The sequence below is a fragment of the Wolffia australiana genome, chromosome 5 (assembly GCF_029677425.1).
Source record: "Wolffia australiana isolate 7733 chromosome 5, ASM2967742v1".
NCBI lineage: Eukaryota > Viridiplantae > Streptophyta > Magnoliopsida > Alismatales > Araceae > Wolffia > Wolffia australiana.
In genome coordinates this window covers 4,147,001-4,219,089 of record NC_135839.1, presented here as the reverse complement: position 1 = coordinate 4,219,089, position 72,089 = coordinate 4,147,001, and the positions used below count along the sequence as shown (strand labels likewise).

The 72,089-nt window shown below is 41.8% G+C and overlaps 2 protein-coding genes across 5 annotated transcripts; both read left to right on the top strand.

Annotated features, from left to right (window-relative positions):
• Positions 1-2,975: 2,975 nt before the first annotated feature.
• ABCG7 (ABC-2 type transporter family protein) lies at positions 2,976-11,058 on the top strand. 2 transcript variants are annotated; one of them, XM_078574919.1, is made up of 11 exons: positions 2,976-3,274; positions 4,038-4,228; positions 4,312-4,462; positions 6,237-6,369; positions 6,995-7,196; positions 7,833-8,106; positions 8,244-8,375; positions 8,543-8,763; positions 9,746-9,958; positions 10,203-10,287; positions 10,747-11,058. In XM_078574919.1, exons 1-11 carry the CDS (start codon positions 2,981-2,983, stop codon positions 10,897-10,899), a joined length of 2,049 nt encoding a protein of 682 aa, XP_078431045.1. In that variant the 5' UTR covers positions 2,976-2,980; the 3' UTR covers positions 10,900-11,058. The 2 variants fall into 2 exon arrangements, with proteins under 2 accessions (XP_078431045.1, XP_078431046.1); XM_078574920.1 differs by lacking the exon at positions 2,976-3,274 and adding an exon at positions 3,385-3,877.
• Positions 11,059-22,952: 11,894 nt separating this feature from the next.
• LOC144702972 (pre-mRNA-processing factor 39-2-like) lies at positions 22,953-65,879 on the top strand. Of its 3 annotated transcripts, none has more exons than XM_078575012.1 (12): positions 22,953-23,204; positions 24,311-24,428; positions 25,017-25,147; positions 30,657-30,889; positions 39,021-39,188; positions 39,273-39,639; positions 39,722-39,865; positions 44,275-44,394; positions 44,464-44,580; positions 57,298-57,378; positions 63,859-64,008; positions 64,637-65,879. In XM_078575012.1, the coding sequence occupies exons 3-12, from the start codon at positions 25,079-25,081 to the stop codon at positions 65,426-65,428; spliced, it is 2,241 nt and encodes a 746-aa protein (XP_078431138.1). In that variant the 5' UTR covers positions 22,953-23,204; positions 24,311-24,428; positions 25,017-25,078; the 3' UTR covers positions 65,429-65,879. The 3 variants fall into 3 exon arrangements, with proteins under 3 accessions (XP_078431138.1, XP_078431137.1, XP_078431139.1); XM_078575011.1 differs by having other exon boundaries at positions 44,242-44,394; XM_078575013.1 differs by lacking the exon at positions 57,298-57,378 and having other exon boundaries at positions 44,242-44,394.
• Positions 65,880-72,089: the final 6,210 nt, after the last annotated feature.

The window sequence follows — 72,089 nt, the reverse complement described above, 5'->3', positions numbered from 1 at the left end:
AGCACAGGAACGGTGTAGGAACACGACTTGAGTCGACAAGCCTTGCTCTACTTGAAGTTGCTAAGTCCTGAATCCACAGAACTAGCTTCTCCAACCCTTGAGTCCACAAGGGGTTGTACTTGAATCCACAAGCACACAAGCACTCTCTAACAAAGAGAACACTCACAGGGGAGAAACAACAGTTTCAACAAGACAATAGATTTCAATGATCCTCAGTCACGGGTACATGGGGACCTTATATAGGCCACAAGGAGTGCAGGGTCATCCATAATGACTGTACCCATGACAAGACAAGTCAAAACATTGAGAAAACAAATCTAACAAGCTAAAACAAAAGATAAGCAACTTGTCAGGCCTGAGCAGAGATATCCTGCAGATTCTGGGGCCTGTAGAAGCTGTCAGGAGATATTTGTGCGGCTCAAGAAGATCCTAATGGGACAAAACAGAAGATTTGCAGATCTGACAAGTTAGAGCAGAGATCCTGGCAGAAGAAGAATCTGGCAGAAGATAAAGTCAGAAGATCTTGTCAGAAGATCTTGTCAGAGGAAATCCTGTCATAGATAATCCTGTCAGAAGATCTTGTTAGAGAAAATCCTGTCAGAGGATTTTGAGGGGCTCTAGGTATATTTCTGCAGATTATGTCAGTTCTAGAAGAATCTCCTTCTTGGGCCACAACTTGCTAATGGGCCTCAGAAAATGGGCTTCTGGGCTACATCACACTCCCCCTCTTACTCTCTCATTATCACCCTATCTCATTCTTCCTCTCTCCCTCTCTCAATCTCTCATCCTCTCCCTTTCCTAATTCTCATACTGTCTATCTTCTCATTCTCATACCCTTTTATTCACTCATCATCTCCCTCTCTCATTCATCCTCTCTCCCTCTCCTTATCTCTCTCTCATTCTCTCCCCTATTAAATCTCTCTCCCTATCTACCTCTCTCTATCTCACACTCTTCCACACACTCTCTCTCTCCCTCTATACCTCTCTCTATCTCACACTATTTCACACACACACACTCTCTCTCCCTCTCTACCTCTCTCTATCTCGCACTATTTCACACGCATACTCTCTCTCTCTCTCCGTCTCTCACTCTATCGTTAGTGAACACTGCTTGGCATTCGAAGTGACATTCATATAAAGTCTATTTAGATGTGATATGACGACAAAATAGAGCAAAGGTGAGCTAAGTAGGAAAAAGGGAGACCACTTTTAGTGCAACCCTATAAATGGGAACACCATATTTTCTTCCCTTTTAACTCTCTCTCCCTCTCTACCTCTCAATCTCACACTCTTTCACTCTCTCGTTATATCCCTCTCTCACTCACTCGCTCGCTCACTCTCTCTCTCTCTTCTCGTCTCTCACTCTGTGATTAGTGAACACTGCTTGGCATTCGAAGTGACATTCATATAAAGTCTAGTTAGATGTGATACGACAACAGAGTGGTACAAAGGTGAGCTAAGTAGGAAAAAGTGAGACCACATTCAGTGGAAAACTATCAATGGAAACATTATATTTTCTAATTTTGACTTAAAATATTTTTGAAAATTCACTTAAATTATTTTTTAAATTGACGTTAACTTTCACATTGACTTGCCAACCTGAGCGGACCAAGTTTGAGATCTGACCAAACTGTAGGTCTAGGTTTAGGCTTTTGTAATAAATTGGACCGAGACCGAACCGTGTCCACCCCAAAATACAGGATACATAACATCATTTCAATCAGTTGCCTATCCCTGAGTCTGCAGTTTAGACCCTAACAAACAGAGGACAGTTATAAACCTAGAGCAAATCAACGGCACCAAGGCCAAGGCCACGAAAGCTTCAACTGATGACGGTAAATGACGGAACGGATGACGTCAACTGTCCAATAGTAAATCACTAGCAACTGGATGACGGAACGGGACGAAACAGAACAAAATAGAATGTAACTCAATTAGAACGGGACGGATGACGTGTTGCCATCCGTCAGTGAGATTAAGTATAAATAGGTGATCGGCCCCATTATAACTGAGTTACGTTCTGTTTTGTTCTGTTCCATCCCGTTCCGTTGTCTAGTAGCCAGTGATTTACTATTTAATGGAATGACAACGAGATTAAGAATGAGACGGATGATGTGTTGTATGAGTCCAATTAGGGAACGGCACGTCCGGGACCTGACGCCCCGGATGTGATGGGACGGATAACGATGCGTGACGAACAGTGACGTGACGAAATGTTCGTCACGTCACCGTCTCGTCACGCGTCCGAGGATTTTGAAAAATTCCCTCACGTACTTGTCACACATCCCTTCTTCCTCGTTCCGTCACGTCACCGTCACCGTCACCGGTGACAGAAATAATAATAATTTATTTTTACTATGTTAATAAACATAGTCGAAATATAATATTATTTATTTTACTATGTTATTATTTATAATATTTATTTTACTATGTTAATCCGTCATGTTCGTCATCCGTGACGGACTTGTCGTCACGTCACGCGTCGGGGGTATCCCGTCACCGTCACGTCACCGTCATGCACAGCCCGTCTTGCGTCACCATCACCGGTGACAGAAATAATAATATTTATTTTTACTATGTTAATAAGCATAGTCGAAATATAATATTATTTATTTTACTATGTTATTATTTATAATATTTATTTTACTATGTTAATCCGTCATGTTCGTCATCCGTGACAGACCTGTCGTCACGTCACGCGTCCGGGGTATCCCGTCACCGTCACGCACAGCCTGTCACTTGTCACCATCACATCATCCGTCGCTTGTCTGTCACGGTGACGTGTGACGTGACGGATGACGTTTGATGATCCCTGTCCAATATTAAACCAGTGACTACTGGACGACGCAACGGGACGGAACGAACAAAACAGAACGTAACTCACTCAGTCAGTCAGAACGGACGGATGACGAGTTATCATCCGTCAACGAGATTTGGTATAAATACGTGATCCCGCGTAGACGATCTCTGGATAGCTTCAATGGCGGGGAGTCTCGGAGGGAAGGGAGCTCGAGCTCTTCGAATGGCCGCCGGTAATGGCCTAGGGCAGATCGCCGGGGCTCTCCTCGCTGCCTTCTTCCTCAGACTCGTCGCTGGCCCTGGTCCCGAGATTCTCCCTCCTCCGGAGCGGGAAGAAGAGGAAGAAGAAGAAGAAGAAGAAGACAGTGAACAGAGCCCGTCGGAAGATGCCGAAGCTCGGAATGGATCTGTGCCTCCTGTCACATTGCGCTGGAGTAACATTTCATGTGTTCTTTCTGATAAGCGTGGGAAGATGGCGAGTTCATCACTCTGCGCACTGCTGCTGTTTCCTGTCATTCTGTTTTAATGATAATTTTATAGTATTTCGAAGATTTTTTCTGAAGTTTTCTTTTTTTGAAATTTTTTGTGTGTTTACTGTGAGTTTCAGTCTGCCCTCACGAGAAATGCTGTTGTCTTCTGTTATTTGGTTTTAATGAGGTTTTTAAGTGTTTGAAATACTATCTGAAGTTTTTCAAGTTTGTTGTGTGTTGATCGGCATCATTGATCTGTGAAAAGCTTCTTAATTTCTAATGATCGGTACCGTTACTCTGTCTGATAAGCGTGGCACGGTTGTGAGATCATCATTCTGACCTCTCGAGAACTGCAGCCGTCTCATGCCATTCGGTTTTAATGCGATTTTTAAGTGTTTCAAATATTACCTGAAGTTTTTCAAGTTTATTGCGTATTGATCGGCGCCATTGATCTGAAAACAGCTTGTCAATTTCTAATGATCGGTATCATTTCTCTCTCGGATACGCTTGGCAAGGTTGTGAGTTCATCATTCTGCGCTCTCCGTGCAGTCCACTTTCCTAGAACTACGGCTGTCTTCTGAAATATGTTACAGTATTTCAAAAATTATGTGAGTTTCTTGGGAGTTTCGTGCATGTTGATCGGCACCATTGATCTTAGAACGACATTAATTTATAAATGTTGCTTTTCTTCGACCATAAAATGAGTTTTTCTTCATGTTGGCACGCATTCATGGTCAGAGCCTCTTATACCTGTGGTGTGCCTTTTAGGTGAGATTTCTACTCAGTAGAGTTAGTGGAGAGGCAAAACCTGGAAGACTGCTGGCGATTATGGGTCCTTCTGGATCAGGGAAGACAACATTGATCAACGTCCTTGCCAGGCAGCTTGCGGCGTCTGACCGTTTGCAGCTGTCAGGAAGTCTGGACGTTAATGGCCGGCCAATAAGTGGTGGAGATTACAAGTTTGGACTTTCCATCTCAGAAAATCATGCATAACGCCTTTAAAACGTAGTTGTTGCTAAATATTTCTTTCGTTTTTTTGCAGGATTGCCTTCTTGAGGCAAGAGGACCTCTTCTTCTCACAACTTACTGTGCGGGAGACTCTTTCTCTGGCAGCTGAGCTTCAGCTCCCAGATGACATGACAGCAGAAGCAAGAGAAGCGTACGTGAAAAGCTTGCTGTTCCGACTGGGCTTGGTAAGCTATCAATTTTTCTACTTTTCAAAAAAAAAAGCTATCAATTTTCTGCAACCAATGAGCAAAGAAATGAAAATTTTATCGTTAGTGCGGAAGCAAGAGTGCAACGGAAAGGCATATCGTTTCATTGCTTTAGGCTTAATTGCATACCAATATAAAGATACTCAGATGACTGTTGTGCCCATAATGGGAAGAAAAGAATCATTGGGCTTTCCAATATTTTATTGTTTTAATGGTGAAGTTTATTCATGGATCTTCACCCACATTGACTTAATTTTCGTTAGTTGCTGCTTTTCAAAGTAAATTTGTAGTGGTTTTCTATGTTTTGTTCAGAGCTGTGTAAAAGAAAATTTTGAACCTGGGAATGCCTGCTCCATGCTTACCTATTTTTTTTGTAGAAAATAAGGAAGACATCCCAAAAAGTGGTGATCAACCTGATGCTATTAAAATTTATAGACTATTCATACACATAGTGTCTGAATTGGACCTTTCTTTATCCCCTGCCAAACCAATAGGACATTAGCATCTTCGTGTCGTGAATTACACTATCCATCAAGACCATCCTCCCCATAAATACCACGTTATTGTGATGCAGCCTGATTGGCCATAGCACCACAAGGAGAATTTCCCATCCCCGCTTGCTACAGTATCTGTCTGATGAGACATTCACCCCTGAAACCTGCTGTGATGTACAGGCTCCCTGGGCGAACTGACAAGTGAAGAAGAGGTGAGAACAGTCTTCGTCGCCCTTGTGCACATAGGGCATTTAGTTGAGGCCTTTGAAAGACTCTTGTCACCAGTTGTCATCTCCTCAACAGCCAACTGAAGATCCGCACCTTGAGAGGGACCTTGTGTTTGCACAACAAGGCTCATGCTGAGCTGATCAGTGAATCCTCTGATGCTCCATCTCTGATCTTCTTATAGGCATCCATTACCGAAAAAGATGGCCCGCGCTGTTCCCAGCTTTCTGTAGCATACCCTCCAGCTCCTCAAAGCATGGCTTCAATAAGGCTCCATTATCTAGATTTATTAAATTCATGGCTTTCTAAAGTAAGCATGTATTTCTGTTGAACTCCGTAGGGAAGAAGTTATACTGCTGAAGCGAGTGTCATAGTGTCTGGATTGAGAAGTATTGAGAATCATGAAATGGGGGAGGAAGATTGGAGGAAAATAGGAGGAAGATTGAACGAAGGAGGAAAGAAGAAGATGATGAAAGCTAGATTGGCCTTAGCCTCAAGAGCTTCTGAATCACAATTACTTGCTCGCTACTCGTGCCAAGAAAGCTCCAAAGAATAATTTGTCTAAGAGTGTGTCTTGCAAATTTACAAGGGTGTATTATAGCCCTAAGTTTGTTCAAGGATCAGTTATTTTTCCTACCTGACACTGACTGAGCCTCTGGGTTGACTGGGTCATCTGTGATGAGTCCTTATCAGGACTCTACCAGAGAAGTGGAGAGACAGAATAGAGAGCAGGGTGCCAGGAGGAGCCCTGCCTCCCTGAGAGTTGGGCAATGGTAATAATACCAAAACTCTATTAACCGATTTAACTACACTAGAGGTTTTCTACACTTACATTTGTGTGAGAAAATTATGCGAAAGACCCAACTTGTCCTTATCAGGACTCTACCGGGGGAAAATGTTTGATATGGTAATCATGGCTGCGATGGGCCACATAATCTTTAGTTGTTTTTCACCTTAAAATTGAAAACCATACTGATAAAACTGTTTTATTGTTTTTTTGAAAACAAAACTATTTTGTTGTCGTACTTTATCAGATCAATTGTTCTGATTCAATGGTTGGAGATGCCAAAGTCCGAGGCATCAGTGGTGGTGAGAAGAAGCGTCTTTCCCTTGCGTGTGAACTAATTGCAAGTCCGTCTCTCATATTTGCTGATGAACCAACCACAGGTTCGTTGTACATTTTGCCTTTTCTTTTCTAAAATACCTGACTCCAGAAAGTTGTTGAAATTTGTTGAAATGTCATATCTGAGAATATAGTCATCAAGTGTGACTTGTGGAACTGAAAATCTGTTAAGTTCGTGTTAGAGATTGTCTTATATTTAATTTTTATCGGAAAACAAAAGTTCATCGATTGTCTGTCGTTATGATGTTTTGATTGTTCAAACTGCTTTAAGATAAAATTTCCTCAATAACTGATTAAGTAAGGCAAACAAATTTTTCTCTCTTTAAATGATGGTCATAGTATCGAAACAGATTTTATTGGAATTGCTCCAAGTTATTTCAAATGGGCTATGAGCTCTTAGAAACTGACCCTTCTTCTTCTTCTTCTCGTTTATAGTGTTCTATCTATTCACGTTTCATTGCAATCTTTCTACTTTACCAGCTCCTAAGGACTTTTATTTATTGACGTGTTATTGTCATGCTTATTCTCTTCTCTCTCCCTCTGTCGTTGTTCACTGGTGGTTAGAAAAGAATGATTTGAAGAACCATTGAATTTCTCCACTGCACCCGGGCTTCCTTTTGATACGGCAAAAACTAGGATATTTGCTAACGTTGCTATTTTTCTTTGCAGGGCTTGATGCATTCCAAGCAGAAAAGGTGATGGAGACCCTGCAGAAACTTGCCCTGGATGGGCATACAGTAATATGTTCCATACACCAGCCAAGAAGTTCTATATATAGCAAGTTTGATGACCTCATCCTGTTGACTGAAGGCTCTGTCGTTTATATGGGTCCAGCGAAAGAAGAACCACTATCCTACTTTGCGAAGTTTGGGTTGTCCCTATACTTAAGTGCCCTAACTTCCGTCAATGAGTTTTAGTGATTACTTTCCTCTGGTTTTCTATAAAATCGTTACTTGTTGGTTTAGTTGGTGAATATGCAGCTTCGTCGAGGATCTATGTTTTGTGAAAATGTCGACATAACAGACCTTTTACTCCTACGGAATGAAATAGTGTAAATATGAGCATCGTCTAAATCCTACTACTGCTAATGTTGTATATTTAAGTTCACACTGAATCGAGATAGAGTTGGAAGATATCACATGTGCTTGCAGATTATTATCTACGGGACGTTAAAAGGTGTTGGGCTCTGAAAAACTTTTGTGCTGAAATTTTTTTTTTTAAACATGATCTTTTAGTTTTTGTCAAAGTTTATCTCACGCTTTTATTGTTGACTCCACACATTTTATTATTATTCTTCTTCTATTGAAAGATCAGTCGTTTACTTAACGTTGCCATTTTTTTACAGCATAGCTTAGGCCTCTAGTAAGCAGGTAAAAGGCTAAAAACAGTATAATCTAAAATGTCGTTTGCATCAAATCTTATGTTCTTCGTTAAACTAGAACGGTCTAGACATATTTATTTCTTTTTTCTAAGACTTTCATAATTCACTGACCCATGGTCACACCAGGTACCATTGCCCTGAACATGTGAATCCGGCAGAGTTTTTGGCAGATCTCATCTCCGTCGACTTCACATCTGCCGAAACTGTACACTCGTCGCAAAAGAGGATCGATGATCTTGTTGAGGCGTTCTCTCAGATCGTGCCAAGTATGCCGTGCACGAATCCCATTTCTGTGAGGGAAGGCAATAATAAATTAAAATTTAAAAGAAGGCCAATAGCTAAAAGGCGAAGTAGTTGGTGGAAGCAATTCTGGTTGCTCCTCAAACGAGCATGGTTGCAGGTATATAAGCTACTCTTAGTATTTCTTTTTGTAGTCGTACATATTTGCATTTCTATTTTTTTCATAATCTTCATGTAGTTTAATTTATTGACATTATGCTGGTAATTCACTCCTTAACAAGTGTTCCCTCTTTCTAGGCGTCTCGTGATGGACCAACTAACAAAGTACGCGCAAGAATGTCGGTTGCATCGGCTCTGATTTTTGGCTCAGTTTTCTGGAGAATGGGAAGATCACAAACATCAATACAGGACAGAATGGGATTACTTCAGGTTCCCAAAATGTTTTCTAATATTCTGTACCACCTTTACAATAAATTGCATTTTCGCCATAAACTTCTAAATTTTATGACAAAAAAATCAAAGTTCAGCTATTTTTCTCTTTTAGATGGTCCACGTTCACAGGAATAAGACTTCTGCTTTTTTTATTATTACTGAAGGTTGCTGCGATCAATACAGCAATGGCTGCTCTGACAAAGACGGTGGGTGTATTTCCCAAGGAAAAAACCATAGTTGACAGGGAACGAGCCAAGGGATCTTACACCTTGGGGCCATATTTATTATCAAAGTTATTGGCTGAGATTCCAGTGAGCGCTGCATTCCCATTGATGTTTGGTACAATTCTTTATCCCATGGCTCGCCTCCATCCCACTCTTTCAAGGTAGATCTCTCATCCTTTAACTACCGTCTCATTTGATTATTACTTTTCTTGAAAATATCGTTCGAAAGGTCAATATAAGGATTGTGGATGGATGATGGACTACATTTTGGGATGGACAGAACGAACTTTGGTTCAGTCTTCCTTTACAGGGATTGTAGTTTCAATACATTTCAGTTCTGAGGGGTTGGACAGAACAGAGGGCGAACTGGTCTGTGGAATGATTAAAAATTAGACTAATGGGGAGGCTTTGATAATGGAACAGGATGGGATCCGGTAAGTTCTGTATGAACCAAATTGAGTAATCAGTTCTCGAAACACCATCAGATCTAGCATCAGGATGAATCCCGATTGTGTGTGGAAAGATCTTTTTCTTTCTTAGGTTTAATTCAATGATGACCATTTTGCCCTTCCACATTTACGAACGTATTCGTGCGATGGAACTTTGGTCTTTCGTTCATAACTGACTACGTGACTGAAAAGCAGACGTCAAGATGCTATTTTATTTTTTTATTTATTAAACTTTATAGACATTCCTTAAAACCGTCTAAAATTGAGTGAATAATTTCGATTTCTCCTAAAGTTTTGTCTCTGAGAAGTTCGTTAAAGTTCCTGTAGGAACTGAACATGCTGACTTCACTTTCAGGTCAAGAAATCACATTTTCACATTAGCTTTTTTCTAACGACTTCTTATTTTCTTCCGTTTATGAAATTAAGTACACAAGTGACCGCCTAGCAGAAAACCAGACGTCAGGATGCTATTTTTCTGGAAAGATCTCTTTAATACCTTATGAATTTGAGTTAATAACCTATTTTTCTCCTCAATTTTTACTCCAAAAAATGTTAGTGATTGTATAAGCTGGATACAATATACTTCGTTCTCAAATCAAGGAATAAAGTTTTCACATTAGAATTTTCTCATTTTTTCTAATGATTTCTCTTTTTCTCCCATTTCTTGCTCTAATATTCTCTCTCCCAATTGTAGATTTCTGAAGTTCTGTGGGATTGTGACGGTTGAGTCTTTTGCGGCTTCGGCCATGGGCTTGACTGTTGGAGCGATGGTGCCCACCACTGAAGCAGCAATGGCGTTGGGTCCGTCTCTCATGACTGTCTTCATCGTTTTCGGAGGATATTATGTGAATGCCGAAAACACGCCTTTGATCTTTCGATGGATCCCTCGAGTTTCGTTGATACGATGGTAATTTCATCTGAATTCTTTGTTGAAATCAATTGAGATTCAGGAGTTATCAATGATGGTTGAGCATGTACTTTTTTTGAGTGCACATTTGTTTTCTCTTGGCATTTTAGGGTTGAAATGCGTGCATGCAAATGGAATTCCATAATTTTTTTTCATAATTTTCATAATTTTCTTAATTATGGAATTCCATAATTTTCTTAACGTGTCGATGGTAATCTCATAATTTTTTTTCTATTTTACGCAGGGCTTTTCAAGGTCTAAGCATAAACGAGTTTCTGGGTCTTGACTTTGAGCACCAGCACTCTTTTCACATCCAAACTGGGGAACAGGTGAGGAACACTACTGGATAATAATTCTTTTTTCACTTATGAACTTAAATGTTAAGAAAAGTATTGTTGATTCCGCTTTAGCATTCATTATAAGGTCAATATACGACGATAAATTGGTTGTCGTCATTGACATCCCCAAATTTAGTCATTCGTGTTCGTTACTAGATGAACCAGGTAGCAATGACAAGATGATGCCAATACGATCACGAGACGATGGTGAAAACACCATCAAGATGATTCGTCCATCGTCATTTTCACAAACAGATCCAAACCCAAATTACGAGTATTTCCTCCGTTGATTTTCGCTACATTTCTTACTCGAGAAACCTCTGTACTCCATATTTTCACCCTAAAGAGAGATTTTCTAGTTTCTTGGCGCGTATTTTCAATTATTTCAATAATTCCTGAGACATAATCTCTTTCTATTAATCTTTTTTTCCCTGTGTTCTTGCTGTTCAGGCCTTGGAGAGACTTTCCTTTGGAGGAAGTCGCATAAGAGACACTGTTTGGGCTCAGGGCAGGATACTCATGTTCTGGTACTGGACCACTTATCTCCTCCTGGAGAGGAACAAGCCTAAATATCAGCAGCTACAACCCCCTTTAAAGAAATAACATATGAACAGGTAAATAAATTACCAGATTGTTCAATGTCTTTAGTATATTGCCTCAATTAACATCATTTCTAGGTCTTTAGATCCTGTAACCATGATCATGATTACCACCTTGAACAACCTCTTTCTTTACTTGGATGAAGTAAACCTTATTTCCATTTATGTACTGCACTGATAAAGTCAGAACTTTACTTCATGTTTTAAAATATTTAAGAAAGAAGTTTATTTGGACTTTTCATTCTTTAAGTGTGATCTGGTCTTCGAGACTTGAAGAACCAAAGTTCTGAGGTTATCCAATGTTCTTCAAAGCTGTTGCGAAGTTAAGATCAAACTTTACAATACCAGTATATAAATACAGAAGGAAATTTTGATTGTTACTCTAGGGCTATAGATCAGCAAGTGGTGTGTGTATACAGGTATAGTGGATGGTCATCGCTGAGTGACATGAAAATGTCGAGATAACTGCATGAAGATCCTTGATCTGGAAGTGTGCTGCCTTAGATATTAAATGTGTCATCATAAATTGATGATGTCGATTTGATGATCATCATAGGATGACATGAAAATGTAGAATATCTGCATGGAGATCCTTGATCTGGAAGTGTGTTGCGCTAGATATTAAATGTGTTATCATGAACTGATGATGTAGATTGCATGATCATCATAGTATGACATGAAAATGCTGAAATATCTGCATGGAGATCCTTGATCTGGAAGTGTGTTGCGCTAGTTATTAGATGTGTCATCATGAATTGATGAGGTAGGTTGGATAATCAACATAGAAATAGCTGCATGGAGACCCTTCATCTGGAAGTGTTCTGCAGAGGATATCATGTGTCATCATCAATGTTTATTGGATGATCATCATAGTATGACATGAAAATGTAGAAATAGCTGGAAAATGTGATGGCTTTCCCTGGCAAGGAGTAAAATGAATTCAGAGGTTTCAACATCTTTTTGTAAAAACTTGTTGATTTCTATTTTTAACCCCCACTTTTATACTTCTCTAAAATAATGATTAAAGACCATTACCATAACTTTATTACCAAACTTCAAATGATTATGAGATTGTAAGTTTTAGAAAAAAACATGACACAATATTTATTTGCCAGTATAGTTCTATTTCCCTGGTTCTATCATATAAATGATTCTTATACATGATGCTGAACTTGTTGATATAAAAGATACCGTAAAAGCCATAATAAATAATTAAGAGAAATATTTGTTTGATGGGGGTTGAAATGGGCTTCATCACAGTACATATTACCCCAAACTTATGAATCAATGAGCATCGTATTAAATGTATATTGGATTTTTTCCTAACAACATGCCAAGATGAACATTTTCATGTCAATATCTGTAATATTGATACTATCTTAACCATGTCATCAGTTCAACAATAATCAATTAAAAACATGAAAATGGAGAAGCAAGATGGACAGAAAGCCATACATAAAGAGAAAAAAGCTCCACTGAATAATAAGTGAAAGCTTGAAGAAAATAAACAATAAACAAGGGCATATCCCCAGGAATTTATATAGTTAAATAGTGATGACAAAGTCATAAATTCAACGTAGCAAGACCCTGTGTTTTGCCAAAAAATCAAAATATTGGTTAAAAAAGTAATGCATGTGGAACATACATTTCTACTTCGATCAGCATTAAAGAGAATATAAGCACATAATCCCCATTTTCTTCAGTGGGGTGTAAAAATGTTATTCACTAGAAAACCAATAAAGACTGGGTGTTTGAGCAATGTAGTATCAAGAACTCTTTTTGCATGGTTATTAATAATATATATATACATATATATTATATCTATCTTCATTACTACACGAAAACCATTTCACTATCATCAATCATCTAAAAAATATATATATTCACTGGATTTTGGTTGATTCACAAAATTTACAAAAAACTCAAAGATTCTACTTTAGAGGGAATCATTACTCTGCATTATATAATGACGATGATTTTAAACTTAATTATGTTCTGCAGTTGTTTTGCATGATTCCAAAACAATAAATGGTGATGACGCCCTCTTTCTCAGAGGTACTTCTAAGGGAATCACTACTCTCTTTATGGAAAGGATATTATTTTTTATTTAATTATGCATGTGGTAGTGGTACGACATGGATTGACCCTCTCGACTGTCACCTTGACAAAGCAGTATGCCTTAAATATTAGGGGCAATAAATACATTTCCAAGAGTTGAAATAACACATTCATGGAATGCTATTATTATATATTAAGACAAATATTTTTTGAAAATCTAGATTAATATCTTTTCCCTAAGTTTATAACCTATCGACACTTATTGTTACCCTAAAACCAAACTAAGTGAGGCAGAAGAAACTCAGTCAACTGATTCACGACCCTTGTACTCGTCTTTATATTTCAATAACTTTTCAAGTTTATTCATGTGCTATTATGGATTTCCACATTCAAGGGTTGATCATGAATTCCCAATGTCGCATTATGTGGCTAAATATTAACATATGAATTAGCTCCCGTCTAGAACAATAACTAAAATTTTACTGTAGTTAACTATGTATAATATTTCTATCTGTGAAATGGGATTTATGATAGGGTGAACTAGGGGATTTATTTACAACTTAGTCAATCCCTTGGAGTTGTCAAACCCTAAACATTGGTTTGTGAGGGTTCCTCAAGTCAAATCACTATGGGTCTTTAACAAGAATATCAAGAAAGTCAAAAGCTCGGAGCAGCTCAAATCTTTCTCTTATCATGTGTTTTTATAATCTTTGATTCTATTCTTCCTCGTTTTGATATCTGATAGCGGCTATATTATTATCTTAATCCTCCAATATTCAAATTATGATATCTTTCCCATGCATGTAATAGTGAAGATTTGTTCCATGTAATTTATTGATGTTAGAGAAAACGTTTTCATTTAGTAAAAACTCAAAAAATCTCTAAAACCCCTCTAGAATAGGATCTAATTAAGTAGATATTTGATCTCACAATTCCTTGAGGGAAAAATTTTTACTTATAAAAACTGCCAAACTTAAAAAATTCTAATATTTAAAATAAAATGGAATTTTATTAACATCAGGAAGCAATTTTGTATTAAAAAAACATTAAAATGTCTAGATGTGATCTTATAATGTAGGCCATTGACAGAGCAATTTCTAGAAGGCAGGCAATTTTGCTCTTTCTATAACTTTAAGAATCCTGAATCAAACAACACAATCAGAGATCCTATGGATTCAGATTTATCTTGTCAATAACTTTTATGTTTAGCTAACGCTAAAAATCAGCCTGGAGTTGTTGTCAAAGGGCGAGGTTTGTCTCTTGCTCCTTGTAGTGAAATTTTAAAAAGAACCAAGAAAAAGGGACTAAAAATTAAGGCTAAGCAAAATATAAATGAGCTTGAAAAGTAACAAGCCTTAGTAAAAAAAAATCATAAAATGATAAAAAAACATTAAATAAGAGAGATAAAGTATGGCAGGAGTATCCCCTTTTCGTTAAAACTATCATAATTGCAATTTTCCATTATTTAAAAAACTTCATAAGGTAGACTCAATAATGGGAGTTTCTCCATGAATTTTATTTCAAAAAATGCCTAAATATTCTTTTGTATTTATGAAATCATTTTAGTAAAAATATCATAGACAATGAAAAATATTTTATATATCTAAGTTCAATAAAGATAACTAATTAACTCGGATATGAATATGCAAACTTGATAAGTCATCACTGGCTATCACATTTAATTATTAAAGGACACATGTCTCTGTATGTAAAAAAAATTATTCCTAACTGAATGAATTTTCATGTTGGTCGTATGGTCAAAGGTCAGCTATCTATATCCGAGAAGATTGTAATTCTAAACTTGAGACATTGCATGTGTAAGTTGCAATAGTTCCTTGCATTTGAAGTTGTGCACACTTGATGATATAGGTGACTGTATGTGGAATGGGTCAACCCTGTTGATTGAGGGTTTATTTTGGCATAGTCTTCTCGGAAAGTTCAGGGAAAAACACACATATGCATTTTATCTAAAATGCATTAACTTAGACTTCACCCATGTAAGTAAAAGGTAATTATATAGTTGACTTAAACTTTCACAGGGTGAGAATATCTCTTTGAATTTTTTTAAAAAATTGAAGTGCACAGGGTATTGTGTTAATGAAAGGTTTATATGAGATATCATGCATTTCTTAGAAATGGTCTCATTAGTTTGAAAAATAAAAATAAACAGTTTGTGTGACTTAGAATTAAATCTGAATTTAGGTGAAACATCAAGGTATTTGTAAGATTATCATGGGTTGATATTATAATTTTGTGTTTTTCAATTACATCGCGATACTTTTTCTCGTCACTACTAATGAACACAAAAAATAAATCTGTAAGCTAGTGTTATATTGGAACCATGTACTATACTTGAGGACCAATGACCGATACATTATAAACTTGAAAACAAGGTAGAATTACGCCATTGTGGATTTGAGATTAGACAATAAAATTTATAAACCTTTACTCATGAATAATTTGACAAGTTAGTGATGAGAAAATGTCTCCTTCAAGGAATGGATCTTAGGGGGATAGCTTTTTCTATCGGGTGAATTTAAGATGATGAAAAGGAATACATATAGCGTAAGAGGTAGTTGTAGGATGAAGGTAGTGATCAGAGATAGGGATAACACCTATTGAATAATACTAAGGCAAGTATTGCACGAGTGATAGATAGAGGATTGTAAATGAAGCGAGTAAAAATGAAAGGTAAGGAAGATGTGATGAGGTATCTGATTTATATTTTAGTAATTTTGAGTTTAATAATTTAATGTTTTATAAAAGATAGGAGGGTTTGAAAGCAAGACGGAATATAGATTATGGGATGATATTGTTGGGTTCGGTGCCATGGTTCGTCCATGGAAAACACATTTCCATGGATGCGGAAGCATAGTCAAACGATTCTCAATCAATCTTTAAAACAAAACATTTAAAGTACCTTTTTGGGAACTCGTTCCACCCTTGACTTTGCCGCTCTAAGATTTTTCTGAAGCCATTCACGCATCCGTCCTCTAGAAGTATCCACGGGATCACTCGGCGCTTGGATCTCCATGTCTTCTTCTTCAACTCTTCTTCAAAATCTTGAAGATTTCCTCACCATGAAGACACTCTTCCTTGGATGAGTGGAGAAGAGAGTGGAGAAAGGGAGAGGGGCTCTCAAATTAGGCTTGCATGTGTGGTTAAAATGAGACCCCTTTCCCTCTTTATATTTCACTTAAGGTTTCTCTCAAAAACTCTCCAAAGTAAAAGATATCCACCAATGCCTTTATGACCGTGTGCGTGTGACCCTCTAGGCCCATGTATTGTTCTAGTTAATAACTTCAATGGCCCAATAACATTTATTGACCAACCTTATTAATTAACTATATCAACATATAGATCAATTAAATAAGGATAGATTTAACCCAATCGATAGGTTAAGTTTCTAGCCCGTGGGGTGCCAAGCTACACCTCGTGCTCTAGAAGATACTGAGTAGTCTCGTACTCTCTCATGGAACCTTTACCGTTATCGGTTATCGTCTATGTATATTCCATCATCCGTGCGAGACTCTCTAACCACTTAGGGCATGATTTATCATCAAACCCTAATACGCCATTCAATTAGTATTTATGCATATCGGGGATCATTGGAGAACGCCTTCTCCAATATCCTCACTACCATGGCCAGGGATTTTTCTACATCTTCTTCCTCGAGTCAATCTCCTCTCATACGAGGGAGGATGATCCCATCTTAACCACTCAATCATCTCTATAAGCTTCTTACTATATCTCATCCATATCTTATTTGAAACCTATGATTAGAGGGTCGTAAGTCATAGTCAAAATGTAGTCGTCCACTCGCGAGATGTCCTTGGTGTCTCAGGTCAGTGGATCACTTATACAACCGTGACTTGAATCAACCTGAATGACGTTTAGGTATAATACCATTTAGGGATTCGTATGGATCCATTCAGTGAACTCTTTCTCCAAAGAGCAACCACTATCTGTCCTTGGTGTTGCCACACTAATAGCCACATGATCAGCTATACTTATCATATAAGTAGGATCAGCTAGTGCTATTCTATTCGGATAATTCGATGTCTGTCTCGACTAACCATGGAATACAAATATTTAGAATACATGTTTAAAGATTAGTGATCAATATATTATGATCTCATCATAATACACTACATCATTGCATGTGTCCATGGACTTCATTACAAACATCACACAGAATAATAATGAACTTAAATATTTTATTCAATGAACTTGAATAAACATGGTAGTGTGATTGGCTTGACGACCACATAATATCCATCAGATACAAGGTGGTGAAGGTGGTGGAAGTAGAAGTTGAGTGATGAATGAGATAAAGATAGTAGTCTAGGTTTTCTTGGACAAATCGAGAGGGGTGACGAAACGAAAATGGTGTGCGAATTTTCGGTCTTTGTTATTATTTTCGCTTCAATCAAATAAAATTTTTAATTTGTAATCTTACTCAGGAATGTATAGTTGTGAGTAAGGTCATCTCCACAGTGATGTCTCTTAGAGTTGAATTTAATTAATAAGTAAGAGAGTAAACATACACCACTAGGTCTTTGTTTTAATGTCTAAGAGAGAACAATGAAGCATTTAATATAGATTTATAAAGAAAGTCCTCTTTAAATATTTTATTTAGACCTAAAATTTCATAGATATGTAGAAGATATATATTAGTGATTTTAGGAAATTTTTGTAGGATTTTTAGAGGTTGCTTGGTAAAAGAATTTTGAGAATTAATGTACGGAGGAAAGGTGTTTGATATAATGCCTAAAAGAAGAAAATGTGTTTATATGTAGTTTTGTAATGAAAAAAGTGGTTTTTACAGTATTTAATTTCAACATGTATATAGAATAGCAAGTATATCTTCCTTGATTTTATTATATATTTTTGAGATTTTTAATTGGGTTGAAAATATTTAAAATGGTTTTAATGATCGTTTGAAGAATTTGCACGAAAGATGTTTGTAGAAATGCCTTAATGGGAATTGTTTTTGATTTTTGATAGTTTGCTCAAAATTGACTTATTTCGAGGAGATGGATTGAGGATGATTCCTCAATCCGTGATTAATGTTCTACTAACTATAAAATTGAATTACTTACCAGATTATGCACCAGCTCAGGTCGTCGATTGCTCGTGATCCATCTCCAGCTGCGTCATCCTTCAGATAAGAATTCTTGAATGTCTCTTTCCTCCACTCTTCTCCCTCGTCAATCTCACTTCAGGTCACAGCTCTGTCACCATCGTTGACCGAGAGACCCAAGAGAGACGAGCAGACGATGGTGGATCAGGAATTACTCACGATCTCGGAGTCATCGATGGCTTCAGACTCGGTTCCTGGTCGAAGTATTCCTTCCAGGTAAATCTTCTTAGTTCTCACTTATTCTATCATTCTCTTCACGTTCTCCTTCAGGCTGCGCCGCTGTCACTACCGTCGACAGAGACAATCAGAAGAACATGAAAAAAGGAGGATCTTCCCCTCTCTAATTTTTATTCAGAAACGCGATTGAGAATTTGGTTAAAAGATAAATTTTCTGGCAACTTACAGCACTTTATAGGTCAGGAACGGTCTGAAGACCTTCCTGACCAATGTGGGATATTTTCGTCTCTAGTGACGAATCAGCGGAAATCCACCTTTTTGTAGCTAGAATAACGACTCCGGCGACGGAGACAGTGGAGGAAATGGGACAAAGTTGATGATGACTTTAGACCGTTAGATCCAAGTGTTGGGGGTTCAGCGGCTATGATTAAATCGTAGCTGTGGACCCCTTTTATTCTGGTAGATCTCTGCTTCGTCAACTGCACCACGTCACTGCGACTGTCCACGTGTTCATATTTCATTCGTCCAAGTCAGCGCTCAAGGCTGAGTTGTCGCTTGGAAATAAAAGAAAATAAAGAAAATAAAGAAAATAAAATAAAAAGACGATCTTGACTGTTCGATCTTCCGAAAGAAAATCGATGGTCAAGATTATAACATTGCTTTTAAGTAAGGCCCTTTTTGATACGGGCTTCAGGCCGGGTTGGCTCAAAGCCTAGTTGGATTTAAGTGTATTTTTCTTGAGATTGTGTGCCGATGGGCCGCGATCATTCTCTTGCCATCAATGGCCCGACCCGATTATGTTTGAGAAGTGCGGCTTTGAAAAATCCCATATTGCTGATTTAAAAAATCTGGTGCAGTATATAAATTCTGAAATTCTTGTCCTAATGAATTGAAATAACCTCACACTTACCTTGGGCGCTAGCTGGTGTTACCTCTGGTGCCTCTTTGAGGCGCTTGCCTTGGCTGTGCCTGCACTGCGCCTGTCGCCTGCGGCTGCGGCCTTGCCTACGATTATGGGTGGCGCATGCCGTGCATCTGCCTTGGCTGCGCCTTGGCAGCTCCTTAAGAGCCTATATTTTTATTTGTTTTATATGTATACTATTATTATTATTAATGTTATCATTATTACTATTATTGTTATTACTATTATTATTATTTTCCTTTATTATTTTTCTTCTTTCTACTTAATCAAATAATTTTATAATATTTTTTAACAATGCAAAAAGTCATTTAAAATAGGACATTTTGCATAATCGATGAAAAATTGCATAAAAATGGAATTTAATATAAAAATGCATCTTCATTTCATTAAATGACTTCATAACCCCTTAAAAAATGTTGATTTACATGCCTGATTTGTGGTACATCAAGGGGCACATGTGATGAGATTGTGACGCCGTAGGCGATACATGATGTGGACGACACATGACGATAGATGGGGATAGATGATGGTGGATAGTGATGATGAGTATAATCTACCTAAATGAAGTTGTTGAATAATGATAAATGTAAGGCACAAGACTAAACTTTGATCCATGTGTTCTTATGTATCAAGGCATCTTCTTGGTGCAGATCAGTGTTCACATTTCTCTGTCGGTCGTCTCTAAGTACTCAAGCCACCAAAAACACTCTTGATGGACATTCAAAACTTCACTTTCTTTCAATCCACGTATCTAGGAGGAATTGTTATTTAATATGTTTTTTAAGAAAGAACGGGGCCCAATTTATAGATAAAAGCATATATATTGATAGAGGACACAAATACAAAGCTACCCTTATTACTTCAGATCAATCGGAGTTCTGGATCGTCAGAAATCAAGCCATTAGGTTGGACAATTCCTAGCCATTAATTTAATCCAAATAATTCTCGCTCCTCTCCTTCGTCAGTGTTGTTATATCATTTTTTAGGGTTTTTTTCTTTTCGTCACATTAAATGTAGTCATTGGCTCGGATTGTCTCGTGTCATCCTCGATCGACAACTCTCACACTGCCACAAGTCGTCTTTGGAAAAGACAAAATCAAGGAATAACGGTTTAATATTATAATATTAATATATATATAACAAAGATAGTCCGGTTGTGATGTGGTACAAACAAGATTTCTCACATGTGCACCATGTGTGCACATTGTGCCATGTGTCTCATGACACATTGGACTATATTTTCAATGTTGACCAGTCAAAGTTATGGAAAATCAATATTTTAAATTTTTGCGCCTCAATCTGTGCGTGGCTTTTTATGCGAAAAGAGTATGTTTATGATGGGGCCACATCACGCCTGCAATTAAAAAATTAAGAAAAAGAAGTCATTAGTAATAAATGCAATTATGGCATTGCTAATCGCTATACCATAATTATTTGTGTTTAATGATTGGCTGACACCACTAAGATTTAATGATTGGCCATCGCCAATCAGTAATCGCAACCACTAGCTGGTTTCTATTCGACAAATTGAACGGTGGCACATGGCTTAATGTAAAGAAAAAACTGAAAAATATCTTAGACTTTATATAAAATTAAATACAACCTAGAAAATATAAGTAAATACATATTTTGATGTAGAAAAATCATATCTTCATGAACATAATGTCAAAAAGATTAGGAAAAAATAATATTCATCATGTCATGGATGGATGATGGTGAAATAGAATGGGGAAAGAGGAAATGATAAATTATATTCATTATATTTATGAATATAGTATTGAAACATATAGGAAAAATAATATAGTGGCTCAAAAATTGATTTTCTTTTAGAATTTGTTAGAAAAGTGCCCAAAATACTTAAAGATTTAGGAAAATTAAAATATCATTTGAAAAATATAAACAATTTGAGGCTTGATGATAGGCACATATAAACAATTTGATGTAAATAAACATGTAAATATGTCCATATTAACTTATCAAATGCGTGTTATCAATACATTCATCAAATTCATGGTATTATGAACAAGTTGAACTATTTTTCACCATTTGTAAACTCCAAAACATCCTTGGGGTTTCCCAGATTTTGGGGGATTATTAGCTATTATGTCTTCTTATTTCAAGATTCATGGACATATCGTACTTTTGACATTAAATTTTCCTTTTTTTCCATTTGATCTAGTTTAGCTGAAACTAATAAGTTACGAACACCTGTTGATCACCTTTTGCTTTGATGTACGATGATTTTTGTATCTCTCTCTTAATCTCTTGTGAACACAGTAAAAATTTTTGCTGCATCATAATCATACCATTACGATCACATTGAATTTAACTCTATCAAATACTCCTTGATCTTCATATATTTGTACAATCATCAACTTACTATCTTTTTTATCCCAAATACTCCTTGATCTTCATATATTTGTACAATCATCAACTTACTATCTTTTGATCCCATATTGGGCCACTTTATTCACACCTTTCTCACACATACATTTTTTCTGGATAATTATGAAACACAATGATGGTATCTTTGCCCTTTTTGCTTCATAAAAGTATCTCTATTCCTCTTTGGCATTATCATCTAGCTACCATTCAGTGTCCAAGCTTCAATAAGGAATTTGGTAATATTTCTAGATGATCATCTCTGGACGGGGGTCAGTGGGAAGGTTTACTTTAGAGATTTGTGAACTACGAAAGTTGGGCAAGCTCATACAGGGATACTTTGGACAAGCATCTATCTGGAGTATCTGAATTGAGATGACACAATGCAATAGCATCATTGAGCTATATTTTGCATTATTCATCATGTTCATAGTTAAAAAATCTTCCAAAGTTCTGCCTTGTGTTGCTTTGGATTCTTGTAGAAGTGACTTTGTGTACATGACATCATAGAATAGAAAATATTTTGACTCAAAGTCCAATCACGATTGGACTTTAAGTCAAAATATTTCTATAATACTTCATTAACTAGGAGAATATAAGTGCAGAGCTCAATGATCTAATCATATGCATGGATGAGATACCAAGTATGATTAGGCCCTATGGTGTCAAGTCATCTACCCACATTGAAGAATTTCTATCATGGATGGTTGACTAGGATATCGTTAGTTACTACAGGGAATCGACGCAGTCTATCAACGTTAAATGCCATCAACTCTCGTTGACGTTGATAAATTATGGATGACGTTTAAAATTTCAACTGCATTTTTTACTAAATCTAAGTTAGAAAGCATTAACCAGGGAAAGTCAACTGCCCTCATTGACCTTGACTTAAGTTATAATCAGCAGACATTGCCTTCGACTGTTGATTGACCGTTAGTCATTGTTGTTTAGATGTGTCAAACCCTGCTCATTATATGATTTTATATGCATTGCTTTATTTTTCTGTGGATTAGTATACCGGCGACGTTTAAAATGTCAACCATAATGTTTACTAAATCTAAGTCGGAAAACATTGACCAGGGAAAATTGAACTACCCTTGTTGACTTTGACTTTGACATAACGTCAACCACTCGTCATTGTCATCCAGACGTGCCAAAACCTCCTACTTCATTGTTTCTCTGGATTTATACTCCTTATAATTTCCCTGTAATTAATTACCCTAGACAATTAGGTCCTTAGGGAACATATTAAACAAAAGGGTACACACGCTATTAAATAAAAGATGAGGTCTGTGGAGTAATTATTTAAAACTGTCAAAAAATTCATATAAATGGGGAGATGGGGAAAAATTGGTATTTCTCTCCCGCCATCCGCTTCTTATAAACTATCTTTCTCCGCTCTGCAGATTCGAAGAACGATCGAAAGCTGCCCATTTCCCGATCTTCAGTCTTCTGCGTCATGATCTGTTCAGTTGATTCTACGTTGAACTCGGTTTTTTTTTCCGATTTATGATGCCCTGAACAACGACGAGGGTTATCTTTTTTTTTTTGAACCAAACGACGAGGGTTATCTACGTCTCTCATTTGTTTGAATTGTGGGAACCAGAATCAACTAGAGTTATCCCAGGTATGTTCTTCATACTCATGGTCAAAGAATAACATGAGCGTGTAGGTCAATTTTCGTGTGATCTTTGAATGTGAAAGATAAATTTTGTCGGAAAATGAAATGCGCGCATGGATTGGTGCCTGGAAGCCTGGAAAAGTTGCTGGATTGTTTAAATTGCTCACTTCTATGGATAAAAAAATTGTAAAAATATGTGATTTTGCGCACGGCACGGTAATATTTGCGAAGAGGGAACGGTAGATTGATGGGAATCCGCGTGAATTGCTTTTGATTTTCTATGCTTCTGGAGGCGCATAGGTATAGTAGATTAAAATGAGTTACATGGCCAACCTTAGAGATGAACATTTCAATTAACGGAAAAATGGGTAAAATACCTAATATAAACATTAACTAATCTTGGGATTCCACAAAATTATTCGTTTAGTGTGAGAAAATGTTCTTCTTATTCTATGAAAAATCCAAAAACTTCCCAGGGGGACAACACATTACTTGAGTCCTCCTGGATACCCCCACCTTATGTGGATATGTGGAACTCTCCACGTTCTCTTTCAAGAACACTACATATTCCGCTCTTTTTTATGCATTCTTTTTATACATCATGATGGATAATGTTTCAGCTATACTAAAATGAGGTGAAATATGATATGGAACCCCCATGATCCACTAAAAGAGAAATGCTGTAATTTTTCCGCAATATAGAGCAATGTCAATCCCCATCCGATGACTTGTTCAAGGCCAATCAAGAAAAACGAAAAGGAAAGAAGAACCAGTGAACGATGTATGGATGAATTGTGGCAAATGTGAATGCGAAGGACGAAGCCGGATCGGCCTACCTTCACCTTGAGATCGCCACAATGACTTCCTCCTGAGATAGGTTGGAGTATCTCCTTGCGACCCCCCCAACTCCTGCAAGAACTTCCCGATTTCAAAAAACTGCATTTCTTTAGGAAACAATCCTCTTATTTAAAGACTCCCTTGGCCCATTCGAAGTTATTAAAGGCCTGCATGCATCCCAACATGTGCGCTTCTTGGTTTGTATTTCGGGGGTAAGCTCGTATCAAAATATTGGGACATTTCCCATTTGTGATGTCTTGCGTCCTTCTTGTCAGATCCTAAATATGGTTCGTGCTGAAATTATACTTGACTTCAATTCTATCTCAACTATATCGGCCTTCTCTTCATCTTTGTCTTCGCCTTCAAGTTTCCTGGCCTCTACTCTTGAAAAAGGTGCTCATTGATCCACCTCTATTTTTCTATGATGAGTTCATTTCAGCCATAAGAATGGAAAGAAATGGAACTTTTAAATGAATTATATTCTTGACCATATTTCTCTCTTGGAAATTGTTTCTGGAATAATATCTTCAGTATTCCGCAACGTTTTCTCTGTTTTTCGTTGGTATGCATGTTCTTGTTGAAATTAATTAAGCAACGAGTCTTCTCTTCAGTTTCCAGAACACTTTTTAACACTTGAAATAAAAAAGTATTCATAAGATCAATTCGTAAAAAGAAATTTTAGATAAAACTAAAGAAAGTAAAAAAGTTGGCGTGAACAAAAATCAGGAGAGCTTTTGGCCTCTTTCCCTGGAATTTTTTCCATTCAAATAAAAATGCCTTAATTTAATTTTTTTTTTCAAAAAACGCACTCTGTATTGGATTTTCATCTTGAAATTTCACATCACTTAAAATATAAACTATTTTAGAAAAAGACGATTATCATTACCTATAACAATTGTGGGGAGCCAATCAATAAAAATGTTTGTATGGTATTTTTTTCATTATGTAAGTCCTATATTTTGTTGCACTGTCTTTGTGCAGACGGCAGTGATCCTTAACCCTTGCTTGAAGTTGCTTAAAATAAGGACGAACCTTGGAAATCAATGTCTAGCAATCTATTTGACTTTTCTTCATGGACATCGTTTATATCAGAGATTGAAAAGACGTCCTCTGTAAGTCCTATTTTTATTTTGAGTCTATCTTGTGATACTTCCATTATACCTCTCAAACCATACTCTCATAACTCTTTAAAAAAAGGTATTATTTTATTCATTACAAGGAACTGTATTTGCAGTCAATCAATAATACCTCACATGTCTCTGTTTCAAAAAAAAGTATTATTTTATTCATGCAATGTTCTTAGAGATTGTAAATCCAAAGCCCTAACCTGGTGTCTGCGGACATTAATGAGAAGTATCATGGAATGTGATGACTAGTTGCCGCCGCCTCCTCACAATTAAGTTAATCCCAGTAAAATAAATCCTGTTAACCAAAACAATGATGTGAAGATGTTCTCTGTACACATTGGGATTGTGTGCTTCATTGAGGCTGGCTGGTAGTTGTGAAGAGCTATCCCATGGGCCTTATGAGATGGGCCTCATGGACTACATTAGGAGGGAAGAAATTAAGCAAAGAAATATAAACCTCATGGCTGACACCTTCCCTCAAGTTGGTGTGTAGATGCTCTAGATGCCCAACTTGCTCATCGGCTCACTGAATAAGGTTTCTGCGAGTCCATTGGTCAAGATGCCATCCACTCGGTGATTTGACTGAACATATTCAGGATGAACAATCTCCTGATCAATCTTTTCTTTGATGAAGTGGTGATACTCTTCAACATGCTGTCTATTTATGTTGCACTAGATTGTGCGTAATGGTATCTCTGACTTGCTGTTAAAACGAGGGGATTGTTGTACCTTGGTGTTCAGTAGTCAGATCCTTTAGGATGCTCCTGATCCACAGGATCTCACAGATACCTTTGGGGACAACTCTAAAATCTCTCGCCAAACAATTAAGTTTCCGGGAACTTTTTCGAGGACAAAGTCCTGTTATTGATTTTCCTATCATTACGTCATAGCCCACAACATGGCTGCGGTACAATTAAAAAGGAGAAGGGACGACTTTCACTTGGTGGTCATCTCAGTCTACGGGCTGGTGAACCCGGTTCTCATTGCATCCCCTTGGGGAGAGCTGGACAAGGTGGTCTCAAGATATCAAGATTTACCTCTACTGTTCGGGGGTGATTTTTATGTGATGCTTGAGGCAGAAGACAGACCTAATGGAGCGGGAGGACAGGACCTGTGATCTGAAGAATTCTGGGCACTTATTGCAGAGGCATCGCTAAAGGAAATGGGGCTGGGGGATTGTACATACACATGGTGGAGCTCGGCGGGCCCTACAATTCTGTCGCGGACGGATTGATTTCTATGCTTGGTGGAGCTCCTTGAACAATTCCCGCTGACAGATATGAGGTTGCTTCCTCAACCTTTGTCAGACCACACTCTGATAATTTGGCATTCACAAAAGAGAACCTCGTGATCCACATATTGTAAAATGGACAGATCTTGGCTTCAAGAGGAGGCTTCAAGGACGAGATAGCAGGGTGGCGGACAGAAGGTCTAAAGCAGGGGTTGGCCAGTAAAGCTGTCCAACAAAATTGGAGGCCTATGCAACCATTTCTTGGAACTGAGAAAACATATAAGAGATAAGCGAAATGGAAGGCGAGTCGAAGTTCTAGCCAAAATCAGGGTTTTGGATGACCCAGAATATGTCAGATGTTTATCACAGGAGGAAGCAAGAGAGCGCCATAAACATAGAGAGGCAATGGCAGAGGAGGATAAGAAAGTGGAGATTGATTGGAATCAGATATTGAGGTGCTGTTCAAGGGAAGGATGGCTTCTACTGATGGGGCTATCCATGAGTTGGAGGAACTTAAGGCAGCCTGGTTTCCTTGGTAGAGAAGAGGGTTTGAACATGTGTTGATAGAGCGAGATTGGCCTGTAAGGCTCTACTGGGAGGGGCACCGACTCGTCAGGTGATCATCCCTTTTAATGTATCAAAAAAGAGAAAAACACCCATAATTATGCATAATGAAAGATCACTAAAAATATTTAACTAACTTTCAAGTAGAAATGCTTTAGGGCATTCAGTTGGGGCACAAATGAAACATTTTGAAGTAATCGCAAATCATGGACTTAAGACTGCTGGTGATGCAATATGTACTTACATCTATGAGAGTCGTCAACAGCTCACACAAAAGGACTACAGGCCTGTCCAAATAGGCCCAATAATTTCACTTACTTAAGCAGGCTATCGGAGTGGAGAAAGCAGCTTTTGAATCTTACGTCCAGCCCTGCGACCAGAACAGGTATCTACATCGAGTGCACGGCATTGTCCATCCCCCGGTTGACAATGTTGTCCAGTCCACTGGCCCCTTCTTTCTCTCTGTCCACTCTTCCCTCTCCCCTGCTCTACTTGCAATCTCATTGTGAACATTGTTGTGGAATTCATCAAGAATATTTGGAGTTACAAAAGAGGGTCGCCCCAGCTGATGCCTGTGTGGGGAGGGACTTGCCCCCCTGCTGTGAACACTGCCCAACTGTGGTGCAGCTGTGGTCATATGGCCAGTTACTTTTAAATCCAAGATCAAATTGTGTTGAAGAGTTTGAATCACATACCAAGAACTGAATCTTTGATACACCTCTGTGTATCGTCGCCCCAGAAAACCCCAGAAAATACTTCGGTCTTCAATTCGGATTGTATTATTTGAATACTCAACACCAACGTAGCGTTTTGGTAGAAATGTCAACAGTAGAAGAAGAAAATCAAAGGAAGATAGATGAGGAAAAGATGGTCTTCACGCTCGATCAGCTCCACTCCGGCCTCGGACTCCCGCTGCTCCGGCCTCCGGTCGCTCGACCACTCAGTCTTGAAAATAACCGTCGTGCTCCATTTCCCGCTTGAGTTGGCTTTAAAGTTACTCTCACATGCGACCCCGCACATGTCAGTAAGTACTCTTCTTTGTCTCTTCCTTTGTCTCTCATACTTGCGTGTAAAGAACATATCAATACTCTGCCCTTGTTGATTCAGCTTGTCCTCAAGCTTGAAGTTAGGAAAACTCTTCTGCAATTGATCAACTCATCCCCAAGTAGCGTCATCATTGGAAAGATTTGCGCACTTAACCAGTACCTCAGGTCCCTGCGATGTGATACGGGTTTGGATGATAGCTTCGGGGTAGACCTGCCATTGCCAATTGTTAGCGCACATATATATATATATATATATTCTTGTTAGATGCACATTTACCTTTTTGCCCTTATGTATGTCTTCTAGATGGCCTCTCATAAAAGGCCCAATATTGTAAAAACCCATGTTAACATCTCAAATAGAGATGTGTGGGCGTCCTAGAAGAATGAAGCGTTTTTCTTTCTCTTCTTGAGTTAACCCTAACAGCCGCCAAGGGTTACTGAGTGCAAGACCAACACCAATCATGAGTTAGAAACTGCGGAAATGGTTGAGCCATCATTGTATCTGTTAGCCAGTGCTCTTTTGTCATTCCAGATGATAAATTGTATATTGGACCCTAGTTATTGGGCTGGGCCAATCTCTTCTGTTATGTCCTTATCAGACATTTAAAAGGATCCAGGCTATTTGGTCCACGATAGCCTGGAATCCCTTTTCTTGTGTTATATCCTCATTGGACATAAGTAAACGGATCCAGGATATCGGGTCCATGATGGCCTGGACCCTATCTTTCATGTAATAGCCAAGGGTACTTAACCCTAGGGCGCAGCTCTATCAAATGACTACAGATCTTCTTGTTTCTTCTTGAGCTTCTTCTTCTGGAGGTTCTTCCTCTTAACCCTAGGATTAGGGTTCACAGGTGTTTCTCAGTATCTCCCAAAGCTTTTTGATTAATGAAGCATGAAAAATTGGATGAATCGAAGAATGGTTAGGACCGTCTAATCGGTACGCGACTGGACCAATTTTTTGTAGAATGGTGTACGGGTTGAAAAATTTGGACCTAACTTATCAAAAGGCCTCTTAGCTAATGACTTCATTCGATACTACTCTTCTTTGTCTCTTCCGTCATCTCTGATACTTGCGAGTAAAAAACGTATCAATCTTCCACCCTGATCCTCGCCAATCGATTTCCTTTTTGCAGGCAACACCCACACCCGCCTCTTTTTTCTCCGAGATCTGAAGGACCAGGCGATCACCTAACTCCCTCCATGCTGAAGAAAGTCAGAAGGTGCCAAATAAGAGATGGCTCCCATATTGCCTTCCACTCTGTGGGATGAGTCAACCATTCTCATATAGCCATTCTCAATGCTGAAATCAATTTCAAAGGCGAACTGCTGTAATTTTTTCACAACTCTGTGTTCACACACTGATGATGATACCACCCAACAACTTATGCAGCAGTGACCACACCAAACCTTGCATGGTGACGCCACTTTTTGCTGGAAGCTCCTCTTGGAAAATGCCTGAAAACCTCTGTTGACAACTCCACATGGCAACACCACACTATTGGACGGCTGATGATAACAATGACGATGATCACTGGCGTTAACACCGATGATAACTCCCTCACTGACGAATACTGTGCTGACAACTCCCTAGCAGACGTCTCCCCCTCAGCCAACTCCTGTGTGGAGGTTGATGTTGGTGCTGACGACCCCATTGCACCAAGGAGTACATCATTGCACCAAGGAGGTCGACAATCCCTAGCGCTGACACACACCAACGGCAGCTTCTATAGGCCCAGTCTTCACTCTGGGACAATGTCCTGTCTGGGTCACTGAAACCCTAGCCCACATAAGAAAATAATTGAGATTTACTTTGATATACACACAATAGTCACACACATACTCCTTAATAAACAGGGATACTAACATGGTTCGTACACTGGTGGGTCAGTTATAATGGGCTGTTAGTAGGATAGAAAAAATACAATTAAACGGAGATAGGTGTCTGCAGCTAAGACAACCTATGAAGAATAAACCTCCTCTGCACAAAAAAAAGAACAAGAATGGTCTTCCACCAGGCAGTCAGACTGTTAGTTCCCAGTCTGTAGATCCAGATTGATGTGAACTAACAGTTCAATTACAGGTTTTGTCTCAGCTTCGCAAATGGATGGGTCAAAGACTGTTCAGGACCTGATGCCCACTCCAGAGTCTCAACAAGGACAACAGATCAGCAGCCGGAAGATCAGAAAGACCTTCCCTGCAGCCCTGGTGAACAACCACAGCCAGAATGTCAGAAGCCGATGCCACAGCTCTGGTGACGATCAGATTACTGTTCTGAAGGCCTATCAGAAGGTGTTTGTTACTCACAGAAGATTGGAGGGCCCCAAGAACACAAGCTTTGGTGTTAGGAACAGGTCAATTTAATTGGTAAATCTTTTATAGTTTCGTCAATGCAGTACAAAGAAACATATTTTTTAAGAAACGACACAAAGAAACAGATGGTATCAAGCGTTGGTGTAGAACAATTTGAAAATTCTATTTTGTTTTTCTATTCTTTAATACTGATTGTAGCCATATTTTCTTCTGCATCTATCTTGCCTTTAACCAGGGATGCTTGGGAATTGGCTGTATTTTCTTTGTTTATTCCGATTTGTTCACGCTCAATTTATGTTCTGGGTACTTATTACATGATATTCATGTTTTGTGTTTATAGGACGACAGTAGTGCCATATCTAGAGCTTATGAATCTTTTCTATCCGAGTATCCTTTATGCTATGATTACTGGAAGAAGTATGCAAGTCATAAGGCACGGTTATCATCATCTACTGATCAAGTAGTGGAAGTTTTTGAGAAGGCCGTGAATGTAGCTACCTATTCAGTTGATTTATGGGCCGATTATTGCTGCTTAGGGATGCAGCTTTTTGAAGACATCGATGATGTTCGAAGGTATGTTGTAGCTGTGTTATGATAAATGCTGTCTGAATTATCAATTTTTGTTTTGTGATATTGGTGGAATGTGGTTGATTTCAAATTTAAAGTGAGTTTACGGCTTGTTTTTGCTGATTTAATTTAGAGATTTAGAAGGTCAATATTGCCAGAGGTTAGAGTGGATTGAATGTGTTTCTCAACAATGCTGGGCTCTTAGATACTTTAAATTTTTCCTTCAATGTAAGAGTTAAATAGAGGGTTGATATATTCTTTTGTCACCTTTCAAAGCATAGTATGCTCACTACGGAGGATGTTTCTGTATGCGCTTAGTTATGCATAGATAAAATATTTGGTCAATTGTGCTCTGTTTTAGGGTTACTTTGAAAAATTTGAATCCAGCGACCAATTTTATTTCCCTATTTATCTTAACTTCATCAGAAGATCAGTGAAGACAGGACTCATTTTAGACGCATCAAATGAACTCCTGTACATGTTTATGTTGATAAGTTAAGCTTGTTAGTAGTTTTACATCCATGCCAGAATTGGATCTGCATGATTGTTTGTGGGCCAGCTTAATGACAAACTTTTGGAGTAGCCCAAAATGTTAATGCCTAATATTCAGTCACACCTTATAGTTACGTGCTGGAGAACCTCTGTACTGGACCTAGTGGCTCTGGGATGGTATCGTAGATCTGTATTTTATGAGACAAATTACATCCTCTCATGCTTTCCATACTGTTAGTTAGTATTAGATGGATCTGTTAGAAATTGCCCTCCAGCTCCCTGGATCTCCTCCTGTCTCCTTCACGTTCAGCTTGGGTTTCCCAGGAAAAAACAGAAAACACACATCTATCGATTTCTCATAGAGCTGGTTTAAATACCAGTTAGTACATTTGAAATGCTCTGGGCCCATTATCGTTTGGTCACTTATTCTCTCACGTGAGAGAATAAGTGACTTGTGCACGTGGGTCCACTTTTAGCATCTGGCCCACTTACAGAGAGAAAAAGAGAGAAAAATAATATGAGGAAAATAGAAAGGTAATAGAAACGAGATAAGATGGCTGGCTAACACCCCTCCTCAAGCTGGGTATGAATGTTGATCATGCCGAGCTTGGACTCCAGCCGCTGGAACAGAGGACCAGGTATGCCTTTCGTGAATACATCAGCTGTCTGCTCCAAGGATCTCACAAATGTGAGAAGAATAAGACCTGCATCAATCTTTTCTTTGATGAAATGGCGATCAATTTCAATATATTTTGTGCGGTCATGCTGGACAGGGTTATGAGCTATTGCAATAGCGGACAGGTTGTCATAGTAGAGCTTCATAGTCGACTGAGCCTGGAATAACTTCAGATCTTCTATTATCCCTCTTATCCGCAGACCTTCACAGATCCCATGAACCAAAGCACGGAACTCTGCCTCAGCACTTAAACGTGCCACAACCTTTTTGTTTCTTGCTCCTCCAAGTAACCAGACTGCCACCAATGAAAGTGCAGTACCCAAATGTGGATCGCCTGTCTACTGCAGAACTGGCATAATCAGCATCCGAATAAATTTCAACAGATAGTCCACCAACTCGAGTAAACAGGATGCCTTGTCCAACAGTTTTCTTGAGATATGTGTTGGTACTATTTGCTGCCTGTGGATGAATGTCATAGGGATCACTCATGAACTGACTCAGAATACTCACTGCATGTGATATATCTGGGCGAGTATGATTCAGGTAAATTAATTTCCCTATGAGTCTCTGGAAGGAGCCTTTGTCCACTGGGGAACCATCATCACCCCTTCCCAATTTAACATTCATGTCGACTGGGGTATTTTCTGGCTTGGAATCTCGCATTCCTGTTTCATCAAGTAGATCTGTAATATACTTGTGTTGTGAGATAAACATATGCCTTTTAGAGTGTGCCACTTCAATTCCCAGGAAATACTTCAGGGTTCCAAGTGACTTGATCTCAAATTGTTCAGATAGTTTGCTGCTCAATCCTGAATCTCTTCCCTGTCATCTCCTGTCATCTTCCAGAGATACTATGCTTGATAAATAGTGTATGATCACCGTCACTCTTCCAATAACCGAAACTTCTTATGGCTAGGGCAAATCTTCCAAACCTAGCCCTGGGGGACTGCTTAAGGCCATGCAACGCTTTCCTTAGTTTGGAGATAACATTTAGTTGATCTGAGAGCTGGTATCCTGTGGGTGAAGACATATATACGTCCTCCTCCAGGTCACCATGCAAGAATGCATTCTTTACGTCAAATTGGAGGATGTTCCAGCCAAGTTTTGTTTCCTAAGCAAGTAAGATCCTTACAATGGACTTTGGTACTGTGGCAAATGTCTCAAAATAGTCAATACCATAGGACTGAGTATAACCTTTGGCAACCAGTCTAGCTTTGTATCTTTCTAGGCTTCCATCAGCTTTAAACTTAGGGGTGCACACCCACCTGCATCCAACCACTCTCTTCCCTTTAGGTAGGATAGCAAATTCCCATGTCTGATTTCTCTCCAGTGCTTCCATCTCCTCATCCATGGCCCTCTTCCACTCTCTGCTTTCAAGTGCATTTGACAGAGTTCTTGGAATAGATATATTTCTGAGAATACTCACAAAACTTGCATACTCATGGCCCAGTGGACCATAGTACACATTATTACCAAGTGGATATTTTGGTGTCTGTCTACAACTTCTCACACCCTTGCGCAGTGCTATCGGCCACCTCAAGTCTTCTGCAGCTTGGCTGCTCTCTTCTTCATCCACTGGTCCTTGACCTGATAGTTGTTCATCCACTGTCTCCATATTCTCAGCAGTGACTTCCCTCTCTAATGTATCTGTGGTTGGAAACGTGTGTTCAACTGGTTGTGAACTTCCTGTGGATTGGTCGACTTGCGACAGTGTCCTCTGAGATGTATTAGTGTTCACTGGCTCTGGTGAAGGTTGCATGACCTCCTGGGGTATATGACTCTATTGGGACCAGCTCTCATGAGGCAGAGAAAGGAATTGGGAACCTTGTGGCTGTGGATATGACTGAGTGGCACATTCTTCTGGTTGGGACTTGAAGTACATCACCTGTTCACAAAAGGTAACATCTGCAGAAGTAAGGAATCTTCTGGATTCAGGGTGATAGCACCTGTATCCCTTCTGGGTACTGGAATAACCAACAAAGACGCTCTTGATTGCCCTTGGATCCAGTTTCCCAGATTGCACATGCACATATGCTACACCAAAAAACTCTGGCCATCAATCCAGTCTTCAATCTCCCCCTGGAAAGGTTGACATCAGTGAAAACTATTCTGCTGTCGTGTATTAAAGCATGAAGACTCATGGGTGATGCCTATCTCCGTTATGTACTGACAGTGGCATTAAAAATACTCCCGAGTTTTATCAGACCTACGTTTGATCTGAACGCCAAACTGATTGTGGATCATTTGACAGAACTGCACAAGAGTCGATGTAACTTCTGCCTTAGAAGTTAGCTGAAAGAGCCACGTAAAACGAGTACAATCATCGCTAAACACTGCAAATCACCAGCAACCTGATAAATTCGTCATTGAACATGGTCCCCATACATTGCTATGGATACAGTCAAAGGGAAGTAAATTTCGTCATTCAAACTTCTAAATGAAGATGGTTTGTGCTTAGCCAATTGACAGGCTTCACACACCAAAGTACTGACATCAAAACCATTACAAATTGTTGGAAAACATAACTTCATAAGTTCAAAGGCTGGATGACCAATACGCCAATGAAGCAACTGAATCCTGTCTATGGCCTGAGAAAGCTTCGTTGAGGAGAGGCAAACGGTGGGACGATCTTCGAGTAGGAGCAAGCCATCTTCCTTCCTAACAGATGAAGTCCTCTCCACAGACACCTTTTCACACAAGAAACAAACATCACTATCTAGTATAAATCTCCATCCAGTATCACAAACTAATCTTTGTAATGATATCAATTGCGCCTTAAGCTCAGGCACATGTAAGACCCATTTCAGAATGCATGCATGGTTGATACGAACATCACCAGTGCCAATCACCAGTAGTATGCCTCCCCCTGCTGTGAGAACTTTGCGTGGTTCACTCATGGACGAATAAATTGGCCAGCAACAGGTGTTGTGGGTCAAGGTTGAAGAACATCATCCTGCCCAAGCGGAAAAGTAGAACACTTTCTATTGGCTATAGCTTTCATCAAGCAATTGAATCTTAACATGGTATCAGAGCAAAGTTTACAGGATCAAATCCCAAGAACAACACAGTGTGTCTGGGAACTGCATTGGCCAGTGGCAGGTGTTGTAGGGGACTATTGGAGACCAACATCTAGCCTATATGCTAACAATATAAGTAGGGACCTTGAGATCAGCTATAACTTTTAGCATAGTGGTAGGAGCTCAAATTCTAACACATATGTTGGATCTACAAAAGACCCATTAAATTTCACAATTCTTAATTATTCCCATCTAAGAAAAATTAAATTATATGTTGGACATCCTGTTTGTTTCGTTTTTGGTTTCTTATGTTGGGACTTTTATGTAGTTATTTAAGGGTTAAACTTTCTGTTGACTTTGTATGGCACAGTGAGAGAGTGAGGGAGAGAGAGAAACAGAGGGAGAAGAAGAACAAGAAAAGAGAATTGTATTAAGAGGTAAAAAGATAACAATAGAAATCCTAATTTGTCTCTCTTTTATAGAGAGACAAATTAGCCGTTAATAACGGCTAGTAAAACTAGCCGTTATAACTTACCCGATTCCTATATGGAATCGGGTAATGGGTCTACCCGGACCCGATAAGGGGGAAAAACGCAATAAAATTATTTAGGCTTATAATTTGCCTATACATTCAACACTTTCTATTCATGGATGACTAGCCGTTGTTGAATTATGATATCAGACTTTGCCCAAACAATGTGTTCTTGGGCAGAGAGTGCTCTTCCCTGCCACCCTATCTTCATTCCAGTCATTCCAATCAAATCAAAACATTGTATCACATTAACTGCAACTCAAGGCTGTGCCCACAGTCTGCTGAAGGAATTTCAGACCCCAAGTTTCCCAGTGGGTATCCCTATACTGAAATATGCAGACAGCACCGTATTTTTCATGGAGGGATCAGTGGTGGAAGCCAAGAACCTCTCCAGACTAGAAGTTTTTGTACATTGTTTGGGACCTCACACTAACAGCGCCAAATCACCTTCTGATGGTTTCGGATTGTTGCAAGAGGAGAAAGGCATGTGCTCTATGGCCTTGGGCATGTCGATTGGGATGTTACCCATTAGCTATCTAAGCCTCCCATTTTCAGGGTTTCATCTCAAGAACATGGATGGGCAACCAGTCATGGAGAAGGTGGAGTGGAAGCCAGATGGATGGCAGGCCAGAGTACTGTCACGGGAGGTTTGCCTGGTGTTGCCATGTGCTCTCAGCACTCCCCATCTTCTACCTCTCAGCCCTGAAATTACCTGTGGGTATTGGATGTAACAGCAGAATCTTTTGACAGAGCAAAAAACCATTCTTACTTCTTTTCATTTCTTAGGGTTTATACATACAGATACAATGTGAAACAAATTACCGTCTTGCCCCTTAATGAGAAGATACAAAAACAATGGGAAATATGACAAAAGCCATATTTCCTCAATTTTGTGCCCACGTGGGCATCACGTGTAGGCCTTTGTTTACAGACAAACCCATAGAAGACTTGATGAGGAGATTCCTATGAAAAAACTCAGGGTTGGGAAAAGAGAGGGAAGTTGGACTTGTCTCTTGTGATGTAGTCTGCAAACCGTTCAACCAAGGGGTCTCGGGATATTGAAACTACAAGCCATGAACCTAACCCTGTTAGCTGAGCGGGTGGGCAGACTCATGGGACCAGACATGGATATAGTTATGCCAATCTTAGAGGACAGCTATGGGTCATAAACTTGGAGCAGGAAAGGGCCGCCCTGGTTGGAGGATCGTCCAGCATTCTAGCAGGGGCTGAGGTAGGTGTTGCCTCAAGTCAGGGAATTTTTTGGCCTCAATCGTGGGAACACCTCCATTTTTCCATTACTGGCTAGACTGGTTGACTAGAGGCACACTAATGGAAGAGTTTCCACACCTGTTTGCCCTTACACGACCCATACCACAATTCGGAATGGATATGGTGGCTTGTGGAATCCAGACTTGGTCGACAACTTATTGGACCTGCGAGCTGAGGATTATCTGATGATGTAACAGTCCATATTACATTTGAGACCCGTGCATCAGACACAAGACAGTTGGGGTTGGATAGCACATCCTTCTCTGTCCGAGATATATATGTGCAGATCATACATATAACCATGCGGAAGAACCAACGACCACCAGTGATTGTCATGTCATTTGTAAAGTAAAGATCCCCTGAAGGTGCCATGTTTTGGTTGGTTGCTCCTCTGAGGAAGGATGGCGACATGGGTTGCAGGAAGAGATGGTTCCCGAAAAATTCGGGGTCGTGTGTTTTGTGCACAGGGTTGAAGAAGTCTATTCTCATCTCGTCTTTGAATGCACACTTGCCTGGGCAGTATGGGCTAGCCTGCTAATCTTGGGTGGTTGGCTCCTTACAGAAGGAAGCCTTCTGGGATTCTTTACAGAGTGACGCATCTGGGGGGGGGTGTGCCCTTTTGCATTACTCTTGGCAATATGGTTGCATAGAAATCAGGTTATGTTTTAGGGGAGGGCGGCATCGCTAGATGGAGTTTTACAAGCATTGCCAACTCTTGCATTTTCTTGGTTTAGAAAGATGTGACCAGAGAGAGTGGGGGGTCTTTGGGTCTCATGTGTATCCATCAAGTATATATTTATACCACACCAGGAGGATCACCGACCTTGGGTGATCTTCTTCTCTTAAAAAAAAAACTTGGTTTCGGACCATGATTTCCTAAGGCCTAGGGAGTGGCTTATCAGTCCTACCAGTGAATCTCAATTGCTTCTCAGGTGGTTTCTATTGAAGATAATTCTATTTCGAGGATTGGAGTAACCGTTTGCTTCAATGATGGAACCCTAAACATGAGTAAAAGCTAGATTTCCCCACACCCTGGGACGGGGCAAGCTGCGTCCTGTATGTCATATGGGGATTCAAGCCCATTCTGCCATATCCTGTCTTGGATATGTTCCATCTGTCGATGCCTGCATCCTGTCCTTCCTGTCTGGCTCCTCATGAAGGTGGATTCTACACTGGGATGTATTCTGGGTGGGGCCCAGTAATGTATAATAAAATATTGTAAAATTTTCCCAAACTCAGATTTTTGTGTGGTGTTAGATTATAAAGTTAAAAATTTCAGTCCCTACTTTATTAGGAAATCTTATGTAAAACTGTAATAGTCTGAGTATTTTAAAGCAGATAGAACGTGAATGAAAATGAACTATTCTACTGATTATCCCTTGCTCTGAGGGCGACGTGCTCCTCTGTCATCCTGCCTCCTCTCACTCTTCTCCAATCTCCAAAAGTTGACAGCTAGGGTCCAGTTATAAATAACAAAAAAATTCAATATTCTCACATGGGTGGGTGTGTCCCAGATGTATTATCCTGGGTCTTGGGATGAAATGGGTTATGGGGTCAGATCTGAGGGATTGTGTCCCATTCCATATTCTAGACTTGAAATGGAATGGGACAAGATGTAGAGTATGTCGGGTCCTGCTATGAACCTTGGTACCAGAACATCGGTGGTGACTATGGACAGGAGGATACTTCTATGGTTGATGTATGATTTGACATTGTTGGAAGGCAGGCTAGCTATAAAATCTCCAGCTTATGCTCATCCCATCATTCTCTATACATCTCCATCTCGAGTATCCTCTTCTTCCCGCTGTTGCCAAAGTAAGGAATAAAACGACACAATGCTCAGCTTTGGTGAACTCAACCTCGTCTTTCTGTCAACAAAGGCTTCATCATCAATAAATAATAGGAAACTATACTCTTCCAACTCTCCTTCAAACCCTCTATCCTTTAGTTGTAGGCCATATCTGGACCTGAGGATTTGGTGGGCACCTCCTGATATTGCAATTTGTCATGGCTCTTAAAGAATCCTTTTCAGTTTTCACTACCATTTCCATACTTCATATGCAAAAGAACTTGCGGTTTTCCATGATTTATCTTTTGAAAATAAAGGGAAAAGGCTACCTGGTTTCTATTTTGATTTGTTTTACTTGGTAGGTTGTATAAAAGAAGCTTATCATTTATTGGAAAAGATTATCGGGCGAGTTTAATATGGGACCAATGGCTTGCATTTGAGCATTCAAATAAGCATTGGAATCACCTTATTGATGTGTACATCAAAAGCTTGAGATTTCCTACAAAAAGGTTACATCATTACTACCAGAGGTATATTTTTCACTCAGTAGTTTTTCTTAGTTTAATGATTCCTTTTCATTTTCTGACAATAATGTTTAGTTTCTGAATCTTCAGCCTTAAGGCACTTGTCACCCGCTTGGAAGAAAAAGTTAGATACCAGACTACTTGCATGGACATACCAGAAGGGTTAGCAGGGATTGATTTTGAAAATTTGAGTGCTATTGGTGATTCACAACTAAGCCGGATAATTAGTGGTGCTCTTGATCGGCCAGATGATATTTATAGAAGTCAAACGCTTAACTCTATTTTAACTGTTGGTGAATATTTCTACCGGACGTCACTAGATATTGATAAAAAGATCAGCCACTTTGAGTCTCAGATTCGGAGGCACCATTTCCATGTTAAATCACTCGATGACAATCAGCTACGAAACTGGCATCATTATCTTGACTTTGTCGACGCTAAATATGATTTTGACTGGGTATAATTGATCCTGTCATCTACATTTTGTATAATTTTGTTTTTTGACGAAACTTTTACTCCATATTTCCTTTTATTTACAGACTGTAAAGCTCTACGAGAGGTGTTTGATTCCTTGTGCTAATTATCCTGACTTCTGGGTCCGATACATTGAACACATGGAAGCTAATGGAGGCCGGGAACTGGCGACCCATGCTATTGAGCGGGCAGGGAAAACTTTTCTCAAGGTAACCACCTAGAAAATATGAGCAACCCTACTTGATTGTAGATGAAACTCACCAATTTATGCTCGATGTCAAGTTAGGTTCAACAGATTTGCATTATCTTCCCTTGGTATTGAGAGCTTTGAATCGATTGGTTTTTCCTGCTGTTAGGACTGTGTTTAGGGCATGTTAGGTTAACTGTTTATCGGCTCTCAAATAAAGGATGCCTCCTGTTTGATAATTCTCATGATTTTCTGGTTTTCTCGTTGCCTATTGTTTCTGTTTTTTTGGGTTTTACCTTATTAACTGAATCAATTGTCACTTTGAATAGTAATATTGAATAAAAAGATCTAGGCTGTGGAATTCAAAGGCCAAATCCAATCTAAATGTATCCGTAGTATCCAGAGAATGATAAACAAACTGAGGAGTCCTTGATAGACTCCTCGTCCAGCCGCAGTGGTATCCTGCTGCTTTGGCCTCTGGTTACTCTGACTGATGTTCTGGTTCTAAATTTTGAAATGTCTGAGAGACCTTCATACCTCAGGCGGGCCTCCTGTGGCTCGCCTTTCCTCTAAAGTTTTCTTCAATATAGTGTATAGAAGTTATCAGATTCATAATGTGATACATACCCGTAACCCTTGTGGAGTATAAGCTGTAATGAAATTGTATGATATAGCTATCTCAGACCAATAAGATGATTGTATACGAATCCCAGGTGTATGGGACCTTGAGAAGTTTTATTTGGGTTCTAGTAAGAATGCCAATCTGTGATACAATGGAAATTTAGTGCGACCAGTGAAGGCAAAATGCTGTTTATGCCTTGGGATATAACTTTTATTGGTCTCTGGTTTTATGTCAATCTGACCCATTTTTGCTCTTTATCATCATGGTTTTTCATGATTCACTCAACTTTTTAATGTGAAATGAGTGTAAATGCACTCACATTTTAGTTTTGCTGGAAAGCTATTTATCTCCATGTGATCCAGTCCTTGGGGCATTTGTTCTCAAGACTAAAAAATAACCCTAGGACTATTTGGACCATGCTATAATGGGCAGTTGACTGCCATGAGTTCTTGTCTTAGTTTATTTATTCTATTGGATCCAGAAATTGCAGCCTTAAATTGTACCAAACTGTATTCTTGCATATTCTTGGTGAAGGATATTCTTTTGTTTTTTTTTGAACTATAACAAGGGATGAACACCCGACGAATCTGTGAACCTCCTGTCAGGACCTCACAGGCCCTTTACATGCTTATCAGTCATCATCAAAACCTCCCTTCGTTCCCGTCGCTTGCAAGGACCATGCTGCCTTAAGTCCTTCTGCTTCATGTATTGCTCCATCGGTAGAAGCCCTTCTTCCTCTGAACAACACCTCATTTCTATGTAGCCAGATGGCCCACAACACGGCTAGTGCTCGGCCCCCTTCCTTGTTTCTTCTTCCCACGAAATGCCGTGCCGAATCCCAAAAGGCCTGTTCAGATGTCACCTTCATCCTTTAGAGTAACTGGCTGGCCTAAACTATGCGAGCAAAGGAGCATTCAAAGAAAAGATGGTTGCAATCTTCTTTCCCATTCAAACGCAGCACGCATTGCGACGAAGTATCTGGGTATAACTTTTTGCGAAAGACTTTTGTCATTAATCGTTTCCTTGCTAGAAGCCACCCAAAAAACCGCACCTTCAATGGGACTTTTTGACGCCATATGAATCTGCATGCGCTGACTAGTGCTATGTCGTCCTCTTGTCCTTCTTGGACCACGTATAGGCCTTATGGACCGAGAAGGGGCCATTTGTCCATGTACAACTATCTCGTTCTCCATCTTCTGGTCATAGCTGGAATAGGGATTGTTGTATATCTATGTAATCCGACACACGCTGGTTGGATAAGGCACCTTGTATGATCAGGTTCCACGCGCCCTCCCAGCAGTCACGCACGTGGGCATTCTGATCCTGGACAAATGCATACAGTCGGGGGAATATCGCACTAAGGATGCCCCGTGGCGACCATGCATCTCTCCAAAATTGGAAAGTCTTCCCGTCGCCTAACTTGGCCGAGAAAAAACCTTGTACCCTAGGAAAGACCAGTCTCAGCCTTGCCAGAATGGCGATGCTCCATAATACATATCTGACTTTCTGTGCCAATTCAGACCCTTACCATAGATGTCACGTAATAACTCGACGACCAAATCCTCCCGTGGATTCATAATTCTCTTCACCCATTTGGTGAGTAGTGCCGTGTTCATGCTCTGCATGTGTAGGACCCCCAGACCTCCCATCTTAATTGGGCGGCATACTTTATTCCATGCCACCATTGCCAAGCCCCCTCTTTGTTCTGGCCCAGATCCTCTCCATAGAAAACGCCTCATCATGCCTTCTATTCTCTTCCCGACTCCAGCGGGCATCTTGAATACAGAGAGATAGAAAATCGGAATGGTTGATGAAACTGACCTCAGTAGCACCAGTCGTCTCCCTCTAGATAATACTTTTGCTTGCCATCCCTCTAGTCGTCGTTCCACCTTCTCAATGACCGGTTGCCAATCAGCTTTCGTCATCCTCCCCTTCGTTAGTGGTAGGCCCAGCTATCTCATTGGAAGCCGCCCGATTGGTGTTCCCAGAATCTCCACACACTGTGCTTCTTCTTCTTGCGAGAGCCCATTACTCATAAAAGCTGATTTGGTCCTGTTTATTTGGAGTTCCGAGAAACCTGCAAACAGATCAAGTATGATGGATAAGTTCCTCGCTTCCCTCACCGAGCCTTCGATGAAGAAAGTGGTGTCATCAGCGTATTGAAGCAGGGGAATTCCATTTGATTGCTCATATAGTTGATAGCCTTGCAGCAAGCCCTTTGTGCATGCTTGCTCAGTACATACTGCGAGTGCGTCTACTGCCAAGACAAACAGTAACAGTGCCAATGGTTAGTCTTGTCTCACTCCTTGTTGAGGTTGTATTTGGCCACCTTCTGGGCGTCCGTTTACCAGCACCGTACAGGAGTGCGATGTGATGCATCTCTTCACCCAGATTATCCATTCCTTGGGAAAGGCCCTCCTCTTCATGGATGCCCATAGGAAATCCCAGTCTAAAGAGTCGTAGGCCTTGGCAAAATCGACCTTCCACATGAACCCTCGCGTTCCCTTCCTCTTCCATGCAGCTATTATTTCCCCGGCTGTTACTGCACTATCCACCAGTAGCCTGCAGGGAATAAAGGCTGACTGAGCAGGTCCAACCAGTTCACCAATCATGGCTCTCATCCTGTTTGCTAACACCTTGGCAATAATCAAATACATTGAATTTGACAATGAAATGGGTCTAAAATCTTCAATTTTTTCTGCCCCTTGGCCTTTCGGCAAGAGGAATATATGAGATCTATTGATCTTCTCCATGTTTCCTCTTCCCTCTCTAATTTCATCAAATGTGGCCATCATATCTGGACCGACCAGACTCCAACATTGGCCGTAAAAGAAGACTGGGATGCCATCTGGACCCAGAGCTCCCTCCCCATTCAACCCTTTAATCGCTGCCTTGACCTCGTCTTCTGAAAAAGGTTGGATCAATTCCTCTTGATGTTCAGGGCTCACCCTCCTTGCCCCTTTGCCGCACCACCTCCATCTACTCCGTTTTCCCTTTCTGTAGAAGGATCTGAAATGGTCTGCAATGGCTTGCCCCACTGCCTGTGTAGCAGTGTGTTCCTTCTGTCCCACCTTTATTTTCAATATTTGGTTTGTACGTCTCCTGCCATTCGCCACCAGATGGAAAAATCTCGTGTTTGCGTCCCCTGCGTGTAGCCATAATTGTCTTGACCGCTGTCTCCAATCCATCTCCAATTTCTTGTCTTCCTCCACTACCACGCCCTGCCATCTTCTACGTTCTTGAACCTCTTCTCCCTCTAGATTCCTGATGTCTTCCAAATCATCCAATTGCCTTGCTTTGACTAGAGCATCATTCCTCCTCTTTTTCAGTGATGTCTAGAAGAAGATGGTGAAGGATATTCTAAAAGAAGATGGTTGCAGTTATGTCTCGACCGGGCTAGTGACAGAAAGGGTGCGAGGGAAACTTGGTTAAAAAGAGAAATAGAATTTCGTTTCATTTTGTGGTTTTGGTAGCTGTTGTATGTATGCAAGATTGGACTAGACAAGACACACGTGCCCTTTTCTTGGGGATATATTAAACAACTAGGAAAGTACACACAAAGGAGGGTAAAATACTTTCAATAACTTCTATGAAAAAATGCTCTTCAAATAAATTTATTTAAAAAATGCTTTTCAAATATTAACAGACTGTTTGAAACCAGTATTTTGTTTCTAACATGGTTCATGCTTTCTATTCTGTCTCTGAGCACCTACTAGGTAGGTATCATAAAATTTTTAGTCCCCTTTCTTTCATGCGTACCTTGTATTGGATGACAGAAAGTTCCAGGTTTTCATGAATACTGTGCAAAGGTCAAGGAGCACATAGGAGATGCTTGTGGTGCCCAAGGATCTTTGCATTCCACAGAATCTGATCTTTTGGCATATTCCATTGACAGCATAATTCAACAAGCCAACCTGCAAAAGCGACTAGTAAGAAAAATGCAATGAAACTTCGTCGAGTTAAAATTTTGGGTTGCGAGTGACTATGTTCTTTTCCAGGGGAATTGGAAAAAAGCTAACTTGATATATTTAAAAGGAATCGACATGGTGAAGGATAAGCAAGATCTACATGCCTTTTGTCTTCTCTACACACACTTTGCCAGATTTAGGTTTTTGGTGAGTATTTTGTGTTTTTGTTGTCAAGACGCTTCCAACTTAATGCACATTTTTTTTACATTTTGCGATCTACATTACAAAGAGAAGTGCCTGTGGCTCAGCATGAAACTTTATTGTTTTTTTTTTTTTTGAAACGAAAAAGGGGGTCACCAGTAAGACGGTGCCCCTATTGCCATAACTATGTAAATCATTACAAGGTATGGATGCCTAGAGGCGAAACGCGGTTACATGCCGCGGCACCACACTGAAGCGAGAGCCCTGGCGTCTTGTATGACTGCCAGAGCTACTGGTAGTCGACTCCGGAAGATGACCTCATTTCGGTGAAGCCACAAGGTCCAAAGGATGGCAAAGAGTCTTGGCCACTCGGCTTCACTCCGGTATGGCCCGCCCCGGAGCGATGTCCAGAAGGACTCTACCGATCGGGTGGCCACACCCGGGATCTCTTCCGTAGTCCACACCTCCCGCGCCAGGGGGCAGCGGAAGAACAGATGGTCGCAGTCCTCGAATTCCCCTCTGCACAGGGCGCACTCGGCTGATTCCCCCGATCTCCATTTTCGCCGTACACTTCGCGTAGTGAGTCGACGCCTCAGCAGCAACCAGCCAAATATCTTCACGGTCAAGGGGATCTTCCCCTTCCAGATGAGGCGACACCCCCCGGGGAGGTCTGGGACAGCCGGGGAGTGAGACTGACAGAGCCGTGAGTATACCGTTCTCGCGGAGAAAACTGCTCCCCGCCATATGACCCGGTCGGCCCCGTCCTCGGTGGGCGTAAGCTGCCCCAGTGAAAGCTTCAACTCCTGGAGGTCCCTCTGTCGTTGATCTGACAGGTGCCCTCGAAAAGTCGGCGACCATCCCTTGTGCCAGCACACCCGGGCCGCGGCGCGCGGATCCTGTGCTAGCGCAAACAGGCGGGGGTATTTCTCCTTTAGCCTCCCTTGACCCGACCAATCGTCGAGCCAAAAGCGAAAAGTCCCCCCGTCGCCGAGTTGGGGGGTGTAATGCTGCCAGGTCAGCTGGGAGACTTGTGATATTCCTCGCCAGAACGCCGACGGCTGCCGTTGGAGTCTGCCCAGGCTGTGCCTATCCAGGCAGGCTCCGTAGGAATCTCGAATGACCTGAGTCGTCAAGCAGTCCAATGGCTGGAGCATACGGTAGACCCATTTCTACAGGAGAGCCTGGTTGGAGAGCTGAATGTCTCGAATGCCTAGGCCTCCAAATCTGGTTGGTCGGCATATGTCCTTCCAAGCCACCCGCGCTGCTCCCCGACAATCCCCTGGTTGACTGCCTTTCCAGAAGAAGCGCCGCATAATGGATTCCATGCGGGTCTGGACAGCCCCTGGTGCTCGGAATATTGACAAGTAGTGGGTTGGGATGGACGAGAGCACCGCCTTGATGAGAACCAGCCGCCCCCCCTTGGACAGCAGTCTAGACTTCCATCCTTCCAGACGCCGCTCCATGTTCTCAAGAACTGGTTGCCAGTCTTGGTCCCCGATCCGCCCCCCGGAAAGAGGGAGCCCCAGGTAACGGATTGGGAGGGTGTCGATGGGGCTATCGAGAGTGGCTGCGCACCGTCGCTCCGTCTCCGGTGTCATACCAAAACCCACGAATGATGATTTCTGCCGATTGAGTCGAAGACCTGCAAAATCAGCAAACATGTCAAGTAAAGTGGAGACGGTCCCCGCCGCCTCAGCCGATCCCTCGATGAAGAACGTTGTGTCGTCGGCATACTGCAATAAAGGGATTCCCAGGGGCTGGCTAGGAGTTTGGAATCCCCCGAGCAATCCCCTCCCACAGAGCTGCTGAGTGCATACGGCTAAGGCGTCCACGGCAAAGACAAATAACAGTGGCGCCAGCGGGCACCCCTGTCGAACCCCTCGTTGCGGGTGAATCCATCCCCCTTGTGGACGTCCATCAAGCAGGATAGAGAACGCATGGGTTGTCACGCATTGCTTCATCCACTGGATCCACAACTCGGGGAATCTTCGTCGGCGCAGCATTGCCCACAGGAAGCCCCAATCCAAGGAATCATATGCCTTTGCAAAATCCACCTTCCATATGAATGCAGTGGTTCCTCTTCGCTTCCATGCCGCCACGATTTCCCCCGCCAAGACGGTGCTGTCTGTCATCATCCTGCCCGGGATGAAGGCTGACTGATAGGGGCTGACGAGTCCATCAATCACTTCCCGCAAGCGATTAGCCAGCACCTTGGCCATGAGGAGATAGATGGTGTTCGAGAGGGAGATGGGGCGGAAATCACCGATGTCTTCTGCTCCTTGCTTTTTAGGCAACAACACTAGGTGTGATCGGTTAAACCGGGCCATGTTGAGCTCCCCCCTCCATAGTTGTGCCATGGCCTGCAGCAGGTCCGGACCGATTGTGGGCCAAAATTCTTTGTAGAAGAAGACTGGGATGCCGTCGGGTCCCGGGGCCCCCTCAGCGTTGAGGCCTCGTATAGCCGCCTTAACTTCCTCCTCCGTGAATGGGGTGGTCAGGCCCTGTTTTTGAGTCTCCGTCAGCGTGGCTACTCCGCGGCCGGACCATCGCCAGACATGTCTAGGTCCCTTCCGGGAGACGGCGAAAAAGTGTCGTGCAAGAGCCTGGCCAATCTCTGCCGCCTCCGCGTGCACCGTGCCCCCCACACGCACTCTGGCGATCCGGTTCCTCCTTCGCCGCCCGTTGGCACACATGTGGAAAAATCGGGTGTTCGCGTCCCCCTCTTTGAGCCAGAGCTGTCTCGAGTGCTGCCGCCAATCCATTTCTCGTTTGTAATCCTCTTCCGTCACCGTGGATTTGTGTCGACGCCGTCCTTGCATCTCCTCCCCCGTGAGGGGTCTAGTATCTTCAACATCATCCCACTGTTTTATCTGTTCCAAGGCTGCATCTCTACAGCGGCTCCGGTCTGCTCTCCTCTGCTGTTGGGTCGATTTTAGGAACGAGCGGAGGCCACTTAGCTTGGACGGGAGGTCCCGGGCTCCGCCCGCGGAGTGCAGCCATGTCTCCCACCACCGCTGGACATCGTTCCGGAACCGGTCTTCTCGTAGCATTGATCTATCCAGCTTGAAATAATTGGAATCTGGTCTTGGCCATCTGGTCTTGGCCGCCACACTATTGGCGAGTGGTCAGACATTGGTCTTGACAGCGCGACAACTTCAGCCGAGGGGTGTGTCTCCATGAATTCCGTCGATCAGAGGAATCTGTCCAGCCTCGAGAGGGATTGAGGATGGGCGAAGCTGCGCCACGTATACGTGCTATTCGACGGGCCCATTTCCTGAAGACCTTCGGTGGAGATGAAGTCCCAGAGCTGTTGTGACCCACAGTCACGCCCTCCTGCGCCATTTGGTCGATCTCCCGCTTCTAGGGTGACATTGAAGTCCCCCCCTGCCAGTAGGGGGAGACCCCGGAATCGCCCCGCCACCGATTCCAGATCCTCCCATAATTCTGCGCGGTTGGATGGGGACGCCGGGCTGTACACCGAGATGACCACCCATTGCCAATTGTCCATATGGCGCGACAATTTTACCGCCACTAAATGACGCCCTATCCACCTGTCAGCTTCTTCGAAGTGATTCTCAGACCAAGCCACCAACACCCCTCCGGCTCGGCCCATGGCCGGACGTGCCGCGAAGCCCTGGAGGTGTCCCCGCCCCAAGACATTCCAAGTGCGTGCATCACACGTTTCCAGCATGGTCTCCTGGAGGCAAATGACTGTAGCTTCCCATTCCCGGAGATATTGGCCGATTATCCGTCGCCTACGGGCATCTCGGAGCACACGAACATTCCACGAGATGCACTTCATGGGGGAGCCGGTTGGACCTCTTCGTGCTGCGGCAGCAGTTGCACCCCTGCCGCCTTAGCGATCTTTCCCGCGTCTGGGGATATCACGGGTCGGACCGTGGTCCCATTGAGCTCTTCCAGGTAGGTGTCGACCTCTTGCCGGGACATGATCGTGCTTGGCTTCCGATTGCTACCCTTGCGCTTGTAGTAGAGCTGTTGCGCCCCTAGCATTCGCTTCGCACGCCCCATATACACCGCTCGGCTGACCCTGTTGCCGTGGTCCCGATCTTCCCGATTGTGGCTGTGGCTTGTGGCGGTCAAGCCCGCTTGCTGAAGCGTCGCAGGGCTCTGGATGTTGTCCACCACCAGGGGTTGAGGCTGGCCTGAATCCCTGGGAACACGGGCGGAGATTGGGCCCGACAAAGGAGGCGTAGTCGACGTTAGTGTAGGAGCCGGCGTCGTGTCCCCCTCCACGGTCACTGTCCCCCGGGTGGCTATGGGGGACTCATGTTCCGTGTTGAGGGTGGGCGGGTCGTCGGAGGGAGTCGCCGGACCCGTGGTGGAGGGTGGGAAGTGCCTCGACCTTGCCGCCTCTGTGTTGGCCTGCGGCTTCCTCCTGGTAGACGGCGACTGCTCCGTCGCTAGTGGTGACGGCTTCGTGTGGTCATGGGACGACACCGTCTTGCTTTGGGGTGTTGCTTTGGGGGGGGACTTGTCCACCTCCGGCGACCATTCCGCGGGTCTGTCTTCTTGGCCTGCTTGGCCGCTGGATCTCAGTTGCGTCGGCGGAGGGAGGGGCATCGCAACCTGGATCATGTAGGCGACCCCATCTTCTTCGCTGACGACCACCGGCGGGATGGCCGCCCCGGTGGGGACTGCAATCTCGACCGCCACACTATTCGGGTCCCCTGATTTGAGGCCGTTGGAGACGATCGGACGTAGGGCTCCAATAGGCCGTGTTATCTTGGCTACTTGCACCCATGTCCGACGCCCGAATGGGATCCTCCGAAGTATAAGCGGCACAATATGTTGGCTGAGCTTGCTCGCCCCGTCCGCAGGATTTGGCCTGCGCCATATAATCCGGCCGCCTCCGTTGACTTCCTCTTCCCGTCCCCGTAGTGCTTGGAGGTTGGCCCTTGTCAGGTTGCGCATGAAGAAATCGCCCGAGGAAAGTCGATGCACTTCTGCACTCCCCGTTTCTGGCCATTTGGACTGAAGATGTCGCAACACTTGTTCCACCGTTGGCCGACCGCTAGTCACCTCCCCAACTAGGCGTAGAGCCGGCAGGTCTGGTGGGGGCCACGTCCAGGCGGACTCCCGATGGTATGTTCGCGCCTGCGGACAGACTGCCTGTCGGTGCCCCGAGTGGAAGCACAGACGACAGACGACGGGCTCCTGGCACTCCTGAATAAAGTGTCCTCGTGAGAGGCATCGGAAGCACCGCCGCTCGCCCTCCCTGGTGGCTGCGCTGAGAGCAACTGACCGGCGGTGTTCAGCTCTAGTCCATCCCGCTTCCTCTTCCTCGTCGCGCGGGACATCGGCCATTTCCCTGACTACTTCGGCATAGGACCGACGCCTTTTTGTAATTGTTGCCTGGGTCGGTTCAGTCGGGGGATCCGAAACTTGCCAGTTGTGACCGGCCCGAGCTGCTGGATGTGGTGATCGACGTTGCTGGCATGTACGAGGAGGACTGCGTGTAGGGGCCGAAGATCTGTACCGACTTGGCCTTGTCAGTGTGGGCCTCCTTGGCGGTCGACGGGTCTGCCACCCCCTCGGACCTGCCCGATCAGCAGTAATGGCTGTCGGGTGGGAAGGCAGCTGCCGCAGCTGGTGCCGCCGCGGCGACATCGGTCGTTTAGACTGTTGAGTCTGCGGCCTTTTCCAGCCCTGCCGCGGGTGGGAGGTATTGCTACTGCGCGGCGTCGGCAGAGAAAAGCCTCCGCAGCCTCTCCCCCGGCCAGAGCCCGACATGCGGCGGGACGGCTTGGGGGGGGGGGTTGCGGGCTCGGGGCCGCCGGCGGGGGAGTCCGTCAGCGGGGGGGGGGGTGCGGGCTCGGGGTCGCCGGCGGGGGAGTCCGTCCATCTCATGAAACTTTATTGTTGAATTGAACTTCTCTCATGAAAATTCTCTTGCAGCCCACAAGAAGTTCAATGAAACTTTATTGTTGAATTGAACTTCTTGTGGGCTGCAAGAGAATTTTTGGCACCGGCCAGGACCTTTATCAGGCCTAATCCATTTTTCCTGGTCTAGTTAAATAGGTGGCATTTTGAGGAATTAAAATGAATCTCTCTCTTCTTTTGAAGACAATCTTCTTCTTTCAAAGTTTTCTCCATTTTTCTCTTTCTGTTCTCTCTTTCTCTCCATGTTTCTCTTTCTATCATCTCTTTCTCTCCATGTTTCTCATTTCCTGCCTTTAAAAAAAAATTTCTATCTTTTGTGGAAGGGAGATTATTTCTGGTAACACTGAATTATTTCTACTTTGCTTGAAAATGCGCAATAATATGGTAGATTTGCCTTTATGAGAGAAAATAATACTATCTGGTCTTGGTTGTCTGTGATTTTTTCTGAATAAACTTTGTTGTCTGTGATTTTTCTCTATTGAACGTTAAATTAGCACTTGTGAAGGTGGTAGTTAACGACAAAACCAATATTTTAAATTCAATTTGAAGAAACTAAGATTCGTCGAGGGATTAAGGTGAGAGAAGAGAACGTAAACTTCTTTTCACCGAATTAGGGTCACAATGATGTGATAGAGAGGGGGAAGAGAGAGCAACTTAATGGACAAGCTCATTAAGCTAAATGGGGGTGTGATTAGAAATAGGCTTAAGGCTTATTTCAACACTCACCCCTGAGGCTGGAGAGTGAATATCTTTCAGATTCAGCTAGCGAAAACTCCTGGAAGTGTGCCGCCAAAAGGCCCTTAGACAGTAGGTCCATGCACTGCAATGATGAGGAAATATACGAAATGCAGAATCATCGTGACACAAGCTTCTCTTTAGTAAAGAGGTATTCCACTTCTCTTTAGTAAAGTGGTCATGTTGCACCGGTTGTGAGCACTGCCAATTACAGATTTGTTGATGCAAAAGAGTTGAATTGGATTTGCAAGGGGTATGTGCAATTCAGCCAAGTGATTTATGGATGCAATTCATCCAAGTGATTATTAATCCATAAGGATTCAAAAATACCCTGCGCAAGAGCTTGTAGTTCTGTCTTCAAACTAGAATGGACCATAACAGCTAGCCTTTTGTTACACCATGTGATAACCGGAAATTGAGCAACGATCAACTTGGGACCCAACATAATCCGCATCTTTATCTCCATGTGTAATCTACCAGTGGATTTACACAGAATACCTCGGCCAGTAGTGCCCTTGAGGTAGCAAAGTACTTGGTTGATCTCATACAGATGACATGAATTGGGAGCTTGCATTAATCGATGACACCAACAGTAAAGACAATATCAGGACAAGTGTAAGATAATTTTGTTGGCTAGTCGCTGATATTGTCCCCGGTAAACAGAGTCATCGTCATCAGCAGAAGATAGCCGGTGATTAGGCTCAATAGTAGGAAGTGGCTGCAAGTCTACTTTCCCAAGATCCTGAAGAAGCTCAAGAATATACTTCCATGAGCGTTGGAAAAGACCAGTTGAAGAGTAGGCCACTTCAATACCAAGAAAGAAATGCAGAATGCAAAGGCGCTTGATGTCACCCTGGCAAGGTGTTGGTTGGAAGATCGTCAAGGAGTGATTCCCCTTGATGGGCAATGACATCATGAAAAGGTACGATTGCTGTTGCGCTGTGAATACCCAAACAGTTTCATGGAGACTATTTGAGCCCATGCACAGCTTTCTTTCATTTATAGACCAGGTTCAAGTGTGAGCATAGGCCGGATATAACCAAGCACAAGGAGACTATTTGAGCCCATACACCGCTTTCATTAGTTTATAGACCAGGCTCAAGATGAGGTCATAGGCCGGATATAACCAAGCACAAGGAGACTGTATGAGCCCATACACAGCTTTCATTAGTTTATAGACCAGGTTCAAGACGAGGGCATAGGCTGGATATAACCAGATGCAAAGACATAAATTTCCTAATAGAGATGGCCATAAAGAAAGACACTCTTCACATCGAACTGCTGTAAAGACCAGCTGTGATGAGACAGAGAGCAAGGATAGCTTGAACAATATTTATTTTGGCCACAGAACAAAAGTTTCCAAATAATCCACTGCAAAATGCAGAGTATATACCTTGGCAACCAAACAAGCGTTGTACCATTGAAGGGAACCATCTGAGATGTATTTCATAGTATCGACCCAGCAACAGCCCACCTGATGTTTGCCTGACAGGAGAGGGATGAATTTGCAGGCGCAACTCTCAACAATTGCCTAAAATTCCTCCTCCATGGCAAGATGATATGATATTGAATTGTGAACAATGTAAAATAATGTAAAATAAACAACATTCAACTGACTGTGAACAATGTAAAATAAACCTTTGCAATAATTCTTGATACTTTCAAGAATGGATGTTCAATTGCAACTGATTGAGTGATAATGGCTGGGGAAGAGAAGGGAGAAGGAGAGAGAGTTCTGTTGACGTCCTCCTGGAGCATGTCATCCACAGATTGATGGGAGATCTGCAGCAGGTGAGAGAGAGATGAAAGAGGTCTACAGAGAATGTAAAGGAAGAAATAATGAGGACGAGGAGGGTACAACGTGAAGAACAGTAAGGAGCTCCAGAAATGAAATCCCCTTTCTTGTCTAGTGGTGTGATAATGTTTTGCAAGCGGACATGGTTCATATACCAAATCGTCCACAGGACATCTATGATAAAGATGAGGGGATATCATCTTAAGCGTAGACAAATAAATATGTCCGAGAAAATGATGGGCCAAAACTTGTCTAGAGAAATAGGTGAGGAAGTGGCAGTCACAGCAAGTTTGTGAGGGGTGAGGTAGAAACCCCTTCAGTCCTCAGGAAGCGAAGCCATCTTCCATAATACCTTATCAAAACAGAAACGTGAATTAGTGGTAAACATTTACCCTAAAAACATGAGTCAGTGGTAAACATAATATCCTGACCCAATTTCTTGACTAGACAAGAAAGGGAGACAAGATTGATGGTTAGTGGAGGAACCTGAAGAACATTGGTGAGAGTGGTGAGAGAGGGAAGACGGACACAACCTACACCTGCGATGGTAAGGAGATTAGCAGATGCAGTACAAACTTTATAACCGATTGGAGAAGGCCACTTAAGACAACTGAAACTGGGAGTTGTTGCACCGGAGTCAATGCTCTGTGACAAAGGAGAAGTGGAAGAGCAATCAACCAAAGCAGTGAGAATACTTGCCACATCAGTGGAGTCCAGTAGTCGCCAAATCCACTCAATGTTGTCGAGCCTCAAACTAGCTCCATAAGTAAAGATGACTAGAGAAGGTTGAGGATCAGGAAGGAGACAAAGCAGGAGTGGAAGGGAGCAAAAACAAGTACATGCGAGGATGGAGGAAAGCTGGCTGCTGGCGCTGAAATAGCTGCAAGATGAGCCTTGTGAACACCCTCATAACACCTTATTTGCAACTGGTTCACATCTCCTTTGAATGGCCTCAATTCTTATCTTAATTTCAAAATGAGGAGTCAGTTTTGGTACTGATGCCTCCTGATGCAGGCGCCAAGGATGGAGTTTACACAGCCAGGGAAGCAATTCGGGCAATTGTGGGAAAGAAATTCCAATATGAATCATGAAGAAGGCGTAAGTGGATTTCCTCTGGCGGAATAGTATGGAGGACCTCTTTGAGGGTCAAGCTATTTCCATGATGTATAAGCTGACTTTGGAGATGATACCCCTGTGACCCGGAGAGTATATCCTGAAGGAACTGTTATCCGCTCTTACTCCACACTAAGAGTTCAAGGATAACACCACCAAAATAACCAGAGAACAACGAGAGTTAGGGTTCGAGGTAGAGAGGGGGATGATAGTTCGAAGGGGAAAGGATAGATATGGAAGGACGCAGCCTGGTTCTGCTCCCAGCCTCAGTTGCTGCAGCAACTGCCTTGTCGACCAAAAACAACTTACTGCTCTTCTTGTCTCCCGCTTCCCTTTATAGGCCTTTCGCACGTACGAGTTTCTTTCTCACGTGCGCTTTAGGTCTCCAGCTTCCGCTTCCTCCTTTGGTATTTGTTGGCGAAGAATCGGCTGGTATCAGGAGAGACTCACACTCTGGATTAAGTGCCTTGAGGAACTTAAAAACATGGAGTTCAAGTATACAGCCAGGTGGATCTGGAAGCCTGTAATGGTCATGCGCAGCCCATAGACAGGTCTATTCAATTCTGTCGCTCTGCTGGAGCAGAACAGACCAGCAGCCAGCCTCCATATTTAGGGTTTCATAAAGGAAAAAAGACAACTTTAAATTCGTGCTTGAATCTCTGGTTTAAATACCCATGACTTACTTTTTGGGCTTGGGCCCAGGCCCAGGCGTGGATTGGGCCAGAGACTTGGCCTGGGCCGGCCCGAGTTTAAGTATTTTAATTCACATAAAGAGGTCACCTAAACAGTGAAATAAAAGATATAATAAGGGGCTCTGTTTATCAAATTATATTTATACTTTCACGGTATAATTCCCTTGTGTAGGAATGGTAGAGGTGCTCCAAGTCATATATGATTGCCTATTCGTTCTTTTTTTTGGAGAGACTGTCTTGAGCAATATCCCAACTCTCTAGTGCTGAGCCAAGAGGTAGAAATTCACTTGCAATAGAGGGGCGAATACTGCCTAGCGACCATCGATGGAGAACTCTCTGAATGTTGAGCAATTGATCATAGTGAATTTTTGTTTGCATAGGTCTGTCCTCTAGGAGCGGGTGTAAGCCCCCAAAGTAGGCGGCATGTTCTGCATAGAGGCCTGCGTGCTTATTGTGGGGATATGTCCGTGTACTTGGACTCAGGACTTTGAGATAGTCTTTAAGAGTAAACATACGCATCGGGCTGGTGACACCCGACCCTTATCTTTAAAGCCAAGGCCCTTTTGGTGCTCGTGCTCGCACGCAATGGCAACGGATCAGGGCAAGGCGGTGCGCGGGCTGGGCGCATGAGGCTGCTAAGAGTACGCGAGTGTGAGACACACAGGCTGGGAGGCAGAGGGGCAGGCGGCGCACGTGGGAAACGCGCAGGTGCTCATGCATGTGCTGCGACAACGGCGCACTTGCGTCGCGCGCACTGCGTGTGTGGGGCGCAGGATGGGAGACTTCCTGCCAGGAGACTAAGGCATTGGCGCACAAAGAGCGTCGAGATGGATGTGGGCCGCATGGCGCACCGGGGGGATGTGCGTGGCATGCTGCATCCAGTTTGGGGCGCCCAGCACAGCGGTGCATACGCAGACCGCACGCGATGGTGCCAGCGTGGGTGTTTGGTGCGCGGAGCGTCGAGGTTGGGGTTGGACTGGCAGGTGTGTCGAGTGCCAAGGCCCACAGGCGTGCGACGCCCGGCCGGGGGGCACGGGTGTAGGGATGATGCCAGTATGCGCGCGCGCAGGGCTGCGGGCCTCAAGGTGCAAGAGTGACACTACTCAGGCACATGGCACCTCGTCTCATTACTTCGGTATCTTCCCTGGTCTTCCTCCATGTAATGACTACGACTACGATGTTATCGTTTCATGATAGATAACGCAATGACCTTATTCCTGTACGGGGCTGCATCCCCACCTTATCTCCTTAACCCCTTAAGCAATTTGAAGCTATTGCAAAGACTTCCACTGCAACAAAGCAAGGCTGCTCAGTGTTCCTGCTCCAGCACTAAGGCCGGCTCGCGTTCAATCTGGGCCTTGTTCCTAGCTCAGGATTTGACCGAATGACAGTGAGTCATAGTGATCTGAATTCACAATTCCGACAGTTTGAAGACACATATGAGCCACAGTGGCCAGAAACAGTAGGTGTCTGAGCAGATGTTGATAGGCTAGGTGATGCCTGTCCAGAGGAGGCATCAGAGTCACAAACCCCCTCTTAAGAGACGTGAAGAGGTGCATGGATGCATGATATTGACAGAACAGCAAGAGGTACCCAAAGAGATATCTGCATGCATAAGGGTGGGCATCTACTTGTGGCAGAAAGAAAGCCTGCAAGCAGCAGGCTAGATGGGTGCAAGCACAAACAGTGGCAGGGAGAGTGTGGGTCACATGATGGTGGATGGCAGCAGTGCAAGTGCAGGTGGTTATACAGGTTTTACTGGTTTATAGATCAATAAAGATGTTTTTATCTATTGAGGTGATGATAGTGGGATGTTTTATTGTTACAGCAGTGTGAATGGCTGATGGTCAAAAATCATCCCAGCCTTGTCATTGTGGCTGTGACTAGAATTGGTCTGCCTTAGCACAGGATTAGTCAAAAAGTTGGTCTTGGGTCACCATGCATGTGTGGTAATCAGCCATCTCATCCATTGATTCTAGTTTTAGTGCAAAAAAGACAAATCTAAATGATTTACGACTTATTTCTGAAATTTTTTTACGTTGTTTCTTCAAGATTCTATCCAGTGCCATGGCCATCATTGGTGAGTCCTTATTTGTCACCCCTACAGGGTGTGCAGAATGTGAAGGATAAGCTCTACTTGATTTCACAAGAAGAAACATAAATGTTGGGAGTATTTGATTGGTAGTTTGCCCCAACTAGTGTTCCCTGGTATTACAGCCAGTGTTTAGAACCAAGTGTTTTGGATCAGTACTTGTCCATGAAATATATCTAATTAGCTGGGATCCAGTAACTCATATATCTGATATCCAACAACTCTAGTTGGCTTTTGGTAGTTATGACTAACATAGTTCAGTTATTAACAATATATTAATTATCCATAGTATCGTTCACTAATAGTAATTTATTAATACTAATGAATTTGTTTTCCCTCTCTCTTTGAGGTTGCAAACTAATTCTTGATTTCCTTGTATGAAAATTCTGATTCAGGAAACTGGAAACTTAAGAGCAGCAAGAGAGGTTTTTTTTGAGGGGATATCTCGGGCACCTCACTGCAAGTTACTTTATGAGGTTTTTGCAATGGTTTCATTTTACCAGTTAATGAGTTATGTTCTAATCATATGAAATCCTCAGTGCAAGAGATTCCTGACACCTGATTTTTCTTCTTTTTTCTGATGGTACTGATAAATTTGAATCAGTAGCAATTATTTCGTGCAATGCTTCTTATTTAATAAAAAATATAGACTAACGCATCCCGTTGTATAAAATGATATGTTGCTTTTCTTTAAGTGTAGTTAGAACAATCCTACTTGTACTTTGAAGTCGTAAGTTTTGGGAGAGGAGACAACCCATGGGATTGTTGATATTTACACTTTTTAAAACCTTGATTGGTTTCAATGACTCTGTGGAGATAGAGAGTTATATTTGGGGAAAAATATTTGAAGAAGTCACCTTTGTCCTCCTATCATCATCATCATCATCATTTGTTTTCTTTAGGATGAGAATGGCAATGACAAGTTAACCTCATTATCTATGCCCTCATGCAGTAGATGATGACGAGTTGTCATCTTCATTGCGGTGTTGGCGAAAAATGTTGCTTGGCAATGATCAAAGGACAATGACAAGACATTATCCCCATAGAGGTCTATTCTCTTTTCTTTCTGGGTTTCTTCATGGTCAAGCGACATCCTTGAGTTTTCCTCCATATTTGATCTTTGATATGTTCCTGCCTGTTCCACCTGATGTTCAGTCGGTCTCTACCTTGGTTCAGTCTCATTCCGCCACCGTCCATTTCAGTCCTTGGCCATTTGAGCCGGCTCCGCGGCTGTTCGTGTTTCCTGCCAACATTCACGCCGGTGGCACCTCCACTCACATCGTCTCCGCCGGTGCTCCATCAGCTCCACTGGCGTTGACCCCACCACTACTCCTTTAGAACTTGCAGTTGATCATCCTTGATCATGGCAACTGACGACCCCAGAATTGAGTCATTGGTACTATCCTCTGCCATACATACTTCCTGAATTTTGTTTTATAGGATTGAACCTTCTTCAATGACGTCAGTATGGTTAAAAGTTAAGCTTGAAAGGTAAGCTCATGAAGCATCTTTCGGAAGAGCCACCACTTCCCATTGCTTCCCATTATGATCATGGGGTTGATGTTGAGGGCGTTGTCCAGCCATTACTGCTAATTTGACAGTATCAAGCCATCTTTGCTGTTGAATTCTTATCTCTCGACTCCGCGAAGGAGATATGGGACATTGCTCAAGGATCTCACGTGAAGAGGAACAACTTGACCATTATCTATGATCTTGTGACTCTCTCCACAAATTTAGTGTAAGGTCTGTGATCTGTTCAGGCATATAGCATCAAATCAACTTTGCTAGTGGTTCATCGTGATTGACATCTTTAGTAATTTGGCTTCAAGAATGCTTTTCTCTATGGTGATCTTCATGAGGAGGTATTATATCCTTGCCTCCCGGTTAATTGGCCCCTTCTTCGGTGTTACCCTTGGTCTGCCGTCTCAAGAAGGCCCTCAAAGACTTGAAGCAGTCTCCTGGGGCTTGGTTTTCTCGCTTTACATGCTCAATGAAATTATTTGGCTTTTTTCAGGGCAATGGTGACCATATCATTTTCTTTTTTCAGTGCAAAAGTTCATTTCTAGAAAAGATAGCATTGTTGCAGATGAGAGAACATCGGGAAATCCAGAAAAGCTTCAATTTAACCAATTTATGCATGATTATTCACCCAATAATCCTGTGAGTAAACAGATTTGTTGCTGTGCTGCAGTCGTGTCTTCTCTGCTGAATGCTTTGAACTGGTTAACAGACTGTGCAAAGACAATCCAAATCTCTGTCTACAGGTCCTCATGACTGGGTCTCTACATTTAGTTGGAGATCTCCTCAAACTTCTGAGAAAGTGAATCCAAGCAAAGAATGCGTTGCATCTTTTCTCCGAATTAAAAAACGATGCTTAGTTGGCTTCACATCTTGATGGTGAATTTGACATCAAACATCTTGACCCACTTCACTAACTTCTTGGCATTGAGGTGGCTTATTCTGGTATTGGTATTTTTCTTTCCGATCAGAAATATATTTTCTGCCCTTCTTCGGGAGCTGGGGAAGGAGGACTCACAGTTCCTTACCACTTTTAATCAAGTAAATTTCTGGCTTTCTCTGGAAGAGCATTAGGAGACTGTTGATGAAGGAACCCCGTATTAGTTTTTTTTTTTAAAAGAGGGAAGATCACCCGCAAAGGTGATCAACCCATGAATAATAGTATATATATAAGTGATGAGTGCATGACTGACAACCTTGGTCACTTTACCCCCAACTGACCAATAGGAAGTATCGATAGAGACCACCCTTCCCTTTAACATGACATCGTTTCGGTGCTGCCAAAGATTAGTTGGTCAGTTGATATATCTCAATCACCAGTGCCCTTACATTGCTTATGCAGTTGGTGTGTAGAGCCAATTTATGCATGATCTCAAGATGTGTCTTATGCACTCTGCCAATTATGTGCTCAGCTACCTCATGAGCACCATTGGACTTGGCCTTCAGTTCAAGCATATTGGTGGCCGATTTGGACGTTTATACGGTTGCTGATTGTGCAGATTCCCATGTTGATCGATGATCAACAATAGGGTATTTTACCTCTCTTTGAGGCAATTTATTACATCGTGTGGTGACAAGCATTCAGTCTCTCTCGATCCAGTGCTGAAACAGAGTTTAGGGCGAGGAACTCTGCTTATATATCTATGCAATAGCCCATTAACATGGACCCTTTCAAGTTTTCTCTCTTCCTCACTACAAGTACTTTGTAAAAAAACCGTCAATTGAGTTTATGAGTGTTGAGCCTCTTTTCATTCAGGGTTTCTTTAGAGATTACATGAAAAGCGATACATCTGGTGAAGAACGTATCACTTGGTAGGGAGATGGCGTTGAACCTTTGAGTAGGGTTGAGAGAAGATTATGACCAAGCAAGGAAAGGGGAGAGACAGGCCAGGAGACTCATGATTCAAATTCTGCCCTAGCCTACTTTGAGGCAGGCCTTAAGTAGACCTCATGTTGGGCTGAGCCTTTGCGTCAGGCATACTTTCTGTCTGGGCTTCTTCTACTCATGTACTTTGGGCATCGAATTTTATTAGAACTCCCCCCTATGTTGACCTGGTTGTCATCAGTGGCACAAATTCTTGGAGAAGTCAAGAAGGTTCAGTACCGTTGCATAGGAAAGTCGCCTTTTTGTTTATCAAACACCACTTGCAACTCCTTGGTTCATGCAAACATGCCCTTTTTCAGGAGTCGGGTAAACTGCCAGGCAATGGATGCATAGCTAACCACAAATCATTGATAGTAGGCCGCCAAGTTGAGGAAACAGTAGAGTTGAGGCAGAGTGAGGGGTGTCAGCCATTCTTTCATGGCCCACACCTTTTCCATATGAGTGGCCACCCCTTGGGAGGATGTCCACTTAGAATTGCTCACAGGCGAACCCGTCAAGCTTGTTCTTTTGTAAGAGGGAGTCACGGTAAGATGTATTAATGGGACCCATGGGGTAGCCCTTCGGGGTATGGAATACGGGAGGAAATTGGCGCTACAGAGTGCAAGGGTCTCTGTCGATTTCAAAGGAGGGCAGTGAGGGGCTCAATGGCAAGATGTAAATCATGTTCAGTGTCCCTAGAGCAGGATTGTACGGCTGTCGTGCATCCATCTCGAGGTGACAAGCCACGGTTACTCCAAGATGGCGTTGGTACTGTGCTCGTGGATGGGTAAGAAGGCGATGACCAGACATGTAGCCTTGAAGCATGATAGGGATGTCCAGAACTTGTACCTACCCCTCGGAGACAATGATGTTCCCATTGTGAATCTAGTACGGGGATGACTGACTGAAAGGGAGACCCTGTTCCTAGGCAAGGTGGTGGCCAATGAAGTTTGGTGTCGCTCCTGTGTCAATAAGCACCCTCAAATCACACCCCTGAATGGTTCAGGACCTATGGCAAGGTGAGACCCAAAGCCGTCAATGACTTGGATAGTGCCCAACTAAGCGTCAACATTAAGGTTTTTCTCCAGTGCATGATTGTCTTCATTCTTGGCAGGTGCCTGGTCATCAAGCTGTAATGTGATGATATGGTGGTGCAAATCCTTCCGGCAACGATGACCCAACGTGATGATTCCCATTGCAGTGGAAACAAAAACCCTGGGCTTGGCAATGAAGAAATTCATTCTCCATGAGGTGAAATTGGCATGCGGGGAGAGGTTGATCCGGGCCTGGGGCTAGGGATCCTGATGCAGTTTGAGGTGGCCTAAGTGGCACCCCTTAATGGGGACGTAACTATCACCTGTCCGTGCATCACCCTAGTCCTGAAAATCAGAGAGTGGACTTGGCCTCGAAGTCATAATCAATGAGTTCAGTGGTTGACCATGGCTGGAAAAGATTGACCTCAGCTCGTAGAGCATGACAGAGAGCAGTGTGTAGTGCGTGCATCACCATGTCATCTGCCAAGTCAGGCAGATAGCCTAAGGGTTCCATGAAGACGGCTACCAGCTTGTCCATGGATTTGGTTTGCTGTAGGTGGAACAGATGTTAATATGAATCCAGGGTTATAAGCTATAACAGCTATTCAGTAACCTTCTGAAATCATCCCAGTTGTGGAAACTGGTTCGGTTATGTAGAACCATGTAGAAGTATTCTCGTCTAAGACAAGTTGCAAATGCTTGAAGTCATCAATAGGGGCAGCACAGGAGTATTGCTCCATACAACGCAACAACTGGTCTGGATCCTTGTTGGAGAGGATCGGTTGCTCGTTAGTGCGGTGTCAAGGACATGCACATTTATTGGTCGGTAGATTAGGATGGCGGAATTAACCATGATGTGGTCTTCAGGGAGGAGGGTGCCAGGAGTCCTCGGAGAAGGTACCAGCGTCATCCACATCATTGTTGGGATGCCCCCAACCTAGCTCGGCAACTGGATCATGACATTGAAGCACTGGGGGCAATCGGTGGGGTATAGCTTGCTGGGCTCCCTCATGTTCATAGCATGTTCCATCCCATTTGGGCTGCAGGAATGGGCAACCTGCAACGATCTGGTGGATCAAGGCGATGGAGCAGAGGACCTGTTGGCCTCTATGAGTGAGCCGATCCCACCCAGCTCAAAGACCCAGTGGCCTGGGTTGTGGTAAAATTGAGGGAAAGCTCATCTGGGTGTACCCCTGGGTTCCCACCCAAATCCCATCAGACCCGACAACATTTGAATCCCCACCACAAGATAAGTGGGTGGGGCCCATTCTGTCGGGTCTGTTTCCTGGAGTAGTAGGGTGTCCAACTACACTTAACCTGCGTCAGTGGGCCTTTAGGGTTTGCCAACGTGAGGGTTTCTCCTCCATAACCAAGGCCTATCAAGAGAGGAGCAGTGGCCAGAGTGGCAGCCGAAGGTCGGTAGTAGGGTGGTGGACATGGTGATGGTTTAGTGTATGGATGCAAACAGGATGGTAATTTCGTCCATGGACGAAATAATCGTGTCGTCCAGGAGTGCAGACAATTGACGAGAAGAAGAATCGCCCTCCTGTCATGGGTCTTGGATGGCAGACGGGACAGTTTCTGCGTCCTGCAGGAGTCATGTATGATACATGTATCTGCCTGAGAGCTCCAGCTGAAATTTGACACGTGCTGTGCCACGCGTCAAATTCCGAGTGGCCTATCACACTGCCTCGTCCCGGACGTGCGATGGGACGAGAATATCTTGGACGGGAGAGTTTTCGGATGGGACGGGACGTGGACGAAAATATTTGGGATGTTACAAACTCTGGACAGAGCTTCTAAAAGTTGGGATGTAGAATGGGACGATCTATGTCCTGTCCTGTTCTTCGTCCACGTCCTGGACAATCGTGCACTATAGGTGGTGGCAGCAGTGGCTAGAGTGGCAGCTGAAGGTCAGTGGCAGGGTGATGGATGTGGTGGGAGTGGCAGGAGGCCCTGATCATCGTTGTCAGAGACGGAGTCATGCATGACCTAGTTCTGGGCAGGAGCAGGATTTGTATGGAGCAGGAGGGCTCGTTATGGTGGGGTCGGCCGGAGGCACCCCGCTGAAGGACTGCACAAGCACAGGGCTTGCTGCTACTGGAGGAAATCCTCGAAATCCCATGTGATTTCTTTGATTTCTTATTGTGATAGAAGTCCTCTCTAGTCAGGCCTCCTATATTTTTTGATGCCTTAGATTGGAATGTGTAAACTGAACCAATTAAGAGGACTGAAATGACACGAGAAAAACTGAGGAATATGAGAGATTTGATGACTGAGCAATGAATGGAGGAAAAAACAGAGTAGAATTCCATACACCAGGTCTTGGGCCCCAATCTCTTCTGTTAACCTTTTTGATGACCATCATGCCTTCCTGGTTGTCTCATTTCATCGTTCGAATTGTTTCATATTAGTTGATTTCTTCATTTGTCACATATCATTTGAATCCTTTTTCTTTGGCAAATATCATAACTACCTTATTTCACATTTTTATTCTTCTGTGTATCTAGAACCTTAATTTTCTTTATTGTGTTTGCCAGGAATTAATTAAATTCATGTGTACTCATTGTGCAAAAGGAGACGTAAGTCTTGTTGACACTCTAGTCAGTCGTGCCCTAGAGCCAGAACCCGGTACATCACTCACTTTAAGCCCTTCTGAGAGAGAGGAAATTTCAAAATTATTGTTGGAGGTATACCAATCTTTGCCATCTTTTTATGTTGTTCATGTTTGGAAATAGAGGTTTTCTGCGGCATGTTGGAGGCTTTACTATTAACTAGAATGATATTGCATTCTGCGTGCATCTTGCTTGAATAAAAATTGAATATTTTATTAATAAAAAATTAAATTTAATTAAAATTTGATTTTTTTATCTTTTAATTCAAAAAATAGAAGAAAAATAGAAAAGAGATGGTTAGAACCAATACATTCTAGTTATGGTTTCAGACATCTGGATATCTCAATCTAACTAATGTGTGAACACCATAAATCATTATTCTTAAAAAACTGCCCGTTGTTTACGACCAATTTTTTTACGACATGAACTACTTTTTTTTTATGTTGATCCAACTTGGTCCTATTGTCTCATGATCAGTCTCATCCTTTGGTGCCTACTGATCAGTTGGTTTGGGGGTCTGGCCACCATTCATTTAAAGCTTTTGGTTTTGTTTCATTCATTCATATCCATTCCATTGTTATTTCACCTTAGTGTGGGTTTGCTTGCTCCTTGTGGCATAATATCCTTGCGACATAAAATATATGCCCCTATCTTTATATGCTTCTTAGCTCAGCTTTCTCATTGAAATTCATCTTCCAAACAGTTTGTGGATCTTTGTGGGACTCCTCATGAAATCAGAAAGGCATGGGCTCGTCACTGGAGAGTCTTTCCACCCATTGTTCCAGCTGCAGATAACCCCAATATTTGGGAAGAGTCCAAGAGGATGACTATTAGGAAAGATCCAGAGTGGGAAGCAACTTCAAAAGGCAATCTTCTCACCACAGGACTAGGAAAAGAAACTAACCTGGGCTCTCAAGGTGATAAGGAGAATCTGAAACCATCCCTTGAGAACATTTCATCATGTCATCCTCCCTATGATAAACCATCCCCTAGTGGACCCATGTCCAAAATGCGAGGAGAAAAAGAAGAATCCAATGTGATAGGCCAGCAATACCACAAACAGACTTCAATTCCTTCTGTGCCTCATATTCAGCATCAGCAGTCTGCAATTTATGCTGGATTTGACCCAGCAAGCGCAATGGCATATCCTCAGCCAAATTATGTTACCCATGACCAGGTACCAGTCTCAAGTCAGTATCAGCAGTATCAGTGGCCTGTAGTCTACCAAGTTCAGGGTGAGGATGGAAGTAGCAGCAGCCAGCATCATCCTCAGATACTAACGTATCAGCAGTATCAGGCCCAGTATTGGCATCATTACTACCAGCAACAGCAGCTGTACTACATGCAGCAACATCAGCAACAAGAAAGACCACATCAACAGCAGCCGAATAGCCAGGCAAAATTCCTTGAATTGCATCAGGTACGAGAGAAAACGGGAGTTGAACATTTTCAGCAGCAGAAGCAACAGCAGGAAGATGCTGTTCAGAAGACATGATACCCCCATATATCTGGTGTGGATTTATTAAAGACTGAAAGAAAGAGTGCAGATCGGCAATTATCCATACCCACCAGGAACAACAGTAGCAGGGTCTACTTGTTCTACTATAGAGGCAGAAGCAGGAGGAAGAGAAGCAGCTGAAACATAATGCTGGAGAGTATAAAAGGTCTGCTTGGTCTTTGATATAATTGGATAAAAGTTCTGGTTGAACCATGTGAATTGTATGCTTTACTCACTCTGGCAATGCTCTTCGTCGCAAGGAAATACTTGCTTTGGTCAGAAAAGAGGAAATCTCATGCAGGTTTGCCTTTTCTTGTTATTAGTGTATAAACAATTTCCATGTAATCCTAATGTTTATCTGATCTCAACTGCATGGAGGACAGTTTTTTCACTTTTCAGTTCTATGTATACATCATATTACCTTTGAAATAAAGGAATTTTGAGAGGATATTCTTGGGAGTTTGAAATTTACTTGGAAAATATCTATGTGGTGTTTTTGAATTTCATGTAGAAGGTAAATAAATGTTCATATCTATCTTGAAAGAGTTAAAAAATCATTCAGTAGTTTGGGGGGGAAACCAATAATGTATGAGAAAGCCAGAAAATCAGAAGATCTGATGAAGCCAGACTTTTTTTCCAACCTTTTTTCCATGGTGAACTAATTTCTCAGTCATTGAAATGCACTCTGAAAGTAAAGAAAAGAGATTGATTGTGCTGCCAGCTGGATCTCTGGAACCTATGTCTGGTATCAAGAATGCTGCGATTGTGAGGCACATCAGCAGGTATTGGGGGTATAAAAGCCTAATTAATTATAATCATTATTGGTGTCCTTTCATGCTGACAATTTTAGCCGATGAATTTCTGTGAAGCCATAAAAATGTTTTGACCCATCATATCGTTAATGTTTTTAGATATATTTAATTCTATGCATTAATTAAAATATTTAGGTATGTTTATAAATATTACTTTTTATATTATGCCTGGCATTTGGGAACTCTTGACAAAAATATCCATAACTGATCCTTATATATTTGCAATAGAGCATGGGATCACCTTTCTAAGCAATATAGGTGAAAAATCCTATCATTTAATCTTCAACAAGACCAATATCATAATAGACGCATGTCATAAGCATCTTATCTAAGTATTAAAGATGAGATAAATTTTACTTATGATTCGTTGTTAATTGATCAATACAATGTAATGAACAGGAGTGGGCTTAGATTTTCCTAAACGAGCGTAAATAGTATCATCTTTAACTTCCTTTTCCATATATGCTTTTCATCTAAATGTGTCACTCAAAATATTTAAAATATTTGAAAGCCTAATGATGAATTTTATTTTCACTTCTTTCACTTTGTCAATTTCTGACTCTGAATCTTTACTCCATATGTTGGTTATCCTGAAACAAAGAATATTAACAATGATGGAAACAAGGTAAATGACTCCTAGAAGTTAAATACAAAGGAAGACATTGTATTTACACAACTTGGAGTAAAGGATTCCAAGAAGTCCCTGAATGGAAGGTTTCCCTTTGGAATAAACGGCTCTGAGTTGTCTCTAAATGCCAGGTTGCACTTTGGAGTAAATAACTCCAAGGAAGTCCCCAAATGCCAAGTTTCTCTTTGGGTAAATGACTTCAAGAAGTTTGGAATTACAGTAGTTAACCATCACTTTATTCCTATTCCATCTCTAAATAGGATTTTATAGCCTTCATATATTTCAATTCAATCTGCTTGGGAAATGTCAGATGATCCCATGATACCGTATCTGGTTTAAAAATGAACTTATCATCCCACAAGTTTCCAAGGTAGTATTTTCTAACAAAACCCTACATTACTCTTTGAGTGTGAAACGTTATATTTAAGGCACATCATAGACATTCTCGCCTCAAGGGCTGTGACATAGATGTGGAAGTAAATTTATTTTTATCCAATAAAATAGATGTGGAATATGAGGAAATAAGCGGTGCAAAGTCAGCTGTTAGAATTTAGGCAATTAATGACAACCAATGGCAAGTAAAGTATCTGACATTGTTTCAAAATGTAAAGCTGAAAAAAAAGAAACCACGGCAAAAAAGTATAGAAAGAAGTTGGAATTTGACTCAATGAACGTCCTAGCACCATGAGATAGCTGAAAATCGTGCTAAGATGGAGATGGTGCACAAAACAATAAAGTAACCAGAAAAAACATGATAAATTAAGCCACCTGAAAATATGATTTATGTGGATATTTTATTGCACTATTAATAGAGCAAACTTGGGCACTAATGTTGCTTTATGTGGTCATTGAGAATGCACCAAGTGATGTCAAAGGAAATCACTTTTAGTAAAGCAGGACACATGATTCAATTTTAGTAAAGCAGGACGTCAAGGTCAAAACTAAGGGGAATGAGAAGTGACGATGACAGATCCATCGGTAGCTCTTTTGGATTTTGGAAGATCAGATGACAAAATAACTTTTTTTGGATAATCTAAAGGCCCATTTGGAATGTAGACACCAATTTTTTTGCAAGGAATCGAAGAACGTGCAATTCAGATAAGGGGAAAAGGAGATATCTTTGAGATAAGTTCGAGAGAGAAAATAGGATGCACGGAGAAGAAAAAAATAGGCCTGATTGAAAAGCATAATTCTGCTATGGTCTTATACCTAATGAAGCAACGAGATAGTGACAAATCGTGTACTAACCTTGATCCAGCATGCAGTTGATCAAGACTGATGGTGATAGTGCTTCAAGGCTCGGTACAAAGCCCTCCAATAGCCTCATGCTTCTGGGGTTTAGAGCAACACAATATAAACTGTTATTTGCTAAAAATAATGTAAAGAAGGCCCACATGATTACCAAAAAAGCTGTTTCACTCAACTAGAACATGTTCCAGGTCTGGTTTGGTGATGTCTCTGTAAAGAGACAATGACACAAGTTTAAGGATACCTGTGGTGACTTCTAGTGACCTGATCTCCACTTTATAGATTGTGAGGCCAGGACTTGGACAAATCACTGTCTATTGTAAAAAGAAGAGAAAAGATAGAGGGTAAAGGGTCTCTTAGGATGAATATCCATACTCTGATATTCACCTAATGGCTGGGATTATTTATGTCCTTTATTATCACAACACTTATTGTTACACTACTTACCCATTCCTTAAGTGGTATGATGGACCCATGATCGCGAATTGGATGCTTCTTCTTGTGCCCTTCATTCTTTTTTTTAATGGCATATAACACAGTGTCGGGTATGACCAACTCCTAGGGTTGTCACCGTAGACCAATCCAGCCGTGCCCTGGATGCCACCCAGGGAGATGTTATTTATTAAATGTAGTGTTCAACAGCATTTATAGGCGTGGAGCGAGCGTACATGGCTTGTGCTCTTCATTCAATGCCTTAGACTGGACCATGTCACATGATGGAAAAAAATTATGGGTATTAATTTATTTTTATGATTAAATGATATTTATAAATTTGTAATCTTACTCAAAGACATATATTAGAGAGCTAGTTCATCTCCATAGGGATTGACACCTAGAGATAGAGTTAATTAAAGAGTTAGAACAGATGAAGAACACGTATAGGATGATACTATTAGTAAGGAACTATTTATAATTATTTAAATGCTAGATATGAAAATTTTAGGAAGATATTGCTGTGTTCTACAGGCCTTGACATGGATGAAGACGAGGATTCTACGTAGTGGTAGATTTTTAACGGAATCAAATGACATGATTAAAATTATTAAGCAAATGACCTCATCACAGATCGCATCCGGAATTTCTTCGATCCTCAAGTCACTTGTAACTGCTCATGTGTGCAGCCTCTAGAAGTATCAACATGGTCCTCGACACGTCGGATCTCCTCCTCATTGATGAGTCCCATTCCATCTCCGTCGTCATCGTTACATCATCCCGATCACATCAAGAATGGAGAGGAGTCATGGGGAGAAGGGAGAAGAAGGAGAAGGCCCCTAAAAAATTATGTCTAGAATAAATTTTGGTTAGGGCTGATAACACCCTAAATTCGGTCTTTATTTCATGTTATTACCACAATTTATGCATTTAAAGAGCTTAAAATGGGGTTGTTATCATATATTTACACATACCCCCCTGGCAAAAAATAAAAACAAAAAGAGTTGTCAAACGGCGCGTTTGGAATCCGTTTCGATACGCACGTACACATGCGTTTCTTCATCTCTCTGTCCACTTATACTTCGCCATGTCACCGCCCATACACGCACATTGTATGCGCTGCGCGGGCGGTGACTTTACCTCCCAGCGCTGGCTCTCATTACACGCCGTCAGATTATCATCCGACGGCTACGATGAGGCCATGTGAATCGGACGGAGGCTTCCTTGCAATTTTGTAAGAAGACCCTTCTGAATTTCTGGAATCACTGTATGACGTCGCCCACAAGTAATTGCACATAGACCCTTTGCGCACTCTCTCTCCTCCGCTTTTTTTCCTAAAACATTAAAACAATTAATAAAAAATTTGCAATAAAACCCTGAAACTTTTTAAATCACATCTTTACTCCTGCAGTCACGACCGAGAGCTGTTTTGAGGGTCTTTTTGCAACGAAACTTTGCGAAGAGGCCCTTCAAAGTTTGAAAATGATGTAAATACTTTTTTTTCTCTTATAAATATACCTTTTTCCTTAGAATAAATACAATTCCTCTTCAAATAAATCTCAGAAAAATCCTAAAAATTCGTAAAAAAATTCTAGAAAATTCTAGAAAATTCATTGATTCATCCCCAAACTGATAAATCTCAAAATGAAATATTAAACTTGCCATTTGGGTCAACTAATTCAACTTAGAGTCCCCTAAATTCTTCTACTCTTCTCATCTACTCTACCTTCCTTTCTCAATATTCTTTCCAATTAGGTTAAATTTTTCCTCATTGAAGATTAAGTGGTCTTAATTATAGAAAATCATCGAATTGAACTCCTTACTAGCCTCCCTTGGATGATACCTTCACTCATCATGTGCATCTTAAGTGAGGTTTTATAAAATTTATTGTATAAGCTAAAAGTTACAACGACAAGGGCTAAAAACCGCATAATTTTACCCCTATTTTTGGCTTATCAAGGGCCTTCCCCTATTTATACTAAGTAGGTATTTTCATGAAAGCCCCCCAAAAGTTTTGTATATCTTTTGACGTCCAAAAGACCATTTGTGTGTCGGCCTCTTGGCCCATGTATCAGTCTACCGAATGACTCGAACGGCCCAGTTACCTTTATTTACCTTCTTAATTAATTAAACGTATCATCATATCATTAATTAATGCCAGATTGATTAAACCCAATGGATCGGTTGAGTCTCGAACACGTGGGGTGCCAAGCTACACCTCGTAATCTAGAAAATACAAATGAGAGTGTATAGATTCACACATGGAACTTGTTCGTCATCGATTACCAATACATACAATCCCTCATCCACTTGATGCTGCTAGGATGACTTTGGGTATGGTCAACTGTCTAACCCTAATTGGTCATCCGAGTAAGCACTGATATTTTTTAAAAAAATATCAGAGAACTCTTCTTTTGATATTTCATTGCACTGGCCAAGGACTTCATCACATCATCTTCCTCGAGATGTCACCTCTTATAATACTAAGGGTGGACAATCCCATCTTTACCACTCAATCATTTTTGTGAACTTCTTGATGCATCGGAACTAAGGATATTTAGAATCCCATGATTAGGGACACGTAGGTCATAGTCAAAGTAGAATTATCTGTCCACAAGACAGCTTTGGGATCTCAGGTATAAGGACCACTTAAACAACCATGATGTGAATCAACCTAATTGATAGTTTGGTATAATACCATTTAGGGATTTGTACGAATTAATTTAGTGAACTCTTTCCACTAAAGCGCACCCGCTATCTATCCTTAGTGTCTCCACACTAATGGCTACAGGAATGATGATACTCATCATATGAGTGATACTAGATAGTGCTATTCTATTCAGATACTTCGATGTCCTTCTCACGTATCCTTTGGACATGAATATTTAGAACACATGCTTAAAGAACAGTGGTCTTCGTATTATGATATTATCATAATTCACTAAGTCAGATCATGTATTCATGGACTTCATTATTAGCATCACACGTGCACTATAATGAATATGTTCTATTAATGAACATTGTACAAGATATGGAATGTGTGATTTGCTTGCCGACCACATATTTTTCCATCAGATATATATGTACATGGATAGGTAGAAGATAAAAAGGTAGTTTGAGATAAGAATAATTGTTAACAAACAGATAAAAGATGGCAAAAGCTTAAGATAATGAGAGAGCTCACTTGTTGTTTGTAGAAATGCTCGAGTGAGAGAGAGTACTTATCTAATTTTTTTATGAATAAATCAGATTATTTATGGTTAATTATAATCACAAAAATAGTAAAATGAGATGGGTAAGCTGTAAGAGAATTAAGGTGTTTGAAAGTTATTTTACATGAATTAAAAATGTGGAGTCAATAAATAAAATTAGTTCAAAAATGGGAGAAACACCAAGTGTTATAATTAAGCAGAAATACTTGTATTCATACAAGTATTTCTGCTTAAATTAATTGAAAATAATAGTTTTTTGAAAAATATTCAGCTAATTATTTTAATTTTCATTTATACTCATACAATTGTGATGATTTACAAAAAAC

Excerpts from the sequence above, each read along its gene's own strand:
- ABCG7 (XM_078574919.1), top strand. The coding sequence starts at position 2,981 with ATGGCGGGGAGTCTCGGAGGGAAGGGAGCTCGAGCTCTTCGAATGGCC. Across the intron at positions 3,275-4,037 it reads CTGATAAGCGTGGGAAGATG|GTGAGATTTCTACTCAGTAG; the intron begins GCGAGTTCATCA and ends TGTGCCTTTTAG. Across the intron at positions 8,764-9,745 it reads CTCCATCCCACTCTTTCAAG|ATTTCTGAAGTTCTGTGGGA; the intron begins GTAGATCTCTCA and ends TCCCAATTGTAG.
- LOC144702972 (XM_078575011.1), top strand. The coding sequence starts at position 25,079 with ATGTCTAGCAATCTATTTGACTTTTCTTCATGGACATCGTTTATATCA. Across the intron at positions 30,890-39,020 it reads GACATCGATGATGTTCGAAG|GTTGTATAAAAGAAGCTTAT; the intron begins GTATGTTGTAGC and ends TTTACTTGGTAG. Across the intron at positions 39,189-39,272 it reads TTACATCATTACTACCAGAG|CCTTAAGGCACTTGTCACCC; the intron begins GTATATTTTTCA and ends CTGAATCTTCAG.